The following is a 72,089-nucleotide window of genomic DNA, read 5'->3' on the forward strand; positions in this document are numbered from 1 at the left end:
CTGCTCCAATTTCCTCATCTTCACGAATTATTCCTTCAACTATTTCTCGTCCTCCCTCTATTTGTCTATTATTTCTCGTTTGTCGTTCTTCTTCTTCATCTGCTGAATTTGATCGCCAAGTATGTATGCTCACTCTATCATAATCCATAGTTCTATTTTGTACCGGTGTTTGTTGAACTGGTTGTTGAATTTGATTTTCTCCATCATTTCTTATTCTAGTAGATTCTCCTGTTTCACTTCTCTCCCTTCCAGCAAGTCTTTTACTTCTTCTTCTAGCGGTTGTCGGTTGTTCGGATATATTCCTCCTTCTTCAATACTAATGAATTGTAAGAGATTCCGTAAAATTCTTCACCAGTTATTCTAATTTCTCACAAATAAGAATATTAATCTTCAACCTTTTCTAGGGTGATCTTCAATCTTTTCCTTTCCCTGTTTCTAGCGCCATTATGTAGTTGCAGGAAATCCTACACTACACCCCTCATAAGATTTCATTAACATTCAACTCATTTTTAGATTAACAATCCTAATTTTATTGATGAATCTTTAAACAATCTTACAAGAAAAGATAAAGGAATCAAGAATGACCACTGCTCTAAATTTTCTCTCTCCTATTTACTTGCTTCTCGCTCAAAAAAGATCTCTCTCTTTTCTTTACAACTGAATGACTATTTATAGGGAAATACATAGTGGATGACAGCTAATCTGTCCTTTATTTTCAGATATGGTTTGCGACATTCTCGCAACCTTACAAATATAAATCTCGCACACTTTCTAATTTTCGCAAGATCGTCATACTTTTCTCATGATTTGGCTGATGTCGTTTATTATGTCGTTTCTGAAGTTGTTCTGCGACACTGTCGTGTTGTATGGGAATGGAAGAAGAATTAAGAATATTGAAGAAGGAAGATAGAAGAAAAATTACAATAGAGAAATTTACGGAGAAAATGATGAAGTTGCAGAGAAGATGAAAAAGAGAGTAAAAAAGAAGAAAAGGGAGAGTAAGAAGAGTATATATAGAGGAGATTTTCGAGAAGATAAACACAATTAATGTGAAAAGATGTGAGCGGTTAAAAAGAGGAGGTTTTCGAGAAGATAAACACAATTAATGCGAAAAGACGTGAGCGGTTGAAAAGCAGCGGTTACAGAAGACGTGTCAAGAAACAGATGGAAGAAAGGATACGTGTGATAACTGCAGAATATGAAGTGATGGATAGCTGCGGAATTTCTCACATCGTTCTCTACTTCGCAGAGAAGATATTAGAAGACGCAAGATGTAGGATCAGAATCTCGCAGCAATAATGCCTCAACGAAATCATTAAAAACACAACACGACAGTGTCGCAGAACAACTTCAGAAACGACATAATAAACGACATCAGCCAAATCATGAGAAAAGTATGACGATCTTGTGAAAATTAGGAAGTGTGCGAGATTTATATTTGTAAGGTTGCAAGAATGTCGCAAACCATATCCGAAAATAAAGGACAGATTAGCTGTCATCCACTATGTATTTCCCTATAAATAGTCATTCAGTTGTAAAGAAAAGAGAGAGATCTTTTTTGAGTGAGAAGCAAGTAAATAGGAAAGAGAAAATTTAGAGCAGTGATCATTCTTGATTCCTTTATCTTTTCTTCTAAGATTGTTTAAAGATTCATCAATTAAATTAGGATTGTTAATCTAAAAATGAGTTGAATGTTAATGAATTATGAGGGGTGTAGTGTAGGATTTCCTGTAACTACAAGATTTTTGAGCCGTTTGCAAAAATCTCCGAGAGATTCAAAATCTCTCTGCAAAAATCACAGAGAAATTTTTGAGTCATCCGCTAAAATCTCTGATAGATTCAAAATCTCCCTGCAAAAATCACAGAGAAATTTTTGAGCCGTCCGCAAAAATCTCTGAGAGATTCAAATCTCTCTGCAAAAATCACAGAGAGATTTTTGAGCCTTTTCACAAACTCTTGAAGAGATTCGAATCTCTCTTCAAAATCTCGGATAGATTCACATGATAGGCACACTCCTTATCTAGTGCTCTAGCCTATTTCTCAGCCACTCAAATACACTCACGGCTAGTAGTTTGAGCTTGAATCCAAAAACGTGGATAAGCTCTCTTAAGCACCGCATGCTCAACAAAGGGACCTACAAACAATAATATGGTTTTCACATGGCATGTGTGACCGGCCATGGAAAGAGGGAGATCAGCCTCAGCTCCTCTCACACTCTGCACACGATTCCTAAGGAATTATATTCCTTTTCACGTGACTCATCCTAGTCATTCTCACAAATCAGAGAATATCTCTCTATCTTGGCCAACTCGGCTAAAGAAAATATTTCTCCATCAACACATCATCACAAAGGATGACTCAGCTTTACACAAACGGGGGGATATCAATTAGGGTTTTGGTCTGGCAGTCTACGACACGTGTGAGAAATACCCGACTTATTTCTCACCGCAAAAGAGAATAAAGGTGGTGGAATAATGAGATAAACTCAACCTAGTTTATCCCTATTCCTGAAGAGATGGGAGAATTATTCCGCACGGCACGGAAAGCAATCCTTATCTTCACCGACTTGAGATTAGAGAATCCAGCTATAAATTGGTCATCTATTTTCCAAGCTACGATCATCTTTCTCATAACCTCTCAGAGTAATAACTTTTTCTCTGATCTCTCTCTTCATCTGCTTCCGTCCCTAAGACCAGCCCTAATCCTTCTTCCCTGAAGAAGCCTTTGAACGGCCATTGTGCGTGGTTTAGGTGAAGACTATTCGTGCTCAACCTCCCGTAACTCACTTTCAGAAACCCTAGAATCTCACTTCTAGCCTCTCTCATATTTTAGGTAACCACATTTTGGCGATCACGGTGGGACGGTTATTCACTCAGTTACAGATATCAATCACATTCACTATTAGGAAGGAAGCTGATTCCATCAGTCCTATAACAAAAACGTTCCACTGATTCAGTCTCAATAAATCCATCACATATTTAGCCGAGAGAGTTATCCCTATCAGTAGTTTTCTCTCTCAGACAAATTGTTTGACCTTAGTGAATAGGTTAGTGCGTCCCGAATCACATGGATCTCTTCCTGGATAACAAAACGCCCTAGTAACCTATTTTCATAAAAATCTACTGCTAATCCTTGAAAACGTCGGATACAGACCAAGGAGAACTCCCAGAGACTCAACAGAATCTTGCAAAATTTCAGATTGATATCCAGACTTATCTGAAAACGCCTTTAAAGTTACCAGTAGGGATAGATCCAACAAATCTAGATCGAGTACACATTTCCTAAAGAAGGAGTACTAAAACTGTTGAGAATAGAACTGACGGGATCTTGCCTGCAATCGACCTCACCGGAGAAGATAAAGCTCGTTACGAACGCGACAGAGCAAAGGAGCAATCATCCAGCCGACCTTATCACTCTCAAGGACCAGATGACACTCTAAACTTGGATATTCTGACGAATACTTACTCCAAAATTCGTTTAGGTCAAGGGACCTCAACCTGATCACAAGGTACTCGGGAAGTTTACTTCACTTTATTATTTTACATATAACCCTTTCATTATATATCCGATTGACCTAGTTTCTTTTCCTTCAGATTTTCCTTTTCATTGTCTACAGGATAAACCTAGCGAAAACGTGGAAAGGCCCCCAAAAATTCGTGACCTAGTCAAAAGCTTTGCAGAGCCACATAGGGTCATAAACCGCCAACAAAGATACGTCTTGTCGCCCTTCCTGCTTCAAAGAATCATGACAAGAACGCGACAAAATATGAAGCGAAACTAGGTCCCAAGACGAGGCTCAACCAATACTCAGCCTAATCCGAAGACGCAAAGCTGCTAGTCGTTATGCTACCTCAACACCCGTTCTGTCACAAAGAAGAGCAGTCATAGCAATTGTACGACCAAGTCCCGATGAGCCTCCATCTCGGTTACACCAAAAATTATCCAGTGTCATTTTCCGACGGGACCTCAATTCACCCAAAACGGAGAAGGAGAATATCTTCGCATCCGAAACTATCAAGGGAAAAGAAATCTTTTGTGATACTCGTATGGTCAACTATTTAGATAAAGAATCCACTACTCGACGTACAACCATAACTATATATTTTCACTGAAGTAAACGTGGGAAGAAACCGAGATCGTAGCGATCGTAGGTCCAGGCCACACGCTACTTATCCAGAGGAATGTGCGCAGTTTCGTCAGTCAAAGCCTCCTCTCTCAAAAATATATGCTCGTCAGGCTATCCCATGAATCAGAGTCAGACATGATGAGCTAATGACAAGATATGACGATCACTTACAACTTTCTCAAGTCGAAACATGATTCTACCACGTGAAGAAATGCCTAGAATATTTCCAGTGAATTATCCCATCAACGAAGTCACCACAAATCGATTGTTCAGCCACATCCATAGCTCTGCTAGTCCTAGAAGGCGTACACTGTTCTTAATTTTGGTTTACCATCTCCCTTCAGAAAGACATATCTCGATAGATGATTCAGATACATAAGTTCGCGTGAATCAAGACACCTAGTAGAGGCTGAACAACAACTTCATCTTGTCCAGGAAGACACTCTACATGACTCTCCACAGACGTATCCAACCCGCAGAGTATCGCTTTCTCGCCTTAAGACTCAATCTCTTATGCTACAAGGGTTTTACCTCATTTTTCCAAGCATCCCGAGTCGATGAGAATCCCTAGTCATATATCAAACTGGGGACTAATGAAGAACCGTACGTTATGCACCCACATGAAGAACATAAGGTATTCCATACATCTAGTTTTCATGTAACAGATTTAGAAACTATCAACGCAAGAGTCTCAAAAGATCGGGACACATCAAGACCATTCAACTCCTCAAACCCACATTACTACATGTTATTACTTGGGGACTATGAGATTAGAGTTGTACCTTCAAAATCGTGAAGGGGACTTATCTGTGACTCGAGAAATCTCGCATGTCTCTTCGGTCTTGTCGAAATTCTCCTTCATCAGCATCTTCTCTGTACTCAGCAATTGCAACTATGTTTCGGATCCTGACTGAAGATAAAATATTTTAGGGTTTTACACACGTGCAACATGATTATATCACGTAGAAGAAGCATTCAAATTATACCTCGATAATAAACGCATGCAGGAAACAAACTAGGGTTTGCAATCGGTTTGAAGATGAGTCTATAGTTTCGGCTCTACTCAGGCGCAACTCATACTTTAGTCACATAGCTCGACGAACTGAGACAAATGGGTAGAGAATTCGACAACGCGCCCTTGATAAAAAAATATCCGTCTATGTCTCTCACCACGTGTTTCGAAATATGGTCCAAGAGATATCATCAAAACACTTGAAGGAATTGTTGCTGAATATCTGGATTCCCGAGTTCAACTTCACATGTTCTTACTACTGACTAAAGAAGTTTGAAACCTATATTTGTCATTACTATATGAAATTTGAGTCTCTTTTGTTCAATAGTTAGGGTCAACCACCAAAATCGGACGTCGAACGAAGTTCCTACAACCTCCAGAGTGAAGATCGCGCAAGGAAGAACTTCCTAATACGAACTTTACTTAAGGTTTTTACCTACTCGCATACCCGACGGAGAAATCAGTTTTTTTCATCAAGTTCGAACTCATGAGGATCCACTTTATTTACCAGACGCATACGGGAAAGGTTTAGAGAGAGAAAATATCAACCCTAAAGAAAATCATCCGACATAGCTCCTTAGAGAAGATTTCTTGCTTCATGTTCAACTTTTTTACTTTGGATTATGCATCTCGGGCCGCCTGCTTAGCATGTTACAACTCTTCATACACCATACACATCTACAAATGAAGAAAATTTCTGAAAAGTGAGGACCTGAACTCAACTCACCTCTACGGACCTTGACAGAATCGAGACACTCTCGAAACCACCTTATATTGAAAACAGAGATTCTCACAGGTTGTCACCGAGTTCCCAGGTTTACAAGATCATCAGAAGCAAGACCGTTCAAAATTATCATGATATTAAATCCGTCGGCAAGTGTCTCATTTGAAGTCAAGACATGGATCCCGGGAAATCACCCTCATGCCAGTCAGTTGTCTCCACACTCCGAATCTCTTTCTGAAAGTCCTCTAAAATTGTCGAAGCTCGCCTCATATCCATACTACCAAGGGAGAACTCATTCTCACCATGAAGAGCATCTCTTGAAAAGCGAGGGCCAGAGTGCAACAAATTTTCAAATTCGGCTTGGATATTGTTGAGTCATTCTCGGAGCCATCTCACGTTAAAGCAAAGATTTTCACAAGTGGTCACGAGCTTTCCAAGATCCATGAAGTAACCAGAAGTAATGTTATTCAGAGTCAAGTCCCGTACGACATCGAGGGTCCCCAGCAAGTCGTTAACTATTTTAATCATAAGATGAACAACATAAGTTATTATCCCAATTGTAGCAATGTGGTTTCCAAATTGACCTGTACAGTTCAGCATATTTGGTAATAACACCGAATCCCCCTATGAGTATTTCATTTGAGCCCAGGATTGCACTAGGTCCAACAAAATCAATACCCGCAGTAGGATATTCAGCGATATTCGATGGATGTGCTTTATCTCTTCGGGTTTCTTCGATACGAGAATCACCAGAACCTGGGGACTGATGGATAGATGAAGCATTATCAAGAGAGGATATTTCTGTTGTATTTAAAGTAAGTACATCTTGAGTCATTCCCACGTCATGAGTCTACAAAAGAAGATGGAATCAAACAAGGTATATTGAGATATGGAAGTAAAAAGAAAATTTAGGTTCGACGACTAAATTTGCTTCATAGGTGGGATTAGAGTTCATGGAGACAAAGGCCACGTCTTATGCTAATATAAGGAATCTAGTAAATTCATAATACCCCAGGAGGCATACTCAAGGCGTCACAACATGCAAAGGATCAAGGAATATGGGAATCCTCTTACAATTAGGATTTTTGTACACTACCATGAGAAAGCGTGCTGACCGACGAACATTCGTAAGGAATTTTGGGGAACTGTCTTGATAAAATATGTTTATATATATCTGATACAACATATACGGAGGGCGCCTTAAATGGAAAAGCTATCTAGGAGATGTGACCCCAACATCGATGAAAGCGCAATCTGAAACGCTTCTGAAATTCTATACGGGATTCCTGATGACAAAAGTACGTGACTGGTTGACTGGCCTAAACAACTTGGAATTGGTTCATTCTTTTTGTGTAGAATAGATAATTATTTTATCTTTTCAAATTGGGGTTGGTAGCTCAAATCCGGCATGGTATGAAGATTTTACAGCCATTCTACACAAGTCTCTCAAAACTGAAGTTTTCTGACGAACACCCAAGTGAAGAGTCCTGATACAAACAGAACGAGTAGAAGAAGGGAAGAACGACCTCCATAACTAGGTCACTCCAAAAAGAGATTGAAAAGAGTTTTATTATCAAGCCTAGCTCAAAAGGGAAGCCATCAATAAAAATGAAAAGGAGTTGGAGCTAAAAGAGGAAATTAGAGGAATTTGAATCAAATAAGGAAACTGAGGGGGTTTCTTTCTTCTATTCCTCCAAATCGTGGAAAAGCCATTTTCATGCGTGAGGATGCTCTCCTAGGCCAAGGGGACGTGATCTATTCTTTCGGAATTATTTTCAGAGGGATTGAAAGACGAAGAGAATTCGGGTTTTGTCAAAAAGCCCTAATTTCAAGAATTTTGTGAAAAAGGGATTTATTCTAAAAGAGAGGAGACCAAGCCTCTCCCATTCTCTTAGAAGGTTCTCTAAGCCTCTCTCAATACCTTTTAGCTCATTACTCTTCAACAAAAACGAGCTCATAAGGGATTTTGACCAAAATACCCTTATATTGCATTTTTGAGTATTTTCAAAGAAGACAGTCTTATTACAGCTAGAGATCGACCAAGATCTTGTATACTCATTCTAAAGGCCTCATATACGTGAATATTGAGTTCTCTAAGTGTTCGAAGAAGAACGAGATTGAAACAGAACCCAGAAAAGCAGAATTACAAAGAAAATAAAGGAAATTTAGCTCAAAACAAGGAATTCAGGTTCATGATTTCCAAAACCAGGATCAGAGACGCGCCAATTCCTCTTTCAAGACGTGACTATGCTTAGGGAAGCTCCATATCTCTCTCATGCCAAAGAAAAATCAGGCTCATATTGTTTTTTGACGAAAATACCATGGGTTTCAAAGATAGGCATTTTCTCTCAGAAAAGCGGTGTCTGATTGGTACAAGGAATTCAACAAGTTATGAACATGCAAAGCGCTGACCCCATAAGTAATATGCACGCCTACCAAGCCTTTTCAAGCATCTCCAGAGTGTCTGAAGAAGTTATACACGAAGGAAAGAGAAATTAGGGTTTAGGTGAAGTACAAGCCTGAATTCAAAATTTGCCTGAGATAGGGATTCCGAAACTTCAAAAGGTAGGTGCATGAATTTTCTCATGGATCTTCACCAAAATCAAGACCATCCAAGAAACCGTTCAGAAAGTCTCTCTTCCCCACATACCCGCCTGTACATGTTCAGAAACTCAAGGATGCACAAAGAGAGAAAATTAAGGTTTTGGACGAGTAAACCCTAATTGACGAATTCTATTCTTCCAAGATGGAAATTTTGTCCCATCAAGGCTTCATTATTACTTCATTGACGTTCAACATAAAGTCTCAGGGAATTCCAAGGTCCAGAATCGATTTCAAGATCAAAGTCGCAACGATCGAAGGCTAAACATCAATTCGGGGATTCTGCACGTCTAAAAGGATGAATGAATTGTAATTGCGTACAAATGATTTGTTACCAGCTATATACTCATCATAGAACAATCAAGGTTCTACTCTGAGTAGGGGACTTAATGTAGATGGTGAAATTTGGATAAAGGGAAAAAACTTCATTTCAACCCTATAGACAGAATTCAACTCTCACGGGAGAGATTAAGCCCTTGCTCCTCAAGGAATCCTTAGCCACGATTTCTATTTTATGTCCCCGCGAGACACTGCTGGTCGTGATGCTGTGACTCTTAGCGCACATCCTCAACGAGATACTGCTGGTCACGTAGGTTCTGTAGAGCGTAAAACGTCCCCGCAAAATTATGAACCAGAACATCCACAATTCCAGCATGTTTTCGCGAGACGCAGCTGATTGTGATGCCATGATTCCTAGTATACGTCCTCAACGAGATGCTGCTGGTCATGTAGGTAGATGCGTAAATACGTCCCCGATGGACTTATGATACAAAACGGAGATTTTCATATCTCCCGTAAGCACGACTCACCCTATTTGAGACCAAAGATTGATTCCTAGTACATCATCGCGAGATACACTAGTCATGTCTGCTCTAGGCTCTGACTCGACTTACTGAGGTTTCCGGATAACTCCTAGGACATCCCCGCGAGATACGCTGGTTATTCTACCTCTGAGCCTTTTCGACAGACTTCTAGAACATCCACACTGGTCTTGTTGGCTCGTCATATAAACACACAGTTGATTCCTAGCACATCTCTGCAAGATACGCTGGTCAAATACAAGTGATCCAAAGTCTCTCGGAGACATTAAATCGGGCTCCTTTTCTCTCTCTCCCCAGGACGAGTCCCAGCTGACCGCAGAGAGGTACGGATCTGTTAAGAAAATCTTCGGAGAGATTTTTAAGTTGTCCGTAAAAATCTCAGAGAGATTCAAATCTCTCTGCAAAACTCACGGAGAGATTTTTGAGCTGTCCGCAAAAATCTCAGAGAGATTCAAATCTCTCTGCAAAACTCACAAAGGGATTTTTGAGCCGTCCGCAAAAATCTCTCTAAAAAAATTACAGAGAGATTTTCGAGCCGTCCGCAAAAATCTCTGAGAGATTCAAAATCTCTCTGCAAAAATCACAGAGAGATTTTGGAGTCGTCCGCAAAAATCTCTGAGAGATTCAAATCTCTCTGCAAAAATCACAGAGAGATTTTTGAGCCTTTTCACAAAATCTCGAAGAGATTCGAATCTATCTTCAAAATCTCGGATTGATTCACATGATAATAACACTCCTTACCTAGTGCTCAAGCTTATTTCTCAGCCTCTCAAATACACTCACGGCTAGTAGATTGAGCTTGAACCCAAAAATGTGGATAGGCTCTCTTGAGCACCGCATGCTCAACAAAGGGACCTACAAACAATAATATGGTTTTCACATGGCATGTGTGACCGGCCATGGAAAGAGGGAGATCAGCCTCATCTCCTCTCACACTTTTCACAAGATTCCTAAGGAATTCCATTCCTTTTCACGTGAATCATCCTAGTCATTCTCACAAATTATAGAATATCTCTCTATCTTGGCCAACTCGGCTAAAGAAAATATTTCTCTCTCAACACATCATCACAAAGGCTGACTCAGCCTTACACAAACGGGGGATATCAATTAGGGTTTTGGTCTGGCGGTCTACGGCACGTGTGAGAAATGCCCGGCTTATTTCTCAACGCAGAAGAGAATAAAGGCGGTGGAATAATGAGATAAACTCAACCTAGTTTATCCATATTCCCGAAGAGACGGGAGAATTGTTCTGCACGGCACGGAAAGCAATCCTTATCTTCACTGACTTGAGATTAGAGAATCCATATATAAATAGGTCATCTATTTTCCAAGCTACGATCATCTTTCTCATAACCTCTCAGATCAATAACTTGCTCTCTGATCTCTCTCTTCATCTTCTTCCCTCCCTAAGACCTTCCCTCCTTCTTCCCTGTGACTGAAGCAGCCTTTGAACGGCCACTGTGCGTGGTTTAGGCGAAGACTGTTCATGCTCAACCTCCCGTAACTCACCTTCAGAAACCCTAGAATCTCAATTCTAGCCTCTCTCAGATTTTAGGTAACTATAGTAGCGAATCGAAAAACTTCCCTCATAAAATTATGTCGCAAATACAACGAGTTTCTCGCAAGATACAGAGGGAATAGGTATCAAGCTCAGGACGCATATACTAAGTGGAGAAAAGATCCTTTTAGGCATTTCGAAGCTGCTTTGTTTATTGAATCTCGTTCCAAGAAATGATGTTAGTTGCAATTAGCTTGAGATCTTTCATTTTATGTGTAACGTTGTTTATGTGGTTAATGTTTTCAAGTTTATTTCTTTAAGATTAATATGAAGGCCAGTTTGGGTCAGTTTGCTTGCTTAAATCTTTGGTGGCTACTTCTTTTGGTGGTGCGTAAACCGGCATTGAATAATAACCAAAGACTATACCGGTAAAAATGCCGACACTGAAATGTGATCAACATACAATGTCGGTAACCTAGACTCAATTTAAACTGATCTTCAAAATGCCGGCATCGAACAATAAACAAGGACAATTCTTCTACAGATGCCGGCGTTGATGGTAATCAACATACAATGCTGGTATCCTGGACTCAATTTAAACTTATTTTCATAATGTCGTCATTGAATTGTATCATCTTTCCATGTCGTCATTCTGACGGTTACAAACTCAAGTTATGTGGCGGTTACAAACTCTGTAATTCTACTTATGTGACGGTTACAAACTTCTTTATCCCACTTATGTGACGGTTACAAATTCCTTAATACTATTTATGCATCTGTTACAAACTCCTTAATTCTATTTAAGTGACGGTTATAGAAAGGAAAGTATTCCATCTCTTTTGTTTTTTACTTCTCGGCTCTTCCAAAAGAACTTCCAAAACCAATAAACTCCCTTTTTGTTTCATCTTCTATACCAAAGACAATGGGTCGTCGCGAACCTCATGAAAAACCCAAACCCAATCCTGAAGAATCTGTTGATGATGGTGGTAAATCGAAATCAAAAGTGTAACAAGTGCACGAAGCAAGGATTAATCAAGCAGCTCTTGAACAAGATGAAGATGAGGAAATAACAAATTTGATGCAGTAAGTGATGTCTATGTTGAATTGAAGCTTTCTTAGGGTTTATACCATGCTAGAAAACAAAAATCAATAGTTCCACGTTTAATCTCACTACTACACTAAAAGTAAAATTTGAAATTGCAGTATAGTCAATTGAACCTTAAGTTACAGTTTTGGTTCGCCATAGAATTCAATTTGAATACCATGCCGGATTATATGTCTTGTATCCCCCTTTTATTGCATAGAAATACCGCTATAGAAATCGAATTGAATACGATGCCGTGACAAAATGCCAGCATAGGTTGTCTCTATTTTACTAGGCAGACACAAATGCCGTCAGTGTCGTTCTGCTTACCAATCATGCCGATTTTGGTTCCCTTCTTTTGTTAAGTCACTGGATAAAATTCCAAAAATACCGACATTATTTTTTACTTATTTAGTACGCCGGTACTATCGCTGGCAGTGATTTTATGTTAAACATCTATGCAGGTTTATTTATACAATTGACATATTAGGACGTAGGTCTAAAGCAGCACAAATGAAGAAAGGAAAGGTAAAAGTTGTTGAAGAAGGAAAAACTAAGTCTTCTCGGCCTCGACGTAGTCGTTCTGATCCGGATCGTGCTAAGGTCATCACTCTGGAGCGTACGGGGGACACGAGCAGCAGTGATGATGATGATGAGTGGCAAAAATTTCCTGAACCGGAACGTGCAGGGGCTCATCCTCACAAGGCTTAGAAAAATCTACAGCTGAAGTTGAAGCCTGTGAGAAAAAGGAAAAGGAACCCCACCCCACCTTCCTAAAAGATATGACATGATTCCAGACCGCGATGACGGCAAACAGTGGGGTGAAGCGAGAAACCCGCAACTCTTATTTGACTACAAGCACTCTTGGGATCGTTGGATCTATCAAACTTATGTAAGACGTTTGCATCTTGTTATTATATTATTTATCTGTGATCAAGTGGATATAATTTAGTTTGGTGTTTTTATAGGACCACAAGAATGCCTTCCTTGTTATCCGCCATCAATCAATGGATATATGGCCTTTGGAGCTTGATTGTGACGTTGTTCAAGCATTAGTCAGAGAATCTGGGTTGTATCCCGCTGTAGAAAATTATGTGGCCACTGATCAAGTCACAGCGAACTGCTTTTTGGAGAGGTTTTTTGGTCAAACTGATACCATGCATTTTCTTTTGGTGAGATGACCATTATCCCTGAAGATGTCTAAAGAATACTAGGTCTAGAGGTTCTTGGGAAAGCCGTTAAGGAAGGAGATCACTGTAAGGACCTAGAATGGGCCAAGATCTATAAGCTGACTAAAACGTTGTTTGGGTGGGACCAGGAAACGACTATGGAAAATATGTACAAGAAAAAGCGCTCCCGGACAAAGACTATCAAATTCGTCAATCTCGTTCGATTATTTGGGAATACGAAGGACAAGGAATTGAATCCCGAACAAATTCATAAAATTTCCGCTTCTTATCTGTTGTTTACCTCGGGCTCCGTAATATTCCCTGACGCTAATGGTAACAAGGTGCATATGAACAACCTACAATACTTGGATCCCTTGGATAAGGTTCATGAGTATTCATGGGGCACTGCTTTCTTGGCATATTTTTTGCCAGAAATGCGTAGAGATTCTAAGGCGAACGCCTGTCAATTTATTGGGAATTTCACTGTAATTCAGGTATAGTGAAGTAGTTATCTTGTGATTATTATTATTAGTTTTGTTAGTTTCCAATTATTTCTTTTCTTATACATTTCATTGGAACGATCTTTCATTGGTATAGGTGTGGGATTATGAACACTTCCCAACATTGTTCACGAACTATAAAGGATTGAAGTTAGTACGTGAATATCAACCGCAACAGCCTCTAGCTCAGAAATACTTTTTCAACAATACCCCGAAGGCCAATAACAAGAAAAGGTTATTCGCCATGAGATTGTCTTTGGACTCCGTGGTTGTCCAAGATGTTGTGTTTGACCCATATAGGAATGCCAGACGAGTTCACTTTGCAAGGCATGACAATGTTTCATTTTACAACGGACCGTTATTTCATCCAAAAGGATTTGTTATGCACAACCCTCGCCATTTAATGCGCCAACTTGGGTACAAGCATAAAAGTCTCACGGATATCAGAAATTCTCTTATGACTTTCCTCAATGCCAAGCAAATGAGAAGCATACTCTGGTAGTTTACGACCCAAATCCCATTTCTGCATATTGGAGGGAAAGGGAAGAAAGAAGACTTGTGTTGGATAGGGTTGGTTGGGAATTGTCAGAAAACGGTTATGAGACCGAACCAGACTTTCTCAGAGGTCATTTGAAGTACTCCCATCCTTATGTTGTACGCCCGACTACCATAGAAGTTCCTCCACAAGAAGAACCTCCCTCCACAACTCCGGCTGAACTTACTGTACCCGGACTACAAAAGATCCTTATGTTGTTGGTACGTACTTCTTGTTCACTTCCTATTCTTTTAATCTATATCTATGAATTTATATAAGTGTACATACTAAGTACATGTTTAAAAATATGACAACATCGTCAGCGGATAGGAAATTTGCCAAAGTTCTTTAAGAAAAAGGACAAGAAAGGAGATATACTGACCCCGGAAGAAATGGAGATGGTCGAGAAAAAGATAGACAAAATTGAAGATCCAGAGGCAAGAGACTTGTGGGGCGAAAGGAAGAATAGGGTACATAAGAAGCCAAGGACCGACTGATCGAAGATGTTTGTTACTATTTCTTCTATACTATTAGTTAGGTCTTGAAAAATCTTGTGTTGCTTTATGTTCGTTTGGTGTGTCTTGCTAAACTCTTTGCTTGTTTTGGTTTGTGTTTGATTTGTTTTCGGTTTGGAACATCTTAACTTTTGAACTACCTAGTGTTGTTATTTGATTTATTATGTTTTTAAACAATCTAGTGTTGTTATTTTATTTATTATGTTGATAAACCAGTGTCAAATTACCTCTTTGCCGGCATATATTTGGAATGACGGCACTCTGAATGGGCCAATATCACATAAATTTCAGAGTTTTTCTTAAGTACCGACATGGTCGAAAAGCGTAAAATCAATGCCGGCACCCTGAATTTTCAAAATGATTACAGAGTTTCGACATTGAAGTTTTTTTGGCTACCATGCCGGTAGTACGCATTTTCTAGGTGCAATGTAACGCCCCCTAAGCTAGCAGCTGACTAATCTAAGAGATTAACTATAAAATGAGGCACTAACGATCTAAAACATCTTAATTAAACAATAAGAAAGAAGTTCTAAACAAAGATTAACCAGAATCTAAACCCTCTCTAAAATAAATACAAGAACTCCTCTCAAGTGATACATATTTAGTAGTGAGTTGATTTACAAATAGAATATAAACACAAAATAAACATAGCGGAAGCTAACTAACTAACGAAACCAACTCCTCGAAGCCTTCATCACCACGTGCACATCTTGATCTGTCTCTGAAAACTGAAAGTGAGAATTGATTGAGCACATCATCCCGAAGGGTTCCCCAGCAGAAATAACAACTAACTTTCAAGTAATCACTAGAATGATTTGTAAACAATGCAGATTTTACTGAAAACCGATAAAACACGGAAAATGGATAAAGCATATTAAGATAATAGGTTGTACGGAAATATAAAGTTCTACCAACCAATCTTGCGGCACAGATTCACAAGAAAAATAATAGTTAAGCGACGCAGTCCTTCGGAGTAGTAAGGGGTGACTCTTGCGGATTCTTCAATGATCATTAAAGTTTCCTGAGGTTTGACGACCCCGTAGTCATATAATATTTGTACCTTACCAGTACCTCAATGTACGCGCACTCTACATAACAAGTACTCAAATAAACAAATGATGGCAACAATATATCTGCTTGAAAGTATAAATTATATGGAATGTCATCGCATTCCATAAAACAAGACCAACAACCACGTACAACATTCCCAACATTCTTTTCCTAAAATACTGGAACAAAATATAATAACTTTTGAAAGTAATTTAAAAGAAACAATAAACATCCACATATGAGACATGCGTTTCCCATACAGAAATAGGGAAAATAATATTCAGTGACACGAGTACACACCTAGATAGTTTATTAGTTGGCAGCAATTTTCACTCCTTTAGCGCATAAATATAGATATAACTTTTGGGCAACCACATCACACACCAATCAAAGGGAAACCTTCTCCCTTTCATGCTAACAATAAATAAAGATTTTAACCATTTTCCAGTCAATGGAAAGAATCGCTTTTTGAAAAATAAGTAATTACTCCCAAAACACAGATATTAGTTATTTCTAAAAAATCCGATCACATCCCATAAATGTAAAAGAAAACTAGTTTGTATTACACACATAATACATACATACACATATCATATACTAGCAAAGATATGCATGCCTTTCGCAATATAAATAGATTTATAAAACAATAATGAATACAAGAGAGTTCGTTATCAATTCCCACCTCTTTTAATGACACGTCTCGCCTACCTCGAGATGTTCAATCCATTGGATCATCCTTTGAGTCGATCGTTGTTAATAACGACTAACTTTTAATCACACAAGCACTCTAAATATTAGCCAAAAGGCTCATACAAGGCTCTAACACAATCTCATACAATTCTCTAGTTATAGGCTAAGTGAACTATCTAGTGGTTCTAAGCCCATTTATGGTTCTATAACTTTTCATAATTCTATCTTTACCATATCTAAGGTTTACTAATTCAATTAGATTGGTTCTGTAGTCTATTAGATAAATCTAAAGAATATATACAACTTTGTAGAAGGAATCAAAAGTCAACTCAAACCACAAGTGGTCTGATTCTTCCAAAAATAGGAAAACTAGATTAAAGCCCAAGTATACTAAACTCGTTCCACCACACAAGACTCGGTCCACTCAGGTCAACTAACGGTCTCCAATGGTCAATGGGGTCGTCTAACAGTCCACATCAAGTCAAAGTCCAGGGCCAAAGGTCAAGTCTCAAGTCAAGTCAATAATCAACAATTAAGGTCTGGTCACTGAGTCAACTCAGGGTTAGACTGATTCATCTCAGACAGATGATCTGAGTCAGATAAGTCAGCTAGACTGACTAGGATGACTAATATGCCAAATGCCTAAGCCAAACTTCTAATGCACAAACATGAAGTAACAACAACATAAAACACAAGCCAAAACTCAAATACAAACATAATCCAATTTACATTCAAACTCCAACAACTTGTGACAACTTCAATACTAAACCTTAACTATTTCATCTTCACCAACAAATTCAGTTCATTCCATAGAACTCAGGCCTCCTCCCTGTATCTTTACAACATCCCATACTATTTCCCAATAACATCAGTTCCACCTTACTTCTAATACAATTCTTCACTACCAGATTCATTACTTACAACTGCCACTCAAACCAACCCCAATTTCTGTACTTCCCCAAAATCACCATCACTACTTATAACCTAATACATTCATCTTGTAACAACAATAATAACAACTCTAAGTCTGTGACTCAAACAACATTCCATGTAATGTATAACTAGTTTATGACTCAATAACATGTCAACTTGTATCTCCATTATAAACCCATGCTTCACTATTTCAGCCTTAGCCTTCTCCACTTGCAAACTCCAAGTCTAAATTAATAACCCATGCATCATTAACTCAACTTCTTCCTGAGATTCTCACATCCACCACCAACACCCAATTCCACCAGTTCAGCTGAATCACAACCTAGTTCATTACATTCTCCACCTGCAGCTTCATTAAACTTCAGTTGCACCACCAAGCCACCAGAAACTCAACTCCACCAACTTTAGTTATGCCATAACACTACCAGAGTCTGAGTTTCAAAACTAAACTTCCCAAGTCAGCGAATCCCATAATTCAAATCCATTAATCAACATCTTCACCTGCCACTTGAACTTCATCAGCAACAGCTCTCCATAATTCAATCTCATATCCACCTAGATCATTCATCTAAACTACAACTCTATAACCACTACCACCAACAGCAACCCCAAAACATTCTCAGTTTACATCAAGACCATTTCAAATTATCAATTGAACAAAATTCGTACTTCAATCAATTAAACCCATCTCCAATCTTTTCTTAACCATCACCTAATTCGAATCTCAAATCAACACAGGAAACCCTACTTTTGAATTCATCTAAAGAAACCTAAATTAAATCTAGTACATCTAATTAAACCACAATCAAAAGCAAACCCATCACAAATAACTTCAAACCAAACTCAATTTCATAAAGAAATCAAACAACACATGAACCCTAAATTTAAACACTGATTTACCTTCTTCTTTCGATTCCACAATAGAACAACTTTATCACATCAACTCAACATCAACCCTATTGATCTTCTTCTATCTTCAACTCAATAACATCACCAACAGCTCTTTACAGAACCATCAAAACCATAAACCCTAACTTCGATCAACAGCAGCAACCTTATTCTCATCTACCCGTGTTCAAACAACCACAACACCATCACCTTCGTTTCCAATCAATCAAGCTAACAAGCTTTCTACGAACTGCTGACAAGATTTAACTCAATCTTTTGAATTGATATCGACAGAGAGAATGAAAGAAGAAGAACAGAAAAAGAAAAGAAAGAAAAAAAGAAAGAGAAAAGAAAAGAGAAAATGATTTCTCATCGACACGTTTAGGTGATGATAAGTCCAAAGGAAAATATTAAGGCACCCATTGAATTGATAAGGGCGGCCATATGGTTTAGATGCAATATTTGCCCTTCATACAAATCCAGTGATATCTTCTTCATCCGGTGTCTGTATGACACGTTCGAGTAGTCTATTCCGCATAACTTTTCTAGATCTATCTAATGACACTAGTTTCGTACCTAAATTATTGTTAGATTAATTTCTATTAAATAACGTTCGTGTTAATTTAAAACGAGCTTTTGTTATGTGCTGACGACGCTTCAAGGGGGAACCAGGGGTTGCGAGAGCTGGAGTAGTAGCAAGAAACGCAAGATGTGAAGTAGTTGGCGCTATGTGCATTGGCCTTGGTGTAGCTTCAAACTATCTGGCGGAACTGTATGGAATTCTTGTGGGTCTTGAATGGGCGGTGCAATGGGGGTATAGGCAGATTGTGATTCGCTCTGATTCTTCTAGTGTTATTAGAGATTTGGAGGAGGATTCGGTCCCTTGGTTTTCTCTTCAAAGATGGACAGATGTGAAGAGTTTGTAGGATTCTATTAGATTTGTGCACACTTTTCGTGAAGCAAATTTTGCAGCGGATAGCATGGAGAAGCGTGGATGTTTTTTAGACAATGGAGTGGGGATGCATTATGTTGGCCGCCCTATTTTCTTGAATTTGATTGAATCTCCAAATGTAATTTATTATCGTTTTAAATAGTTTTGTGAGTTTTTGGGGTTGTTGTGACCTCTTTTCTCACAAGCTATCTTGTATATATATTTTTTGATCAATACAATTTTTTGACTTATCAAAATTTTATTTTTTTTAATCGAGTCATTATCGACTAAATCATCTCTTGATCATTGTTAGGCCGGTAAAATTTGACGAGCTTGAGGGTCTTTATATTCTCTCCACCTTATAACATTTTCGTCCTCGAAAATTGAACCGTCCTTCAGGTCTTCGAAAACTCCCCACCTTATGGAGAAATACTATGTCTCACCTATATGCAAGTACTGCTCATACTTACAAACGCGTGAAAAAAACAACTTATTTTAAATGAGTTCAAAGCAAAAATAAATGAAACACAAACCTATATAGTTTTCTACAACTAAAGTATATAATTTGTAGCTTTAAGTTCAATAGACTAATTTTCTATTTCATAATAAGATTGTCTTTAAGCTCTCTAAGCTGAATTAAATTCTAACAGATGACTAGGTCTAAAGTTTTCACACTAATTTTCTACTTCAATAGATTAATGGTTCTAATTACGAGAAAGGTACTTTATCAATTTATAAATAAAACTTGGGATCTATCAGTTTACTAATAGAAGTAAGTCCTCCCTTTATGAATGAAAATCCATGCATGCAGTTGCCCTGTCTAGGATAGCTAGGCCCGACAATGCTTTCCTACGAACAAAGATAACACAGACATTCCAGAATTACAAACCTCACTATTCTCCAGTGCTAGATTATCCAGTTGTTAAATAACTGAGACTAACTAATCTCTGATTCTCTATTGAAATATCTAAATTATGAAGTAACTGGTTTCAACCTACAACTTTTACTTAATACATTAAAAATAACATACACACACAAAACAGAAAACAACCAATCAACATGTTATACAATTAGTCAAATCAATTCAATTCATAAATATTTTAGTTCTTGGAAGTTTTTAGTGATTAAGATTTATCTCACAAACCCAACCCAGTTCTAAACTAATCTAATAATCTATCTGACACTGGCTATTATCTATTATTTTCCATGTAAGATCTAATGGTGAGCTCTGATACCAACTTTGTATCGCCCCCTAAGCTAGCAGCTGACTAATCTAAGAGATTAACTATAAAATGAATCACTAACGATCTAAAACATCTTAATTAAACAATAAGAAAGAAGTTCTAAACAAAGATTAACCAGAATCTAAACCCTCTCTGAAATAAATACAAAAACTCCTCTCAAGTGATACATATTTAGTAGTGAGTTGGTTTACAAATATAATATAAACACAAAATAAACATAGCGGAAGCTAACCAACTAACGAAAACAACTCCTCGAAGCCTTCATCGCCACGTGCACATCTTGATCTATCTCTGAAAACTGAAAGTGGGAATTGAGTGAGCACATCATCCCGAAGGGTTCCTAGCAGAAATAACAACTAACTTTCAAGTAATCACTAGAATGATTTGTAAACAATGCAGGTTTTACTGAAAACCGATAAAACACGGAAAACAGATAAAGCATATTAAGATAATAGGTTGTACAGAAATATAAAGTTCTACCAACCAATCTTGCGGCACAGATTCACAACATAAATAATAGTTAAGCAACGCAGTCCTTCGGAATAGTTGATAAGTGCATAATTCATATGATTTTAGTGTCCATTCCATATTTGTTTTAGCTATTATTCTTGCATATTTTCGTATTATTACTTTGGTTTTCTCTTATTTGTCTCTATTAGGTGAATAATCCAAAAAGGATCTATAAAGTGCTGAAAATAGTTATGAAGAGAAGTATTCCAAGAATCCAAGTGCCCAAGTCCAAGAGAAGTGGAAGAAGTGCGACGAAAAGGAGCAAAACGCTCAAAATCAAGAGACGGGCCAAATACTGATCTTAACTCATCCAAATTAAGTATTTCTCATCATCATCTTTAAGAGAATTTAAATATAAAAAGAATGCAAAAAGAATGAGGTCATTCCGAGTTCGGATGAAGAACTTGTGGCCAAAACAGTTTTTATCAAATATCGGAGACAGTGAAGTCCGCGAACTGGGTTCGCATACCGGGTTCGCAGACTTAATTCCGAAAATTTCTGCTGGAATTTAAAATTTGCGGACTGGGTTCGGAAACTTACGTATTAAAACGTATATTCACTTTGAGAAGCCTAAGGGCACGTTTGGGGTCGTTAGGTCATATTTTTGGGTCGGGTTCCTAAACCCAACTAAATACTTGATGGTCAAGCAATGTAAATCTATAAAAAAGGTATTAGGTCATGTAGAATGATATCATTGAATCTCATATCACAAGTTCTACATCAAAAACCTGGGGTTTACCCCTTTAGGGGCCCCTTTAGGGGGAACCACCATTATTCATCTTCTTTGTAATATGAGTAACTAAATACAATTATTGGTTATGGGATAAAGTTGATTTCATCAAGCATGTTATTTGATTCAATGTATTAGTTTTGTCTCAATTCTATCGTTTATGATTCATGGTTTTTATTATTATATGATTTGAATGCTAGTTTGGTTGAGTCCGGAATCAATTTGGTTTTTTTTCATCTCTAAAGCTATATTAGGGTTTTCAATACGTAAAAGTTGTTAATCTCTGATTTTTAGTAGCATCTTGCGGTTAGTTCTTGTAGTGATGCATCTTATTAATCGCATATGAATCATAACCTTTGTTAAAACGAATTAGTGCTTTTACACGTTTGTTTGCATTGATTAGTCTTATTTCATAGAACTTATTGCTCTTAGGGAGTTAAACTTAATTGTGTTTTTACACTTTAGGTTGCTTTCTAGGTAGATTTCACAATAGCATCTTTTAATGTTGTTTGTGATAAAATCAGGGAATAAACGGGATACTCTTGCGATCAAGATATCCTAGGCTTTTGATAATTGCGAGACTAAAATACCAATTCTAGTCATTGATGAAAATACATGTTTGTGAATGATACTATCTCGTGACCAATATCTTCTCCTTATTGATTATTACAATTATTTTATTTGCTTCGTTCTATTTTATTACTTAGATAAAATTCAAAATCCCCCCTGGTTACTAAGAAACTAAAATTGTTTAACAACACTTGCCTCTCTGTGGATACGAACTATTTCTTACCTTATACTTAATCCATATGATTTGTGAGTGAGAAAGTGAAATTATTTTTGACGCATACGATAGCGATCAAATTTTGGCCCCGGCAGCGGGTTGTTATTTGTTTTTGGTTTCTTATTTTTGTTTTAGTTTTTCTTATTTCTGGTTTTTGACATAGTTTTGAGACCTCTTGTTTCTGGTACCAATTTCTATGGAGAGAGCACATTGGAACAATGGATACGGTTTTCAACAACCTCAACAGTATGAAAATTACCCACCATCTATGGGATACAATCAAAACCAATTTACTGGCTATGATGCATATCCTAGAAAACCTTATGGTCATTTTCATACATACCAACAATAACCTTGTAGTGGGTATGTAAGTCAAGCACCAATGTGGGATAATTCTACTTCTAATTGGCTTCATTCGAGTTGTATGCAGATTTTGAATGGATTACAAGACATGCAACAAAGACTAGACCAACTTGACCGTAATAGAGAGAACGTTGCACAAACCAATTTCTGCAACACTTTTTCTTACTCGACTTTAGATCGTAGTTATGATCATTCACCCATTCAAAGGGAAGAGTCATGGGAAAGAGAACCTATTGTAGCCAATGGTGGTAAGCGTGTGAACGTCAATGTAGTTGCAGGAAATCCTACACTACACCCCTCATATGATTTCATTGTTGATCAACTCATTTTTAGGTTTATATTCTTAATTTTATTGATTAATTTTTGAATGTTCTTACAAGAAAGATAAAGAAGTCAAGAATGATCTCTGCTCTGAACTTTCTCTCTCCTATTTACTTGTTTCTTCCTCAAAAAAGATCTCTCCTTCCTTTACAACTCGAATGACTATTTATAAGGAAATACATAGTGGATGACAGCTAATCTGTCCTTTATTTTCGGATATGACAGCTAATCTGTCCTTTATTTTCGGATATGGTTTGCGACATTCTCGCAACCTTACAAATGTTAATTTCACAAGCTTTCTAATTTTCGCAGGACTACCACATCTTTCTCATGATCCTAGCTGACGTCGTTTTTGAGATTGTTCTGCGACGCTATTGTGTTGTACCATTGATAATTTCGCTGAGACATAATTGTTGCGAGATTCTGATGCTACATGTTGCCTCTTCTCATATCTTCTCTACAAAGTAGAGAATGATGTGAGAAATGCCGCAGTTGTTCTCTTCTTTATATTCTGCATTTATCACACGTATTCTTTCTTCCGTTTATTTCTCGACACGTCTTTTGTAACCGTTGCCTTTTAACCGCTTATATCTTTCCGTATTAATCGTGTTGATTTTCTCGAGGAGAAATTCCCTCTATATATATTCCTTCTCACTCTCTTTTTTCTTCTTTTTATTTTCTCTGCAACTTCATCGTTCTCCTGCAAACTTCATTATTGCAACTTTTCTTCTTTCTTCTTCAACCTTCTTAAGTTCTTCTTCATCTTCATACTAGATCTTCATAGTTCGTAATTTTCTTCGAGACAATCTCCCTGCTATTATTTTTCATGGATTCATCAAGGTTAGTCTTCTCTTTTCTTCTTTATGAGTTTTGCTGAATTGATATATTTGAAATTGATCTTGTTTATTGCCTTATTTGATGTTGTCTATGTGATTCCCATACTCTTGTTATTTCAGCAAAAGCGGCTCCAACACTAAATTTACAGTTCAGAACCCTAACATTCCCAAATCACAGCATAAGGTTGTCGCACATAAAAGAAAGTCTGCGAATGAGAAGGTAGTAAGAAACACTATCTTTTTCTAATAACAATATTGTTTCCTCTGTTTCTTATCTGGATTGTAATTCGCAGGGTGATAAAGATCTTCATAAACCTCTCAAGAAATCTCGCCACCTTAAAACTGTTCCAACTTCTGTTCCCTTCCACCTACTCATTTCTTCCAAATCTCCTGCGACATCTTCGCAAGATAAACCTTTATCTCCAATTCGCGAAAATGCTGCCTCTGATTTCATTTCTTCAGCTGACCTTTCTATGATTGAAATCCCCCTTGTGGATCCTTCTGCAAATGAAACCTCTTCTCTTCCCATTGAGAGTGTTTCTCAACCTTCTATCTCTACTAGTTCTCTACCCAAGTCTCTTCCTCTGTCAAAAGAAACCGTGGAAGAGATAGATGTTGCTTTCAAAGTTTTATCTAAAATTCTGGATGATGGCAAGAAGTCTTCTACTGATCCCATCAAGTCTAATGTTTGCGAAATTCTGAGCAAGCATTTGGGTTCTGACAGAGCTGCTTCGCAGACATCTTTAGAAAAAGAATGTAATGCTCTTCGTCTTGAAAATCAGAAGCTTCAGAATGTTTTGCTGGATTGTGACAATCTTCGCAAGAAGAATGATGAATTAAGAGGTATGATTTTCTTATCTATGTCTTTAATTTTCTTTTTTCGATGGTTTTATCCCTCCCATGTTTAATTATCCTTTAAATCCCTCTTTCGCATGTTAAGCATTAAATCAGAAACGAATAATGGAGAGATATCAATTTGAATCTGCTGTTGAAGAAGCCCGTGTTGATAAAGAAATATTGATGGATCAATATAACCAATTATATAACCTCTATTCATATTCTCTTGATCAGATAAATAATCTTACCAATGAAAATACCCAATTAGTTTAAAGACAAGATCTATTAAGTAATGAAGTATCTCGTCTTTCTTATTCTTTAACTAAAGCTAATTTAGGGATGAAAACTTTATCAGATGAGAATAAAACCTTATCTCAAGATAAGCGAACTTATTTAAACAAGATGGCGATATCTTCGCAACAACTTAGTATTCTCCAAAAAGTATGTGCTGACCAAGATCAATCTCTTCGCTCTTTGAGAAATGAACTTAAAGAAGTAACAAAATCATCTATCGCCGAAAGAGATACACTCATACAAGGTAGAATAGCTTTAAGTGTGAAGGCAAATCAGCTTAAAGAACAATATTCCAAATTAGAAGAATCTTATTCTTCTCTTGCGAAGAAAAATGCCTTTCTTATTTCTAAAGAGAAAAATCTTCAGTCTCGACTTAAAGGTTTAGTTGGAGATAAATTTGATGACCCAATGGACCATTGGGAGAATAGTTGTCTATCCTTGATTCAACACCTTATTTCGCAAAAGGAAGGTAGTCATAATAGTTTGACTGCCTTAATTATCTTTTCTTTGTCATATCTCTCTGAATTCCTTATCTTAATAAAATTTTGTATTCTATTTTTCGCAGAGTCTGAGAAGAATCTTCATTCTTCTATTTCTGATTTGGAGGCTAAATATGCTAAAATTCGCAAAGAAACTGCATTGCTCGTCTCTACCCTTACTGGTTCTCGCGACCGAGCAGAAATAAGACTTGATTATCTTGCTTATTTTAAGGATATTCAAGATAAGAATCATCAAAGAGCACTTCTTCGCCAAGTTCATTTCCGGGCTGAAGTCCTTGTAAATGACATTTTATTGTCCAACTCTCTTCCTCCTACATCAATTGATCCTTTAGAAGTAGATGATGATGAAGTTCCTCGTCCTGCTGATAGTGATTAAGATTACGAAAGCGGTGCAGAGGATAATTTCTTGGAAGATGAAGAAGAGGTTCCTTCTAAAGAAGTATCTGCTGGTGTTAATCATAATGAGAAAGAAATTTCTCCTGAAGAAGTAATTGCTGGCGATAATCAAGATGCTAGTCATGGCGAAGATCAAAACCGAAATGAAGGAGAAGCTTGCGAGAATATTGGCGAAGAATTTTTGTCATCTCCTGCTACTGACATTAATATTGAAGCTTGAGCTTCTTATCTAGCTTTGTTTTCTTGAACTGTCTTATTTTTATCACTTTTGAGAGTTACATTTTTCAACCGACTTTGGAGTCAACTTTTCCTTTTAATATTTTGTTGATAAGAAAGATAATGCTTCTTGTGTATCGATTCCCATACTTGCCTCTCATTATCTTTCTTGCAAAAAAATAATCTGTTACGAATGCTTATAATTAATTTGTTTTATCATATGGTCTTATTTTGCCTTCCTAATTAAAGGTCTTATTATTCCATCTCTTGTCATTGCGACAAAATCGCAGGACGTCCTTGCACTTTCATACAAAAACCCATTGATCTTGTCTTAACTTTTTTTTTTTGTATTATGGCCTCTTCAGGAATGTTGCGACAATATGACAGGCCTAAATATTTTTGCGAAATAAATCCCCATGACATTTTCGTCTTGCGACGAAATCGCATGACGTCTTCGCACTTTCATGCGAAAACCCATTGATCTCGTCTTATCCTTTTCTTTTGTATTATTGCCTCTTCAGGATTGTTGCACAAATATGACAATCCTTAATATCCTTGAGAATAAAAAGCCTCATGACATTTGCGTCTTAAGACACTTATCAGCTCCCTAATGGAGGGTGCCGCCCTTATCTCCCCCCTGGTTGCCCCTTCAAGGAGGAGTACTTATACCATACAAGGTTAGCTCCTCCCATCCAGTCTTAAAACAACCAGTTATTTTCGCAGCCTCTTATCCCTTTTACCTATAGGGCTTATGGTTACGAGACTGCACCCTAAGTGGGGTTTTCTTCAGGACGAGTGCAGTATGAGCCAAGACTTGTCAAGAATAGCAAGGACGCTTCAAACGCCCCCGGCACTCTTGACTCAACCGTGTACCTCGACGCCTTGATCAGATTCTGCACTCCTTGGGAGAGTCCTTATTACCTTAGTCGCCCAACCTAAGTCATATGCTTAAGTTGAGAATCCAAGGTGCCTCTCCCGGATGGGCTTCATTGAACCCAAATCTCCATGACTCAGGTTCCGGTGGCGGTGTAGCCTTTCCCTGAGCCATGTAACAGGTACCCCCTAATATGACGTACTTTAGGTCTTACATTTGCCTCTTGCGAAATTTTATTCGCGAACTAGGGTGTACGCCATAAAGGTTCGCCCCTTTCTTTTATGTCATTGTTCTGTGATTATCTCTGCGAAAATTTCGCATATCATGATCTTCTTTTGATATGAGTAATTCTGAAATTATTCTTTCAGAATTCATAGCTTCTCAAAGCTTCTTACTGATAATATCTTTTTAAATACAACCTGTTCCATGGTCTGTCTAATCTATGACCAACATCTCTTCCTTCTGGATCCATTAATCTATAAGCTCCTGTTCCAACTATCTTCTTAATGATGTAAGGTCCATCCCATTTTTTCGCTAATTTTCCACCATTTTCTCGCTGATATATTGGTGTTTCTCGCAGAACTAAATCTCTTGGTTGAAATTCGCGTATTCTGACACGTTTATTATATTCTCGAGCTAATCTTCGCTGATAATTCTCCATATGTTGTAAAGATTTTTCTCTTCTTTCTTCTAATTCATCAAGTTTGTTTAAAATTAAGCCCGCACTAAGATTTTTCTCCCAAGCTTCTCTTTTTGTTGTCGGAATAATAACTTCTGTTGGTAACACCGCTTCAACTCCGTATGTTAAACAAAAAGGTGACATTCCAGTAGCTTCTCTTCTAGTTGTATTATAAGCCCATACTGCATTATGTACTTGTTCGCACCATGATCTGTGATGTCCTTCCAATTTCTTCTTTAATATATCAGCAATTGTTTTATTTGTTGCTTCTACTTGCCCATTAGCTTGTGGATATAAAGGAGTGGACTTTACACATTTTATCTTGAATGTATTAAGTAACATTTCTATATTCTGTCCCTCAAACTGTTTCCCATTATCAGATACCAACTGTGCAGGAATTCCAAATCTACAAATGATATTTTCGAATATGAATGTAAAGATATACTTGTCGCGAATATGTTGTACTGACTTCAATTATGTCCATTTTGTGAAATAATCTGTTACGACTATTAAGTATCTTCTTTGTCCAGTTCCTGGTAAAAATGGCCCCACAATGTCTAAGCCCCATTTTCCAAAGGGCCACACACTGGTTGAAGATGACAATGGTGCTCCTGGTGCATGTATTTTCTTTCCATGCCGCTGACAATCTTCGCAACGTCTTGATATTTGTTTTGCATCTTCATGCATGTATGGCCAGTAATAACCCTGCATTTTTGCTCTATGTGCCAAAGATCTTCCTCCACTATGATTGCCAGCATCTCCACTATGTAACATTTTCAGCACCTTTTCTCCTTCCTCTCGTGTCAAACATCTGAGTGATGGTCCACGAAAGGATTTTCGGTATAACAACCCATCTCATATGATTTCATAGGATTATGTAGTTGCAGGAAATCCTATACTACACCCCTCATATGATTTCATTGTTGATCAACTCATTTTTAGGTTTATATTCTTAATTTTATTGATTAATTTTTGAATGTTCTTACAAGAAAGATAAAGAAGTCAAGAATGATCTCTGCTCTGAACTTTCTCTCTCCTATTTACTTGTTTCTTCCTCAAAAAAGATCTCTCCCTCCTTTACAACTCGAATGACTATTTATAAGGAAATACATAGTGGATGACAGCTAATCTGTCCTTTATTTTCGGATATGGTTTGCGACATTCTCGCAACCTTACAAATGTTAATTTCGCAAGCTTTCTAATTTTCGCAGGACTACCACATTTTTCTCATGATCCTAGCTGACGTCGTTTCTGAAATTGTTCTGCGACGCTATTGTGCTGTACCATTGATAATTTTGCTGAGACATAATTGTTGCAAGATTCTGATCCTACAGTCAAGAAACTTGCACAGAAATTATACAAGTTGGAAGATGATAGAGCCTTGGAAGAGCTTATCAATGAAATTAGTAGGACCATTCACATGGAGCTTAAACGGCGTCGTGATAAAGGTTGGGAAATTGACGACGATTCTTATTTTGTTGACTCAACTCTTGATCTTTATAATGATCAAACACCTATTCAAAAGGTACATGAGTATGATGAAACTAGTGTTTTACAGAACTTCCTTGCCACAAGGTTTGAGCCTAATGATGACGAGTGTATTGAGAATGTGACCGATTTGACCAATATTGTGGAGGACCCAATTGAGATTGCAAAGAATTGTAATGATGATGTTTATGTCCAGACTTTGGTTAAGGCAGAAACGGACGAAGAATGGTTGCAAGTTTTGATAGAGAACCATGATATAAAAGAGGTGAGTAATTCATTTGAGTTTTTCAAGGATGAAGAGGATTATGTGATACAAGAGATTGTGCAAGGTTTGTCTAACCCTTTGCATATTATTTCTTCTCCTTTACCTCTTATTGGTTTGAACGTATGTGCTTCGAAAATATTGTTGAATGACTTTCTTTCTCGATATCCGTCATTAGAAACATTTGATTCTCATACTATGCAAGTTTGCAAAGAAGAAACCATTGAAGTTCCCGAATTCTATGTTCTCTATCCACTTCTGAGTGTAGAAAAGACTAAGTGTGGGGGAAACTTCAATAAAGTGATAGCTTCTATATTTATATTTTATGCTAATGATTTTTGTGAAGATGTTATTTGAATTGCAGATTGTTATTTGGAAGGATTACCAAATTTTCAGATTGTTGGTGTACGGACGATAACAATAACGTCGGGCTTTGACGACGTTAAACCAAGCGCTTCATGGGAGGCAACCCATCGGTTTTGTATCTATATCCCTTTTGTTTTTATTTTATTAGTTTTTCATATCTTGCATTCTCATCTTAGATTTTACAAAGTTCTATATCTATAATGCAAGTTTTGACGAAACTATTTTCGTCAGAAATATTCTGACTGCATACTTGTTACGAAAATAGCTCTCGAGATTTCACACAAAGTCCGATTTAAGTGGTTGACCCCAACTTTTAAAGAGGACGGACTCACATTTCGTTTACAAAAAGAAAATATGAATTCGGAGTCTGTTAAGTTGGAGAGATAGGCCGGGACATTTGAGTTTCGGTATTTTTCCAAAACTTTTTCAGATTGCATGTCAGTCAGTCCAGAGGCCATAAAAGTCAGACCATTTATCGAAACACTGTGCCCTTTTGACACGTTATAGAAAAGACGTAGGTTAACAACTTTAGTTTAGGATGTTTTTCCTAGTCCCCTACCTATTTGTACAGTTTTCGAGGGGCTGTTATGTCAGAAATCAGAATTTTCGGTTTTGAACATTGAGGACAATGTTGAGTTAAGTGTGGGGGAGTAGTTAAGCATGATTGGCTTGAATAAAAATAAAAATAAATAAATCATACTCTTTGATTTCTTGCATTCTTGAGACTTCATCTTTTGGAGTTAATTATGAGTTATTTAGGATGACACTCTACACCTTTTTAAGGTGGAAACAGTTCTTATGGCTATAGATTAAGTTCCATTTATTTCAATCCTTAAATATATATGTTCACAATTGATTGTGAAACTAAGCTATGTTAGTCGTTTGAAAGATTCATCCTCGCAATTAATCATTACTGAATCATTTTCTTTTTATTTTTGCAGTTATATGTTTCTCTAAAGTGATTTGGTGGGATCCTGATACTACTGTGGATGTTGTAGCAAGGTAATCATTGGTTGAGTTATTTAGAAGCCTCATAAGACAATTGTCTTACACTCTTAAAAAGTAAAGAGTGAGCCGAAAAAATAGAAAAAAAAAGAAAAGAAAATTATATATAAATAAGGATCCTCTTCATTTATCGACACTAATAAATGATAGGTCCGGAATCGCGGATAATCATGTAGTCGATGAAACAAAAACCATATCATCGTTATATAGCAAGTCAAAAAAATACTATTGATGAGGTTCTTGACACTTGGATAGCAGTATGTGTGAAACTTTTTCCCTGTCTCCGTCGCCTAAGCAAGCGTGGAGTGCAGGATCCAAGGCAACTATCACATACTTGCTGAAAAGGAACATGCGCTTAGAGTATCTAATCATGTGGTCGAGTTAAATGGGTCCTTCTCTCAACTAGTGCGCTATAAATATATATCCTTTGACGACATTCATACAAGTATTGTGGGTAACATCTTTCACTTAAGTCAACATTTGCACATTTCACTTTTCCATTTCCATTTTCTTATCTATCCATGTGATTTCAGTATGCGAGTGTTGTGATAAACATTGCAACAAGTACGATGACTATCTTAGTAGAGTTTTGCAATCAGGTTGAATGTCACATGTAAGTAATTGCTCATGTGTGATGATTGGAATGTATATGAGATGTTTGTAGCTAAAGAACATATGCAAGCTAATTATTTGTCTTTTTGCTTTGTGTCTATCCTTAGTGGTTCTTCCAAGGCGAGAAATTGGAGTAGGTTTTGTAGGTATACCTCTTGTAATCCCTCACGAGACTATAACTCGTCCACTAGGGACACCTAGGGGTTTAAAGGCCTGTTATTCTTGCTAAGAGTAACCGTATTCTCGACGAGATGGAGTTGTTGTATTTATGAATAGTTTATTTTATTTTTCTCGAGGACTAGCAAAAGCTAAGTGTGGGGGAATTTTATAAGTGCATAATTCATATGATTTTAGTGTCCATTCCATACTTGCTTTAGCTATTATTCTTGCATATTTTCGTATTATTACTTTGGTTTTCTCTTATTTGTCTCTATTAGGTGAATCATACAAAAAGGAGCTATAAAGTGTTTAAAAGAGCTATGAAGAGAAGTATTCCAAGAATCCAAGTGCCCAAGTCCAAGAGAAGTGGAAGAAGTGTGACGAAAAGGAGCAAAACGCTCAAAATCAAGAGACGGGCCAAAGACTGATCTTAACTCATTCAAATTAAGGATTTCTCATCATCATCTTGAATATAATTGAAATATAAAAATAATGCAAAAAGAATGAGGTCATTCCGAGTTCGGATGAAGAAGTTGTGGCCAAAACAATTCTTATCAAATACCGAAGACAGTGAAGTCCGCGAACTGGGTTCGCATACCAGGTTCATAGACTTAATTCCGAAAATTTCTGCTGGAATTTGAAGTTTGCGGACTGGGTTCGCAAACTTAGGTATTAAGAAACGTGTATTTACACTTTGGGAAGCCTAAGGGCACGTTTGGGGTCATTAGGTCATATTTTTGGGTCGGGTTCCTAAACCCAACTAAATACTTGATGGCCAAGCAATGTAAACCTATAAAAAAAGGTATTAGGTCATGTAGAATTATATCATCGAATATCATATCACAAGTTCTACATCAAAAACCTAGGGTTTACCCCTTTAGGGGGAAACCACCATTATTCATCTTCTTTATAATATGAGTAACTAAATACAATTATTGGTTATGGGATAAAGTTGATTTCATCAAACATGTTATTTGACTCAATGAATTAGTTTTGTCTCAATTCTATCGTTTAGGATTCATTGTTTTTATTATTATATGATTTGAATGCTAGTTTGGTTGAGTCCGAAATCAATTGGATTTGTTTTCATCTCTACAACTATATTAGGGTTTTCAATACGAAAAGTTGTTAATCTCTGATTTTTAGTAGCATCTTGCGGTTAGTTGTTGTAGTGATACATCTTATTAATCGCATATGAATCATAACCTTTGTTAAAACGAATTAGTGCTTTTACACGTTTGTTTGCATTGAATAGTCTTATTTCATAGAACTTATTGCTCTTAGGGAGTTAAACTTAATTGTGCTTTTACAGTTTAGGTTGCTTTCTAGGTAGATTTCACAATAGCATCTTTTAATGTTGTTTGTGATAAAATCAGGTAATAAACGGGATACTCTTGCGATCAAGATATCCTAGGACTTTTGATAATTGCGAGATTAAAATACCAATTCTAGTCATTGATGAAAATACATGTTTGTGAATGATACTATCTCGTGACCAATATCTTCTCCTTATTGATTATTACAATTATTTTATTTGCTTCGTTCTATTTTATTACTTAGATAAAATTCAAAATCCCCCTGGTTACTAAGAAACTAAAATTGTTTAACAACACTTTCCTCTCTGTGGATATGAACTCTTTCTTACCTTATACTTAATCCATATTATTTGTGAGTGAGAAAGTGAAATTATTTTTGACGCATACGACATCGATCAGTAGTAAGGCGTGACTCTTGCGGATTCTTCAATGATCATTAAAGTGCCCTGAGGTTTGACGACCCCGTAGTCATATAATATTTGTACCTTACCAGTACCTCAATGTACGGGCACTCTACATAGCGAGTACTCAAAGAAACAAATGATGGCAATAGTATATCTGCCTGAAAGTATAAATTCTATGGAATGCAACAACCACCTACAACATTCCCAACATTCTTTTTCTAAAATAATGGAACAAAATATAATAGATTTTGAAAGTAATTTAAAAGAAACAGTAAACATCCACGTATGAGACCTGCGTTGCCCGTACATAAATAGGGAAAATAATATTCAGTGACACGAATACAGACCTAGATAGTTTATTAGTTGGCAACAATTTTCACTCCTTTAGCGCATAAATATAGATATAACTTTTGGGCAACCACATCACACACCAATCAAAAGGAAACATTCTCCCTTTCATGCTAACAATAAGTAAAGATTGTAACCACTTTCCAGCCAATGGAAAGAATCACTTTTTGAAAAATAAGTAATTACTCCCAAAACACAGATATTAGTTATTTCTAAAAAATCCAATCCCATCCCATAAATGTAAAAGAAAACTAGTTTGTATTACACACATAATACATACGTACACATATCATATACTAGCAAAGATATGCATGCCTTTCGCAATATAAATAGATTTATAAAACAATAATGAATACAAGAGAGTTCATTATCAATTCCCACCTCTTTTAATGACACGCCTCTCCTACCTCGAGATGTTCAATCCACTGGATCATCCTTTGAATCGATCGTTGTTAATAACGACTAACTGTTAATCACACAAGCACTCTAAAGATTATCCAAAAGGCTCATACAAGGATCATAACACAATCTCATACAATTCTCTAGTTATAGGCTAAGTGAACTATCTAATGGTTCTAAGCCCATTTATGGTTCTATACCTTTTCATAATTCTATCTTTACCATATCTAAAGTTTACTAATTCAATTAGATTGGTTCTAAACAACTAATATGACTCAATAACATGTCAACTTACCCTTAAATTTTACGAAAACATCTTCGTTGACTCATGATCCATGAGTTTGCAAGTGGATAAGGCTAAGGCTGAAACATAAATCCAGATGTCAATCAGCTTCCAAATCCAGTTGGAGGGTTGGATACTCGTATTTGGATGTCGGAATACAAAGGAGATTTCACTGTTAGTTCATCCAAAGAATTGATTCGGTATAGATATAGCATGCTGGAGGGTGCGTCACTTATCTGGAGAAAAGAAATTCATCCCACTTTAGTTGCTCAAAATTGGAAGTTCTTGTCATCAGAGATAGATTCAAGATACAACTTGCAAACAAATGCTCTCTTTGTGGAGTGACGGAGGACCATGTTCTCTTTCAGTGCAGCTTTGCTGCTCGTGCTTGGAATTGGATATCTTCTGTTTTTGGTATTCCTGCTAACGTTAATCTTCTGGTTTCTTACAAGGCTGCTCGGAGTAGGAGTCGAATGATTCGTGACCTGTGGATGCTGGCAAATATGGTGATCAGATCGGAACTCTGGGAAGTCAGAAACAAAGTTGTTTTCGAGCAGAAGCAAGAGAACTGGAGCGTCTTCTTCAAGCGTGTTTTGAATCTTATTCAAGACTATTCGATTCGTCTCAAAGGACACATGCACAACTGTCCTGATGATGTTATTCTGCTGGATTATTTTCGTGTAAAACATAGGAGTGTGAAGTTTGTTCAGCCGGTGGAATATTATTGGCAACCGCCTGACTGTAATGAATTGCAACTGTGTTGCGATGGAGCAGCAAGAGGCAGTCCAGGCGTAGCAGGTGCTGAGTTGTTGCTAGGGATGCAAGATGTAATATCATTGGTGCTATGTCCATTGGGTTGGGTATCACGACCAGTTACTTAGCTGAACTTTATGGTATTCTTGTGGGTCTGGAATGGGCTATTAGATGGGGATTTCGACGCATTTGCATCAGATCGGATTCGGCTAATGTAGTGGCAGCATTTACAAGTAACAGCTTACCCTGGTTCGCGAGACCAAGATGGTTAGTAATAAATCAATTCTATGAGGCCATCAGATTTATTCACACTTTTCGGGAAGCTAATTTTTCAGGGATACCATGGCAAAAAGAGGATGTTTCCTTGACAATGAAGTTGGTGTTCATTTTGATGGAAGACCTCAGTTTTTAATTTCAGTCGAAAAACCTCATGTTGCTTATTATAGATTCAAAAAGTTTATAAGTTTTTGGGGCTTTTGCCTCTTTTCTTATAAACGTCTCTTGTATATTTTGTTATCTATTAATACAATTTTTGACTTATAAAAAAAAAGGCTGAAACAGTGAAGCATGGGTTTATAATGGAGATACAAGTTGACATGTTATTGAGTCATAAACTAGTTATACATAGATGTTTTCGTAACTCCTGGATCATGAGTCAACGAAGTAGTAACATCTTCAACTTTTGAGTATTCATACTTCTTGCATAACGTTAACTGAATCAGACACTAGATTCAATTCTTATAGGTTGGATCACACCAAACACAGATTATTAGATCTTTTCGTGTTTGCCTGCTCTGATACCAATTGAAAAGGCGAGGGTACCCAAATATACCTCAAGCTAAAACTTTTCCTACCTATAAGTCATTTCTTCGAAAGTGATTGTCTATAGACTGAGTCGAGACAATATAACTAATCGGTTCACACTTCGTGTGATCGTCTATGGATACGAGATCGAGACAATGCAACAACGAAGTATGTTACTTGATAAAAAGGTTCCGACTTAACCAAACACAATAGGATTCACTTATCAAGTAAATAGGAATTAACATTTGTGTAATTTACTTTAAATATAATAAAACAATTATAATGCGGAAATATAAAGTAACTAGCACAGCAAAATTTTGTTAACGAGGAAACCGGAAATGCAGAAAAACCCCGGGACCTTTTCCAGAATTGAATACTCTCAGGATTAAGCCGCTAAAAAAAATTACACCTAACTTCATATAGTTGAGACCAAACAACTAAACATGTAGTTCACCTAGTTCCGTATGTATTCCCACGCCTCCAACTTATAAATAAGTCACGTACTTGGAACAATTTCTTTGGTTCGTATTCCAAATAGTAAAGGAACAACAAATCTGTTTGGTATCAACTCTCTTCAACCAGGTGATATGAGTCGGACAGAGGCTCTTCCGTTTATCTTAACATAAAATCCTTCGTCAGGTCCTTAGATCTATCTTATGTTCAATTACTGAAGTAATCGTTTAAGATTAACCAATCAACACTCTTAATCCAAAGAGTTGTATTGATGCCGATCTACTCAATTAATCAATCTAATCTACCACAAGGATAAACCGATTATTAATTGGATCCTCTTTTACCAAAACAAGTATTGTGCACGCCAAAGATTGTAAACCCAAGTCAGATCTTCAACATCTTCTTTGTCTTCAAATCTTCTTAAATCTTCAATAAAAACCTGCACACAATCACTTGAATCTCTTGTGATCAATCACGCACGAAACAAAGTCTGTTAACAATGGATTATCACAAGATCGCGTTTAGAACTAACAACAGTCTAAATATCCCTGTCGAAACTCTGAACTAGTTTGAGTGAATCTTATATCAGAAGAGAAGATTCTCAAGAATAAACAAACTAGATGCAATCAGATTTCAACCACCGTTAGTCAATCAAATCAATCGAAAACAAAAGATAAACCGCAATTATCTAGTTTCCCACCAACGGTACACGCTAGAGCTTCTAAATCCCAAAGAAGACTTTAAACTGAGCGGCCGTACGAGAATTCGCCTAATTAGGTTACTCTCCTCTCCGAATAGGCGGCTACACCAGTAACAACAACAAAAGAGTAAATATGTTGTTACGAAGGATTAGTTTGCTAGAAAGGCAAACTTCAAGTATTCATAGACAAGGAAGTTTGGACACCAAGGAATTTCCAAAACCGAAAATATTCTCAAGATATTCATTAAAGCACAAATTCGGTTTTCATAATTCCTGGAAATGCTTTGTCCAAAAATAACGATCGAAATCTCTCAGAAAATCTAATTAGTAAATGCACATTAGTAATTCTGGAATTTCCCTATAAAATGAAATTAATAACCTTAATTAAAAGATTCGTAACTTACTTATGTTTCGATCCCGGGATTCTCTTCCCTTAGCCGTTAAGGAATATCTTTGAACAAATAAAGAAGTAAACATTCATAGCACGTGTTCAAAGTTTGTCGACATCTTAACTTTGTAAGTTCTCTTTCACACTTACAACCTTGAAACCGATTTTCCACACTTCCAAACAAGTTTAGAATTGGTTCATCTGACATTCAAGAACTATGTGATTGATCAAACCAACATTCAATCACAATCATGGGTTTAACGGTTCTACCAAAACAAATTTCGGTTCTACCTCCATGTGAGTACTGTGCATAGTCACACTAGCTTTCCAAAATTCGGTTGACTAGGTACTAGGATCGGTTCCCCACATATATATGGTATCTAACTTATATGTGTTGCACATGTCCATAGGATCGGTTCCCCTTTGCTTAAAAACGTGTTGCACATGTCCATAGGATCGGTTCCCCTTTCTGCTATAAACCTTGCTGCACCCCATACAAGGATCGGTCCCCCTTTGTGATGTACTGCACCTCTTACTAGGATCGGTTCCCCTTTCCCATATTTGGTCAGACATAAAATCACAAACCCGATCATACCATCTCAAGTGATTACTTAAGATCGGTTTCACTAATAAAAGTCATACCAATACATAAGTCAGGCCTTTGTGAATAGTTCTACCAAGAACACAAACAAGTTGTGAGCGGTTATACTCAATCACACATATTGGTTGTTCATAAGATATGCAATGAATAACAAAACCAATAACACATGGCAATTTCCTTTTCGGTTCACAAATAAGTTTATGAACTTACTTCCTTAGAACACATGTAAACATTGTTTCCTAGGATGAAATCCTCACCTCATACCCACACATAATCACAATAGCATTCAAATGATTATGGCGATGTCTTATCTACAAAGTTTAATGGTTAAGCAATAAACCTCGTATTGTATTCCTTAATACCATGTCTATCTAGAGTTCAAATAGCTTTGAAGTTTTGTTTTCAATATGCACGACTTGAAAGATACGTTAGGGAATGAAACAATTCAAGTCAAATATCACTAACCTCAAGTGGAAGGATGATTGTTGTCGTTGTAGCTCCTTGCTTCTTCACATCTTCAATACTTCGCAATACTTGTAATGTCTCATATCCTAACACTTTCAAGCTAACCTATACAAAGTTGACTCTAGTACATAATAAATCAACTTTTAACATGAGTTTTGATTCACTAAAATATGACAACCAAACTTGACATACCAACGCTTGGTGGGTTCAACCGAGCAATGCTCTAACAGAAACAATCTAAGTGGAGGCATCATGCTTTTTGTTTGCTAGAAATCAGTAGGTTTGTTGTGGTGGAGTCATCCTGTGTGTTTGTTTAGAACTTCCCTTCCTTTTAGGATTTTTCTTTTTAATTTTGTTTTCCTAGTGTATGCCCAAGGTTATTAGAGAGCGGTCTTGGAAAAGAGACAATCTAGGTCGATTGATTAGTGAAAAACCTAGTAGTTCTTCTTGTGGAAGCGGGGAGCTCGAAGACTCTTCTTTTGAGAGCCCTGTTTTCGGAAACTTCAGTTTTGAGAATCTGTCCCTTCGTGAAGAAAGTAGCCCTAGTACTTCGGTTGTGCCAGTAATGGATACTTTGAAAGATTACATGTGTCCAACTAGGACCAGCCGAGCATCGTGCATTAAATTGCCAGCCTCTACGGATAATTATGAGTTGAAACCTGGTATCCTTCAGATGGTCCCTATATTCTTAGGAAACGACGATGAAAAACCCTTACTTTCATGTTAGGGGCTTTGAAGAAGTTTGTGGAACAATTAAGATTAAAGACCTTAGTGATGAAGTCTTGAAACTTAGGATGTTCCCATTTTCTTTGAGAGATAAAACCAAGTCCTGGCTGCATAACCTACCATCTGAGTCTATAAAAACATGGGACGAACTTACTGCTGCATTCTATTTAAAGTTTTACCCTAAGCGTAGAACCGCTTTTGTCAAGCAGAAAATTAGTTCCAGTGTGCAACAAGAAGGAGAATCTCTTTATAGGTTTTTAGAGAGATTTAATGATCTCTTGTCGCAATTTCCTCACCATGGGTTCGAGAAAATAAAACTAGTTGAAATTCTTTATGACGGTTTAGACTATTCGACCAAATCCATGGTCGAGTCTATGTGCGCTGGTAGGTTCACAAGTAAAAACCATGATGAAGCATTCTCCTTCTTAGAAGATGTATCTGAAAATCCCAACAGTGGGAATCTTGTGTTGAACCCCCTAAAAGACTCTTGGTTAATAGAAGTAGCACCAATGTGGTAGATACGAGTTTTGCGTCAGATGTTAAGTTTGCTACTTTGTCTATAAGGTTAGAAGCTTTGGAAATGTATCAGTCTAAAAATAGGTCCCTCGTTGAACCTAATGATAGAATTAGAGCTTATCAAGTCTCTAGTTGTGGAATAGAACCCGATAACTCGTTTTGGGAAGGTCAGGTTAGTGAAGAGCAATCCCATGATATCTATAACAACTCTAGTATGAAAACCGTCAAAAGTTTGACCCATACTCAGAGACCTACAACCCTGGTTGGAGAAACCATCCTAATTTCTCTTGGTCTAAAGGCCAGAATCAAGGTCAATCTAGTAATTCTAAGCCTCCCCCAGGTTTTGGTTATAATAAGAATTCTTCTGGTCAAGCCCAGTTCCAGAACCCTTCTGATAATAAAATGACTAGCTTAGAGGAATCTCTTAGTATATTAAGAAAAAGCCAGGATATGTTAACACAGAGCCATGAAATGTTAGTAAAGAGCCAGGTTAGTTTTCAACAGGAAACCAAGCAGAATTTTCAAACTAAGGCCCAGACTCTTGCTAAGTTAGAACTTCAAGTAGGTCAAATAACTACTCTAAGTGAGAGAGATAACAGAATGTTCCCTAGTCACACTGATCCTAATCCCAAAGGAGAGAAATCGAACAATCATGTGAATTATATTACAACCCTTAGGAGTGAAAAGAAAGTTGACAATAAGGTCGCCATGCCTGAAAGTGAACATGTTGTAGTTCACCCTTCTGAGCCAGAAAATGAGGAGACTGATAGAGTCTCTAAAAAGACCAATGAGGGTCCTAATGAGTCCGGCTTTGTTCCCAGAGCCCCGTTCCCACAACTGCCAGTTCCAACTAAGAGGGAGTCCAACTTTAATGATATATTGGAGGTTTTTAAGCAGGTAACTATCAACCTTCCATTGTTAGATGCAATTAAGAAGATTCCCGCTTATGCCAAGTTCCTTAAGGATATGTGAACATGAAAGCGAAAGCTTAGTGTCTAGAAGAAAGCCTTTCTAGCTAGCCACGTGAGTTCTATTATTCAGAATACCAATACTTCTAAGTATAAAGACCCAGGGTCCCCTACCATTTCTTGCACAATATGTAATTTCCGTGTTGAGAAAGCGTTGCTTGACTTAGGAGCCAGTGTAAACTTACTACCATATCATGTATACCTTAAGCTAGGACTTGGTGAGATGAAACCTACCCAGATGATACTTCATCTAGCTGATAGGTTCGTTAAAATTCCTCGTGGTGTGATCGAGGATGTTCTTATAGAGGTAGGCAAGTTTATTTATCCAGTGGATTTTGTTATCCTAGATACCCAACCTGTCCCTGACCCAGAGAACCAAATACCGGTGATTTTAGGTCACCCGTTTTTAGCTACATCTAATACGATCATTAACTGTATAAACGGTATTATGAATTTATCTTTTGGTAATATGACTATTGAGCTGAATAATTTTAATATTAGTAAGCTACCCTCTGAACTAGATGACTCGAGCATAGAAGAGGTAAACATGATAGGAACATTAGTCGAGGAGTCATTACCAAACACTTTGTTAGAAGATTCATTAGAGAAATGCCTAGCTCACTTTGGGATTGATTTTGATGATGATAATGTGATTAATGAGGTGAATGATTTGTTAGATTCAACACCTTTGTTGGACACTAGTAATGGGTGGAAACCTAAGTTCGGACCACTACCAGTTTCTAAGTCTACCCAAGTTCTAGAAGAGCCTCCTAAGTTGGACCTTAAACAATTACCTGATACCATGAAGTATGTGTTTTTAGGTACATCTGAAACTTTACCTATGATTGTAGCATCTGACTTGGATAGTGATCAGGAAATTAGGCTAGTAACCGTCCTTCAAAACAACAAGGAAGCTTTAGGGTAAACCATAGCAGACATTAAAGGTATAAGTCCTACTGCTTGTATGCATTAGATTTATTTAGAGGAAGACACCAAACCTTCTAGGGAGATGCAACGTCGACTTAACCCTAATATGAAAGAAGTAGTTCGAACCGAGGTTCTTAAGTTGTTAGATGCAGGCATTAATCTACCCCATTTCAGACAGTAAGTGGGGCAGCCCCGTTCAGGTTGTTCCAAAGAAATCCGGTATTACTGTAGTCCAGAATGATAATAATGAATTAATCCCAACCCTAGTGACCACGGGTTGGCGTGTTTGTATTGACTATAGGAAATTGAACAAGGTCACTAGGAAGGATCACTTTCCCCTTCCCTTCATCGATCAAATGCTAGAGCGATTATCAGGTCATAGTCACTATTACTTTTTAGATGGTTATTCTGGTTATAATCAGATTCTTGTTGCCCCAGAAGACCAGGAGAAAACCACTTTTACATGTCCCTTTGGTACCTTTGCATATAAACGCATGCCTTTCGGGCTATGTAATGCCCCTGCGACTTTTCAGCGTTGTATGATGAGCATAATTTCTGACATGGTAGAACGGTTCTTAGAGATCTTTATGGATGATTTTTCAGTGTTTGGTTCGTCTTTCGATGAGTGCTTGCATCATTTGTCATTATGTTGACTAGGTGTAAGGAAAAGAATCTAGTGCTTAACTGGGAGAAATGTCATTTCATGGTTCGTTCAAATTTTTTTTTAGGGCATATCCTATTTTCTAAGGGTATAGAGGTAGATCAAGCCAAAGTTGACCTTATTAAGACTTTACAAGTCCCAAAAACCATAAGAGATATTAGGTCATTCTTAGGGCATGCAGGTTTTTATCGTCGATTCATTAAGATATTTAGCTTGATTTCTAGACCTCTTTGCAATTTGCTTGCAAAAGATGTTAAGTTTGTCTTTGATGATGCTTGTTTAGAGGCTTTTGAGAAGCTTAAGACTCTACTCACTAACGCCCCTATAGTCTAGGCACCCATTTGAAACCTTCCCTTTGAGATCTTGTGTGATGCTTCAGATTATGCTATTGGTGTTGTGCTAGGTCAGGGAGAGAACAAATTACTTCATGTGATTTACTATGCTAGCAAAACTCTGAATGATGCCCAGTTTAACTATACCACTACGGAGAAGGAACTGTTAGCCATTGTGTTTTCCTTAGACAAGTTTAGACCCTATCTCTTAGGTTCTAAGGTCATAATCTTCACCGATCATGCTGATTTGAAGTATCTTCTTTCCAAGAAGGACACTAAACCTATATTGATTAGATGGATTCTCTTGTTACAGGAATTTTCCTTAGGAAATAGAGACAAAAAAGGTGCAGAAAATGTAGTAGCAGACCACTTGTCTAGGTTGGTTGTCGATACCCCTGATGATTCTCCTCCTGTTAGGGATAATTTTCTTGATGAACAACTGTTCTTTGTTACCCAATTACTTTGGTATGCGAATATAGTGAACTATCTTGTTACTGGTCGAATGCCCCAACATTGGGGTAAACAAGATCGTTCTAGGTTTTTAGCCGAGGTTAAGCACTTATTTTGGGATGATCCTTATTTGTTTAAGTATTGTCCAGACCAGATTATTAGGAGATGTATACCTGAGAGTGACCAGTCCAGTATTATTTCCTTCTGTCATGATCATGCTTGTGGGGGTCACTTTAGTGCTAAGAAGACTGCTGCTAAGATATTGCAGTGTGGATTCTATTGGCCTTCGTTGTTCAAAGACTCTCACAATTATTGTGTTACTTGTGAACGTTGCCAGAAATTAGGAACCATTTCCCGTAGGAATATGATTCCCTTGAACCTTATTTTAGTTGTTGAAGTCTTTGATGTGTGGGGTATTGACTTTATGGGTCTGTTTCCTAATTATTTTAGTAACCTATACATCCGTGTCACTATAGACTATGTCTCTAAGTGGATTGAGGCGGTTGCGTGTAAAACCAATGATCATAGGGTTGTGATTGAGTTCTTGAAAGATAATATACTTACACGTTTTGGTACATCGCGTGCTATAATTAGTGATGGAGGGTTGCACTTTTGTAATGGACCTTTTAGGCTTTTGATGAAGAAATATGGTATTACACATAAGGTAGCTACCCCGTATTATCCGCAGGCTATTGGTCAGGTAGAGGTTTTCAATAGGGAGATAAAGCATATATTTGAGAAAACAGTTAATCCTAATCGGAAAGACTGGTCATCTAGGCTTACTGATCATGGTTTTTAAAAGGGTACGCTTCACGCTTCGCTTACTGAGCATGGTTTTTAAAAGCGTACCCTTCACGCTTCGAAGTGTACGCTTCGCTCCAAAATTCGGGATTCCGCTCCGGAGCGCTCTGGTGAAGTGAATTTGTTAGGAAGCGCAAAGATTCCTTTAATTATGCGCTTCACATTTCCCGCCTAAACTTTCCGCCAGATTTTAAAGGGAAAAAAGAAGGTTTTCAGTGGGATTCGAACCTTGTCCGTCTCATTCAGCTGGAACACAGTAAACCACTGCACTACAACTTCGTTTTTGACAATATTCGGACATACATTAAATATATAAAAATATTATCTTCCTAAATTTTATAGTTCCCACTAAAAATTAATGTTATTTATAAGTAAGCATCCGCTTCAAAGTGTTAGAGCATAGCTCGGTCGACCTCACATGCGTTGCTATCTCAAGCATGTTTGTCAATGTTAGTAATCAAAACTATAAGTCTTGATTTCTAGACTACATAGCTAAGTCTCGGACTAGGATAAAAAAGTGTAGTTGAGCTCAAGGACTTCATGGCGATTCATCATACGACGACGAAGATCTACTCAAGGAACCGTGGAACTTCATCAACAAAAAGGTATGTGGAGACTTGTGATCGTTGTCGTAGGCGTCAAAAATAATTACACTTTCTTACTACTCAAAATATATTATGAAGCAAGGTCAAGAAAGGATCGTTCCCACAGAGAGGTCTTAGGTTGCCAATATGTTTCGGTTTCTTATGTAAAGCCAGGGGGGATTTTCTGATTTTCATATACTAAAATAAAATAATAGCAAAATAAATAAATAAAGCAAAATCAATAAGATTATAATATTGGTCAAGGATTGGTTTTCATTCACAAACATGTATTTGAAACAATAACTAGAATTGATATTTAATCTCAATTTATTAAAAGTCTTAGGATACCTTGATCGCAAGAATATCCCGATAATTTCCTCTTGTCATCAACAAACACATTAAAAGATGTGAATGTGAATTCTACCTAGAAAGCAACCTAAAGTGTAAAACAACAATTAAGTTTAACTCCCTAAGAGCACTAAGTTCTATGAAATAAGACTAATCAATGCAAACGAACGTGTAAAAGCACTAATCCGTTTTAACAAAGGTTATGATCCACTTGTGACTACTAGGATGTATCACTACAAGCAATACTCACAATTATGCTACTTGCAATCAGGAATTATCACTTTTGCGTATAATAACCCTAATCTAGCAATAGAGATGAAAACTAATTCAATCGATTCGCGACTCGACTAAATATGCATTCAAATCATATAACAATATTAAAAGTGAATCATAAGCAGCAAAATATGGAGACAAACTAATTCATTGCATAAATATCATGGTTGGAACTCCAACTTATTCCTTAACCAAAAGAGAATTATCTAAACATGTGAGTGGAGTTCATAACAAGAAGGAAAAAAAAACTATCATGTTTCTAAACCCTAAAACACAAAAGTAGAAGTGAAGATAATAATATCCCCCAAAAGGAGAGCTCCCCTTTTGTGTAGAGAAGGGTTTTCTTTTATGCCCCCCCAAACTAATTTTTCAGAATCTCGGCCATCATATCATATCCCCATACGCAGAATTACTACTCAGGCCTTACAAAGCCCATAAGCCCAATCAGTTGTTAAGCTTGTCAGTCTTGAGGAACTGACAAGCAACTCCAGCCATTTACTAGGCCAATCAGGGGTAGCTAAGCTGACGCAAGTCTTGGAAAGGATGCCACAGACCAACACCACAGTTCTATCTCCCTGTTGCTTTTTCTTTTCACGGCCGTTCTTCATGTTTAGCAGCTACAAATCCTACCGAAAACTCACCGATTCACCATTGCCTCGAGCCATGACTAGCTGAGCAGCAGCACCAACGCCTGCTTCACTGCATCAACATCTCAGTAGCTTTACCAGGTGCAATTCCAGTTTTCCATTCCATGTAATTCCAGCTGCAAACCAACACATTGCATCACCAGACCCAACACCAGCAACTGCTGTAGTTTCTCGCAAGTACAAAAATCACCAACCTGACTCTTGTAACTGCATATAAACTGCAACAAACAGACCATCTTCTTTTGTAGCTCTTTCTTGTCTCAATCTTCTCAGCTCACAACAATCTTCAGTCCCTGCATATCAACAATATCAATAATATCCACTTCTTTGACCAACACCATTTACTGCAGCTCACTTACAACTCCATTTAGCTTCAGTATCACCCATGTCTTCTGTAGCTTCAATCCCACAACTGCTCAACCATCACCTGCAGTTCCAGTTTGCTCATTGCAGCAGCACAATTCATTCAAACACAACCTGAAATAACATTCCACCAAACCCACTGCACAACAATCATTCCCATTTGCAGTCTCACATACACAACCAACATCAACAGTGAGCCATTTTAACTGCACCATCTCAGTTCTCAGCTTTAACAACCCATCCAGCTTATTAACCAAAACCACCAGAAACTGCAGCTGAAGCTCGGGCCTGGCTGTTGTGCCACCAGCTCTTGTCAACTCCTTGCTTGGATCAATTCCTTCCTTTCTCCATTTTCTGCAATGCCAACTCCCATTGGTGACAGCAACACAAATCTGCAGCTGCACCAGTCCATAATTCAATCACCACCAGCTCCAGATGCACTTAAATTCCTTGTAATCATTCGTGGCAAGACACACAGAGAACTCAACCCTTGAATCTCTTCACCTGAGTCATGCTCCATCTTGCATTCTTACTAATCTTCAATCGGCGACAACAATATCAGAACCCATTGCTTCTGTATTCTTAACTTTGTACAGCAGCAGCAACTTCTCCTCTTTCGATTCACAACACGAATCACTCAATGGAGCAACATCAACCTCAATTCCGGTTTGAATTTAACCCTAGTCTTCAATTATCGAAACCATCACTACCAAATGCAAATCCAAACACAAACTCATTGTTTACAGACCTTTGAATCCACATAAACTCGCAACTGCTTGATGATTTTACTCCCTTCATCTCCATTTTCTCCGACACCAGCTTATTGTTCTTGATAGAGTTTTCGTCTGAGAATTGAAACACAAACTAAACTCTTACAAATTCGACTTGTCTTACCCTTTTACAACTCTCTGGTCCGACGACGTACTCCACCAGACTAGACCTGAGCTTTCCGGCGTGAACCATTCTTGGCAAGGAACTGAGAGCGGCGACGAGATTTGGCTGAGAGAAGAACTGGTCATGTAATGACCAACTCGACCTAGTTTCTAGGTTATAAGGAAAACGGATCTACGATACCCACTCATTAGGATAAGGTTCACCCAAATGGAGGTGTGACAATTCAGTTCCCAGCATAGTTCTTCTTGTTGTTTCTAGTTCATTCGTTATCGCCTGTGAATTTACCTTTTTGCCTTTTACGCTCCAAACATACGATTTCTCCTTCTTTTGCTCCAAATGACTCCAAAGTACCTATTAAACTCAAAAGCAAACATAAGATACATAATTTACAAGAAAAACCGCGAAGAAAGCATAAACAATAGATAAATATCAAGGCGTTTACAACACCTATCAAATTCCCCCACACTTAGACTTTGCTAGTCCTCGAGCAAATCAAACAAAATAATTCTAAAACATACGTACAACTCCGTCTCGTCGAGGCTACGGTTACTCTTAGCATAAATAACAAGCCTTTAAACCCCTAGGTGTCCCTAATGGACGAGTTATAGTCTCGTGAGGGTTTACTAGAGATATACCCACAAAACCTACTTTTGCAACTTACTAGTTCTCCGTAAAGATAACATCCAACGCGCTAAGAAGACATAGAGATTCTGCACACTAGTCATAAGAAGTTAGACACATAAATGAACACAATCTCATCCTTAAAAGTTGAGAGAGAAATAACCATCCCTTCTCGAAAGAAATTCGGGTTCGGAGTGATCAAAAGTCTCGACTCTGCCTCACAAGAAAGGGTTTTATGAAGTTGCTCTCAATAATAAACAACTTTTTATGGGTCACACATGTGTCCAGGTAGGAATGAAGAGATAATCCTGCAACGCGTTGAATGGTAGGAAGGTAAAACCCTCCGAATTGTTTTTAAAACCCACATCTTTTATTCATTTTGAAAACCCTTTTTTTTTCTGACGATATCTAAGAAAGAAAATCAACCACTTAACGAAGGTGGGAATATGCTTACTTACCTCGTTATCCGTTCGGCGTGCAGTTAGCACCACTCTCACAACATCCATAGAAACGTCTTCGGTCTTCAATCGGTATCTTCATCTTCGTCTTCGGTCTTCAACTCTTGATAATAAATCTTGAACTTCGTAGAATCTTGACAATGTTATTCTTTCCTCTAATTCCTTGTTGCTTGAAACTTCATTATGGATATTTCTTCTTCCATTGGCTTAATTGAAATAACAAAACTAAAAACGAACTAAAACAAAACAAATATAATACAATGAACTCTTTTTTTTTCTTTAACTTTTTTTTTAAATACAAAATAAATAAAGTAAATACAAAATGAAAACAAACAAAATATTAAAAATAATGACGAACCTAATGAACTTTTTTTTTAGAGACAAGAGAATATAAAATACAAATTAACAAATACGATAAAATAAAAATGCAAGTACAAAGGCCATGGTGCAAGTACTTTACCGCTCAATTCTTCACAACTTGTATGTCTCGATATCATAAACTTCACGAACTCATCTTGATAATCTTCACTCTTGTACAATAGTCTTCAACTTGTAAAAATTCTGCTTCTTGTCTTGTTGCTTTACTTGAATCTGAAATCTGCTCATTTATGTACCGTTGCTTGTAAACCTTAACGTCTTCAACTTTCCTTCGAATTTGTGATGCTCCTCTTGTTGATGATGATGGTGTTTCTATGGACCTGTTGGTGTAGAGAGAGATAAAGTGGATGGTGCTAACTGCGAACATGAATACAAGTGATATGTAGTTAGCAATTCGATGTCACCATCATGATTGATAAAATAGCACTCAAGAGATCAAAATAGTGCTTCTATTGGTGGGAGGTTGGGTAGCTCACCATTCTACCCGGAGTTTACGTATGGTGACACACACTCTAAAAGCACATATTTAGACAGGTACAAAGAAGTGAAGGTCGGTGCCTCTCATGATGTAACATGGGTAGTCTCCACCATAGGGGATCACAAATCTAATACCGAATTCAGTCTGCACCTCATTTGCCACTGGCATGGTTAAATCCAACTTTAACTCTCATACAAGTAAGAAACCTGATCACGTTCTCTGTCATCTCTAAGTTCAGTCACTCTTATGAGAATCTCGATGTAATCTTAGCGACATGTATACTATGTGACTCTAAACTAACCACAAGTTGGAGTTTGTTTATTCACTATTTTACACAAAAGTTGAAAAAAATGTAAAATTTACAATGCAAATGCTTAACCACTACCCCACACTTAAACTTTACATTGTCCTCAATGTAAATTGAATCGTCCAAAGAAAGTCAAGGTGGGAAATCTTATAATGATATGCGACAAGAAATCAAAAAAACTAAATATGAGACAAGAAAAAGCTAAAAACAAGACAAGAAATAAATACAAGACAAGAAATACTCATCCTATGGGTTGCCTCCCATTTAGCGCTTGGTTTAAAGTCGTCAGCCCGACTTGCAAGATGAATTCCCCATACACCAATAATCTGAAAAGTCGGGGATCCTTACATGTGACCTGTTTTTCAAATAGTAACTTCACACAAACATTAGTATAATAAAGCAAAAGTGAAGCTATAGCCAAATAGAAGTTTCCCCCACACTTATTCTTGTCCACACTTGGAAGTGTATAAAGAACATAAAATTCAGGAACTTCTATGGTTTCTTCTATGCAAACATTCGTAATATGAGAATCAAATGTTTCTAATGGTGGAAATCGAGAAACAAAGTCATTCAACAATAGTCTCGAAGCACATACATTCAAACCAACAAGAGGTAAAGGAGAAGAAACAATATGCAAAGGGTTAGAAAAACCTTGCACAATCTCTTGTATCACATAATCCTCTTCATCCTTGAAAAACTCAAGTGAATTACTCATCTCTTTTATATCATGGTCCTCTATCAAACCTTGCAACCATTCTTCATCCGTTTCTACCTTAACTAAAGTCTCGGCATTAACATCATCATTATAATCCTTTGCAAGATCAATTGGGTCTTCCACAATATTGGTCATAACGGTCACATTCTCAACATACTCATCATCATTAGGCTCAAACTCTTTTGCGGCTGCAAATTTCGCTATAAGGAACTTTTTTAGAAGACTCAAAAATGCATCATCCTCAAGCTCCACCCTTTGACTCTTGATCATTATTAAGATCAATGCTTGAGTAATCTACACAAGTGTCAACATATTCCTCTTCTTCTTCATTTTGATCCCAAAAAGATTCTGCTGTACACCTTTGGGAAATGTCGCCATGAGTTGGTTCAAGCGATGTATCTTCATAATCATCATCACTTTCATAGTTAACATAAGATTGGTTCTCGCTGAATTTAGTATTGCTAATCTCAATCTCATCCTTTTGAATAGGTGAATGATCATTATTAAGATCAAGAGTTGAGGTAGTTACACAATTATCAACGAAAGACCCCAAAGGTTGGCCCTTTTCAATATTAGCATCAATCAAATATTCATCACAAACCATAGGCACATTAGAATAGTTATTGTTTTAAAAGCAAAGTTCTTCCTCATACCTTTCTTCTTTGATTTGATCAATACCTCTTTTTAAGTTAGCAATACCTTCACGAAGTTCTTGGAGTTGCTCCTCTGTAGCCTCTTTATCTTTTTGGAACTCTTGTTGTAAAAAGTTGGAAACTTTGTCTAGAAAGTCAGAGACTTTTTGTTCACGAGCATAAGAATCCTCCCATCCTTGTGGTTGTTCACACACATACCCGCCATAAGGTTGTTGAGGAAAACCATAAGGATCCATGGAATATTGGTCATATCCAATGAATTGGTTTTGATTATACCCGTGGAATTGTTGGAAGTTTTCATGTTGTTGAGATTGTTGAAAACCGTATCCATTGTTCCAATATTCTCCATCCATGAGAAATAAGTACCTGAAACACGATTCTCAAAACAAGGTTAAAAACCAGAAAATAAAACAAAATTAAAACAAGAAAATAAGAAACCAAAAAAAAGTGACAACCGCTGCCTCCCCGGCAGCGGCGCCAAAATTTGATCGCTGTCGTAGGCGTCAAAAATAATTACACTTTCTTACTACTCAAAATATATTATGAAGCAATGGCAAGAAAGGATCGTTCCCACAGAGAGGTCTTAGGTTGCCAATATGTTTCGGTTTCTTATGTAAAGCCGGGGGGATTTTTTGATTTTTATATAGTAAAATAAAATAATAGCAAAACAAATAAATAAAGAAAAATCAATAAGATTATAATATTGGTCAAGGATTGGTTTTCATTCACAAACATGTATTTGAAACAATAACTAGAATTGATATTTAATCTCAATTTATTAAAAGTCCTAGGATACCTTGATCGCAAGAATATCCCGCTAATTTCCTCTTGTCATCAACAAACACATTAAAAGATGCGAATGTGAATTCTACCTAGAAAGCAACCTAAAATGTAAAAGCACAATTAAGTTTAACTCCCTAAGAGCACTAAGTTCTATAAAATAAGACTAATCAATGCAAACGAACGTGTAAAAGCACTAATCCGTTTTAACAAAGGTAATGATCCACTTGTGACTACTAGGATGTATCACTACAAACAATATTCACAATTATGCTACTTGCAATCAGGAATTATCACTTTTGCATATAATAACCCTAATCTAGCAATAGAGATGAAAATTAATTCAATCGATTCGCGACTCGACTAAATATGCATTCAAATCATATAACAATATTAAAAGTGAATCATAAGCAACAAAATATGGAGACAAAACTAATTCATTGCATAAATATCATGGTTGGAACTCCAACTTATTCGTTAACCAAAAGAGAATTATCTAAACATGTGAGTGGAGTTCATAACAAGAAGGAAAAAAAAACCTATCATGTTTCTAAACCCTAAAACACAAAAGTAGAAGTGAAGATAATAATATCCCCCAAAAGGAGAGCTCCCCTTTTGTGTAGAGAAGAGTTTTCTTTTATGCCCCCTCAAACTAAGTTTTCAGAATCCCGACCATCATATCACATCCCCATACGCACAACTACTACTCAGGCCTTACAAAGTCCATAAGCCTAATCAGTTGTTAAGCTTGTCAGTTTTGAGGAACTGACAAGTAACTCCAGCCATTTACCACGCCAATCACGGCTAGCTAAGCTGACGCAAGTCTTGGCAAGGATGCCACAGACCAATAACACAGTTATATCTCCCTGTTGTTTTTTATTTTCACGGCTGTTCTTCATGTTTAGCAGCTACAAATCCTACCGAAAACTCACCGATTCACCATTTCCTCGAGCCATGACTAGTTGAGCAGCAACATCAACGCCTACTTCACTGCATCAACATGTCAGTAGCTTTACCAGGTGCAATTCCATTTTTCTATTCCTTCTAATTCCAGCTGAAACCAACACATTGCATCACCAGACCCAACACTAGAACCTGATGTAGTTTCTCGCAAGCACAACAATCACCAACCTGACTCTTGTAACTGCATCTAAGATGCAACAAACACACCATCTTCTTTTGTAGCTCATGTCTCAATCTTCTCAGCTCACAGCCATCTTCAGTCCCTGCATATCAACAGTATCAATATCATCCACTTCTTTGACCAACACCATCTACTGCAGCTCACTTACAACTCCATTTAGCTTCAGTGTCACTCATGTCTTCTGTAGCTTCAGTCCCACAACTGCTCAACCATCACCTGCAGTTCCAGTTTGCTCATTGCAGCAGCAAAATTCATTCAAACACAACCTGCAATACCAGTCCACCAAACCCACTGCACAACAATCATTCCCATTTGCAGTCTCACATACACAACCAACATCAACAGTGAGCCATTTTAACTGCACCATCTCAGTTCTCAGCTTTAACAACCCATCCAGCTTATTAACCAAAACCACCAAAAACTGCAGCTGAAGCTCGGGCCTGGCTGTTGTGCCACTAGCTCGTGTCAACTCCTTGCTTGGCTCATTCCTTCCTTTCTCCATTTTCTGCAATGCCAACTCCCATTGGTGACAGCAACACAAATCTGCAGCTGCACCAGTCCATAATTCAATCACCACCAGCTCCATATGCACTCAAATTCCTTGTAATCATTCATGGCAATACACACAGAGAACTCAACCCTTGAATCTCTTCACCTGAGTCATGTTCCATCTTGCATTTTTACTAATCTTCAATCGGCAACAGCAATATCTGAACTCATTGCTTCTGTATTCTTAACTTTGTACAACAGCAGCAACTTCTCCTCTTTCGATTCACAACACAGATCACTCAATGGAGAAACATCAACCCCAATTCCAGTTTGAATTCAACCCTAGTCTTCAATTATCGAAGCCATCACTACCAAATGCAAATCCAACACAAACCCATTGTTTACTGACCTTTGAATCCACAGAAACTCGCAACTGCTTGATGATTTTACTCCCTTCATCTACATTTTCTCCGACACCAGCTTATTGTTCTTGATAGAGTTTTCGTCTGAGAATTCAAAAACAAACTAACCTCTTACAAATTCGACTTGTCTTACCCTTTTACAACTCTCTGGTCCGACGACGTACTCCACCAGACCAGACCTGAGCTTTCCGGCGTGAACCATTCTTGGCAAGGAACTGAGAGCGCGACGAGTTTGGCTGAGAGAAGAACTGGTCGTGTAATGACCGACTCGACCTAGTTTCTAGGTTATAAGGAAAACGTATCTACGATACCTACTCATTAGGATAAGGGTCACCCAAATGGAGGTGTGACAATTCAGTTCCCAGCATAGTTCTTCTTGTTGTTTCTAGTTCATTCGTTATCTCCTTCTTGTGAAACCTAGCCTGCTCCAAATAAAAATATCGCTTGTGAATTGACCTTTTTTCTTTTTACGCTCCAAACATACGATTTCTCCTTCTTTTGCTCCAAATGACTCCAAAGTACCTATTAAACTCAAAAGCAAACATAAGATACATAATTTACAAGAAAACTCGCGAAGAAAGCATAAACAATAGATAAATATCAAGGCGTTTACAAAGTTCGTATGCTATATAGACTGGATCATACACATTTGATATTTCGAGCCGAGTATATCTCGCCTATCTATATCTCGAAATCATGTGTTGGTAAAGTGTTTCGCTTTGATCAAGTTTATCTTCACCTAGTGACGAAAGTCATGAAAAGTTTCAATTACTTTGAGAATTGCTCTGACGCGAAACGGTCTGTGAATAACGACTATATAACTTCCTCTGAGAATGTCTCAATGATTGGAATGAGAGTTTAGATTACATAACCATGTATTCATTAATCCGAAGTTTTCGAACTTTGTTGATTGAGAGAAACCGGAGGAATTGGCTTTGCCAAGTCCTCGAACCCAGTCTGCGAACTGAAGGAAGTTCTTGTACCGAGACTTTCTGTTGGGATTTTCCAAAAACTGGCTTGCGTGTAAGTCCGCGAACTGGTGAAAGTTTCTTTACCGAGATTTTCTGCCGAGTTTGGAAAACTCCACCGGTTGTCTTAAGTCCGCGAACTTGTTTGTGAGCTTAAGAGGTTATGATCTAAAGATGTGCTTTGAACATCAAACTTAAATTACTAAGGAATGCTTTATGAAAACCGTGGCTATAAAGTTCATGAGACGATTCAATCGAATCGAATCGAATCATCTTTGTTTCAATTGTGCCTTGTGTAGTTACATAAGATCTCATAGCAATTGAACAACTCTTTAACTAGTTCATTTGAGTCAATTGAACTAGTTATGGTGAAGAAGAACAAGGTTAATATGAAATGCTCATATGGTTAACCTTTTGGGTTACTATGTTGAACCAACATACACGTACACATTTGGGCATGGTTTTCACAAACCCAGTAAACGTCTACCCAAGTGTGTGTGACAAGCTAAGTTTTCGATCTAACAGTTGAGAAATATTAGCTTGAATCTAAATCAGGTTTTCATCTAACGGTGAATATGGATTGCTTTGTAACTAAGGCAAAACCCTGATTTGAAGACTATATAAAGGAGACATCTAGCATGGTGCAAAACTAATCCCCACACGTCTGTGTGACACTAGTGCGCTCGCTAGAGTCGATTCTCCTTTAAACTTTGGTTTTCTTCTCTAAAACCAGGTTAACGACTTAAAGACTTCATTGGGATTGTGAAGCCAGACCGATACTACTTTTATCGTAGTTGTGTGATCTGATCTTGCATCTTCTATCGTACGAGTACAATCTTTGATTGGCTTGAGATCGTGAGAGTTCTCCGATAGGCGAGATAAAGAAGTCACAAACATCTTCATCTCACTGTTTGTGGTTCCTCGAAAAACCGCCTGTGTAGTCAGGAAGGATTGTAGAGAGGTGATTGATTAATCTAGGTTGTTCTTCGGGAATATAAGACCGAATTATCAATTGGTTCATGTTCACCTTGATTTTATATCTTAATACGAAACAAAACCTAGGGTTTATCTGTGGGATACAGATTTGTTTATTATCAAGTCTGCGATTTTGGGTTGCAACAACTCTTGGTTGTGGGTGAGATCAGCTAAGGGAATCAAGTGCGCAGTATCCTGCTGGGATCAGAGGCGTAGGAGTACAACTGTACCTTGGATCGGTGTGAGACTGATTGGGGTTCAACTATAATCCATTCCGAAGTTATCTTGGAGTAGGCTAGTGTCTGTAGCGGCTTAATACAATGTGTATTCAATCTAGACTAGGTCCCGGGGTTTTTCTATATTTACGGTTTCCTCGTTAACAAAACTTCTGGTGTCTGTGTTATTTCTTTTCTGCATTATATTTTATATAATTGAAATAATACAGGTTGCGCGTTCGTGATCATCAATTGGAAATCCAACCTTTGGTTGTTGATTGATATTGATTGATCCTTGGACATTGGTCTTTGGTACCGTCCAAGTTATTCCTTGTATTTGATAAAGACTCGTTATTGATTTTAGCTTGAGTAAAAATCAAATCAAGGAGAGATATTAACTCCTTGAGATACTTTTATCTAGATTGAGTCTGACTGTCTAGTTGATTCTCTAGCAATGTATTTCGGAGTTAGTCCATACAGATTGCTAAGTGAAATATTGGGTGGTGTTGTTAGACCCCCGCTTTTTCAATTGGTATCAGAGCAGGCAAACACGGTAAACCTAATAAGTTTGTGTTTGTTTGTTCCATATAAATTTCCCTATGGGAAATTTCCTTGGAAAACTTGCTCCTGGCATCTGTAACCCACGCCAGAATTCCTTAAAGATTGTTCAGAGATTGTTATTGTAGGATCAGAATCTCGCAGCAATAATGCCTCGGCAAAATTATTAACAACACAACACGACAGTATCGCAGAACAATTTCAGAAACGACATCAACCAAATCATGAGAAAAGTGTGACGATCCTGCGAAAATAAGGAAGTTTGCGAGATTGATATTTATAAGGTTGCGAGAATGTCGCAAGTCATATCCGAAAATAAAGGACAGATTAACTGTCATCCACTATGTAATTCCCTATAAATAGTCGTTCAGTTGTAAAGGAAAGAGGGGGATCTTTTCTGAGTGAGAAGCAAGTAAATAGGAGAGAGAAAATCTAGAGCAGTGGTTATTCTTGATTCCTTTATCTTTTATTGTAAGATTGTTCAAATATTCATCAATAAAATTAAGATTGTTAATCCAAAAATGAGTTGAATGTTAATGAAATCTTGTGAGGGGTGTAATGTAGGATTTTCTGCAACTATATAATGGCGCTAGAAACAGGGACGAAGATTGAAGATCACCCTAGAAAAGGTTGAAGATTAATATTCTGATTTGTGGGAAATTAAAATAACTGGTGAAGAATTTTACGGAATCTCTTACAATTCATTAGTATTGAAGAAATGGCTAGAAGGAGGAATATATCCGAACAACCAACAACCGCTAGAAGAAGAAGTAAAAGACTTGCTGGAAGGGAGAGAAGTGAAACATGAGAATCTACTAGAATAAGAAATGATGGAGAAAATCAAATTCAACAACCAGTTCAACAAGCACCGGTACAAAATAGAACTATGGATTATGATAGAGTGAGCATACATACTTGGCGATCAAATTCAGCAGATGAAGAAGAAGAACGACAAACGAGAAATAATAGACAAATAGAGGGAGGACAAGAAATAGTTGAAGGAATAATTCGTGAACATGAGGAAATTGGAGCAGTAGAGATGTTGAGACGAAGAATGCATGAAGAAAGAAGAGCTGAGACAGAAGAGCGTGCAAATCTAACAAGGCAAAATCACGAATTGAGGATGGAAAATATGAGACTACATAGTAGAAGATCAAGAAGTACTACCAGATCGTATTCAAGATCGACTAGGGGAGAGATGAGGCGAAACTCATCCACAGTTAATGTTGGAAATAATATTCGAGAAGAAATACGAAATCCGAATGAAGAACATCGCGAAGGTAGAGAAAGGACTGATGATCGTTACGTTCCACAAAATGAGACTTTTGATGATAGGAAAAATGATAGAAATCAGGAGAATGGACAACGTCAGGGACGAAATAATCAAGATGGCGAAGGGAATCGAGAGGAAGGAAGGAGAATTTTACATGAGAGAGAAACTCAAAGAAATCAACAAACGATTGAAGAAGAAATTGAAAGACACTATGCTGAAAAAGCACGTTTAACTTGCGAACGTGAAAAATTGAGAGCGGAAATGGAAGAACAAGAGCTTCAGGAGGAAATTCGCCAGAACAATCATGAAAATCGAGAAAGAAGGCGTACACAAAACCGGAATAACGATAATCTCAATGAAGAGTATGATAGAGTACAGAGGAGGGCTGAAAGACAGCGAATGGAATTGATAAGAAATAAACAAAATCATGGAGGGGAAAATGAGAAACATCATCATATACGAATTCAAGATAGAGATGAGGAAGAGAACCGTAGGAGAAGACGAGATAAGGATGATGAAGAAGAAATGCAAAATTTCGCAAGAGAAGAAAGACATGAACGCATAAGAAGGGAGGCGAAATTAAAAAGACCAATGGATCAAAATTCAGGCGCAAATGAATAAATCTTAAAAGAATTGGAAGAAATTAGAGGAATGTTAAGTAATAGAGGAGAAGTAGGCAGAAGACAATTAAATGAAGCTATAGAAGAAGCTGCGAAAACTCCATTTACAAGAGAAGTACAACTAGGAGGAATACCTCCGAAATGCAATTTGCCCGCATTAACCAACATTTTTGATGGAACAACTTGTGCATATCAACACATTAAAGCCTACGTGAGGTGCATGTTGCAGTGGGAAAATCATGATGCCGTATTGTGCAAGTATTTTGCATCCAGTCTAACAGGAGAGGCGTTAAAATGGTTCGAGGGTCTACCAAAAAATACAATAACATCTTTCAATCACTTGAAGACCACATTCTTGGGGGCATATATAAGTAACAAATCTTCGCGACCTGGTATTGAAGATGTGTTTGGATTAAAACAAAGGATTGGCGAAAGTTTGAAGCACCTAACTAAAAGGTGGAGAACTATGTGTAGTGAAATGTCTGGCCGTGTGGATGAGAGATATCTTATCTTATCATTTATCAATGCTATGTTCGCAACCAATCTATTGTATATCCAAATTTTCAGAGTCAAGAATACAATCACAATGACTGAACTGCGAGAAAATGAAATGGAATCATACCCAGTTGCGAACACCAATTCACAAGCAGCGAATGCAAGCTTATTACCTAAACTAATAAACACAGTGGCGAGCACTTCGCAAGTACAACAAGAAAAGGTTACAGGAAACAACAATCAACAGAAACTGGTGGCTATGGGAAGCCGAGATCAAGAGGAGTATGAAAGACAAAGAAATTTCTACAATCGTGGTGGAAATAATAAGATTCAAAGACTTGATCAGCCGCAAGAAACTTATGGAGGTCAAAGACAAAATTATAATAGAGGACAAGGAGGTCACAAGGTAGTATGGGAAGAAATCAAGATGCCACCTCTGAATGCAAGTGTTGAGAAAATATGGGAAGCTATAATTTTGATGGAGAATATACCAACACCATGGAACATGGGAACGGAACTACCTCAAAGCCGCAGAAGTCATGAGTTCTGTTCTTATCATCATTTTCATGGAAATACTACAAATGATTGCAGAAATATAAAGAGAATTATTCTGAGAATGATAGATCAAGGAAAACTAAACCACTTTCTGGTAGGACACCCACAATCTCAACCATTACTACCACCACCACCAGAGCATCACAGAGTAAACACGGTGAAAGAGAAGGAAACGTTCTTCGTAGAAGTTGGTGGAAAATAAAAGAATCTATTCGGTCACTCTATCTTACATTCATACAAGACAATTGAAGATTTTCATGACAATGTTTTGAGTAGAGTGTTCGCAAGAGACAGTGATGGAAGAGAAATTATGAACATTGCGAAAATCTCGCCACTAGAGGAATGGAAGAAGCATACTATTTCTTTTACCGTAGAAGAAGTCCCCGAAGGTGGAGAGGTACATGACAATCCATTGGTGGTAAAATTATAAATTAATCCAAAACCGAAAGAAGATGAAGATGATGAAGCTGAAGACTTATGGGAAATTAATAGGATTCTAATAGATACCGGAAGCTCTGTTAACATCTTATTCTATCATACTTATAAAACCATGGGAGGGAGAGATGATGATCTTATACCATCAACATATAAGATATATGGTTTTAATTGTACTGCCAACAAGCCTAAAGGGGAGGTTACTATGCGAATTCCATTGAAGGGAATATCTTCTGAAATCCTGTTCTGTGTTGTTGACGTAGAGTCACCCAACAATGCATTAATTGGTCGACCTTGGCTACATGGGATTCTAGGTGTAGCTTCAACTTTCCACCAATGCATCAAATTCCCTCACCCAGCGGTGTAGGAATCATAAAAGGAGATTGGGTTGAAGGAAAGAAATGTTACGAAACTGAGGTAGAATCCTGCAAAGGAAGAGCAAACAAGAAGGAAAGTTGGCGACGCAAAATCAAAGAGACACAAAGAAGTGAGAGATTGATGGTGGATGCAATCGAACGAAAAGAAGAAGAAATGTTGCGAAACTAATGCTAGCTCAGAATAAGAAATGGTGAACATACCAGTACCAAGGAAGCAGTAGCAGAAAATAACAAAGAAGCAGAGAATGGCAAAGGTAATAAAAATAAGAAGTGTATGAATAATTGATTTGTTGCGACACTCTCGCAACAAATAAAATTCTCAAAAGTACATTTTACTGAATGATAAAAAAGAGATTGAGAAGTGCAAATACGATGTGATGATGTGCGAGAATCTCACAGAGATAATGAATTCTACAAAAGACAATCAAAGAACAATGACAAAAGAGAAAGGGGCGAACCTTTATGGCGTACACCCTAGTTCGCGAATACAATTTCGCAAGAGGCAAATGTAAGACTTAAAGTATATCATATAAGGGGGTACCTGTTGCATGGCTCAGGGAAAGGCTACACCGCCACCGGAACCTGAGTCATGGAGATTTAGGGTCAATAAATCCCATCCGGGAGAGGCACCTTGGATTCTCAACTTAAGCATATGACTTAGGTTGGGCGACTAAGGTAATAAGGACTTTCCCAAGGAGTGCAGAATCTGATCAAGGCGCCGAGGTACACGGTTGAGTCAAGAGTGCCAGGGGCATCTGGAGCGTATCTTGCCATTCTTGACAAGTCTTGGATTATACTGCACTCGGCCCGAAGAAAACCCCACTTAGGGTGCAGTCTCGTAACCATAAGCCCTATAGGTAAAAGGGATAAGAGGCTGCGAAAACAACTGGTTGTTGTTAAGACTGGATGGGAGGAGCCAACCTTGTATGGTAGAGGTACGCCTCCTTGAAGAGGAAACTAGGGGGAGATAAGGGCGGCACCCTCCATTAGGGAGCTGATAAGTGTCTTAAGACGCAAATGTCATGAGGCTTTTTACTCACATGGGTATTAAGGCTTGTCATATTTATGCGACAATCCTAAAGAGGCAATAATACAAAAGAAAAAGATAAGACGAGATCAATGGGTTTTCCCATGAAAGTGCGAAGACGTCCTGCGATTTCGTCGCAAGACGATAATATCATGGGACTTTATTTTCGCAAGAATATTTAGGCCTGTCATATTGTCTCAATAATCCTGAAAAGGCAATAATACAAAAGAAAAAGTTAAGACAAGATCAATGGGTTCTTGCATGAAAATGCAAGGACATCCTGCGATTTTGTCGCAATGACAAGAGATGGCATAATAAGACCTTTAACTAGGAAGGCAAAATAAGACCATACAGGAATGAGATTTTGAAAAGAATCAAAATTCACTTCGCATATGATTGCGAAATTATACATAAACAACTGCGAAGTTGAGGCACAAAATAAGAAAAATCTGCAAAATCTCTCATTTGGATACAAATAACAGAGGCAAGTATGGGAATGAATGAAATTAGAAAATGTTATTTGTCTCCACATGATAGATTTACGCAAAAATTCAAAAATTAATGATTATGTTGATTAACCGTATTGCAAGGAAGAATTGTTTTAATGAATGCAGGTCGAAATGAAAGAAACTCATATATTAAGGAATATGGGGAACCAAAAGAATTCGCAAATACACAAAAAGAAGGAATAAATGTACAAGTATTACAAAATATCAAAGAAAGAAACAAATACTACTTCTTAGTTGATCCTTCATCATCTTCATCAGACTTGTTCTCTTCTTCTTCTGCATCAGAACCTTTATCTCCATCAGAACCTTCATCACCATCAGATTCTTCATCATCAGCTTCGCTATCAGAGATGATCAGACTAGGAATGTTCTTTGGGATCTCCTCCAAGAGACAAGGATAATCAGAGTGAGGAATATTATGGTCATCACAAACCATTTGAATAGTTTAATTGCGAAAATGCAGATCGTCGTTCTTAAAGTTCGCAACAATGATCTTGGTTTGATTCTTTAATCTAGAATATTTGTCGTTGCGAGAAGAAAGATTCTTTGCGAGTTCCTCTTTTTCAGCTTCAAGTTCCTCAACTCTTTGGCGATATCTACTTTCAGATCATGCGAAGCATATATCAATTAATCAGTAACTTGATAAAAACTCGTGAAAAACCAAAGATTAATAAAGGAAAACAGTTAATGACCTTCTCTCTCAGAAATCATATCTCTAATCAAGGCTGTATGCTCAACTTGGAGACTAACATTTACACCTAAATCTTTTCTGGCATTATCCAAGATTGTCGCGGCCCAAGTGAACTCATCGTCACTATTTATGAGAATACAAGAACGAACTTGGTTTTCTCTCTCGCTAAGCACAGAATTTTGACGATTGGCTTCATCTCGTTCAAGTTGAACCTCAAGAAGAGTCTCTTGGAATTTCGCCAAAGCCTTAATACCTTGATCAGCGATACGATCTTTCATCTATAAGTTTGCTAATCTTGGTTCTTAATTCCTTGATCTTCTCTTTAGAATTAAGATAAAAACGTTTAAATTGGTTGGCTAAACCTAAACTAGATCTATGATCAATCTCTAAGAGGCGAAATTTGGATTTAAGTTCATTCAAAGGCAGAGATGAAATTTTATCATTAGAGAAACTATTCAAAGATTTATTGAGATGTTCAAGAAGAGTGTCATTATCTAGGGCATCGGGAAATGAACGAAGAAGAATGGCTTCATCAGAAAGACCATAAATGTCTGCAAAAAGGATTAATCAAATAAGATAATACAATAGGATGAATGAATGAAAGCAAAGGAGAAAAATTGCATACCATAGAGCTGATCATTAGCTTTTTGAAGATTAGAAATTTTGTTCCTTTGCGAAGAAGTGTTGGTTTCCAGTTGTTTGTTCTTCTCGCGAAGACATTTAATTTCAGCTTCTAATTGTTCGTTCTTCTCACGAAGACCTTTAGCTTCAGTTTCCATTTCTTCATTCTTCGTACGAAAATGAAGATTCTTCTTTTCAAGAATTTCGCGTCTCCTCTCCAAATCTGAGGCAACAGCGAAAGAAGCTTTTCCAGCCTGCGAAGAAAATACAAAAAATAATTAAAATAAAAAGAAATTTTGAATCACAATAATGAAGAAGTAAAAAGACGAAAGCATACCAAACTATTGAGGGAATTTAGGAAGCTAGGAGTCACTGATCTGGAGACTCCACGAAGAGAACTATCACCATCCAACAAAGGAGTATCGCAAATAGTTGCGAGAGCTTTGCATATACTGGCGAGGAAATTATCTCCCATCCCTTGCCAAAAATCAGAGAAGATACCAGATAACTGTGCCATAAAGGATTCAGGTGGAGAATCTTTATTCGCAGCAGAGTCGTCATCATCATCTTTATTGTCTTCATCATCTTCAGAACCATCAGGGAAATGAACATCTGAAGGAGGAGGATAATTATCTCTCTTTATTTTCTTTGAAGAGGATGCAGATGATTTTCCTTTGCGAAGAATATCTTTACCCTTATCACCAGCCGTCGCAGCCTTGGTGGATTCTTCTACTTCAGCGATAACCTTCGCACACAAATGAAGACAAGAAACAGAGGCAACAATATATTGTTTAAAATCATAAAATAATATTTCTTACCTCTTCTGTGTATGAGCGAAGAGCTAACAATGTATTGGCTTTACCAGTCCTGCGGTAGCTATCTTTCAGTTTCTGGATCTGTAGAATGTCGCAAGAATCAGCGAACAAAGAGTAAAGATAAATAAAGAAACATAAAGTGGGTGAAATTATAAGAAATATACCTCTTTCACTTTATCAGGCCAAGAGAATACCCAGGGTCGATAAGCGGTGAGATTCGCAGGAATGTCATTAGAACCAGCAATATAGGGTCCTTTCAACATCAAGGGGAAAACGCACCATTTATCATCTTTGGATTGGCGAGGGGTTTTATTTATTCCAGAGTGCCAATCAATGTCATGCATGAGCATTTTATCTTCAGCAATAACATCCTTCCTTTTCAAGCGAACACCCCAGCGAGTATTCTCCTTCTTCATAGATATTAGTTCATAATTTTCGAAGAAATTCACCACTGTGTACTTCTCAGCGACTATCTCCAAGTCTGCGAATTTAGGATCCCTAAGCTCTTTAGGATAAAAAGATCCTTTACTAGCACCGCGAATAGAAAACTCCAATATTAGACGGATGCAATCCCCACTCAATTGGAAGATAGCTCGCGAAAATCCCGAGTGAGCAAGAATTTCATAGAACAGAGGAATATCTGGGTCATAAAGAGGAATGGGGAGACCTGCGATAATTTCACCCAGCGAAACTATGATTGATTGATCATCACAATGTTGATCAGAGAAAAGTTTGATAGAAAGAATTGACTTGGCATTTTCACCAGGAATGGTAGAAAGTGTGAAACCTTTCTCGGCAAGATCTTTTTGAACATCCTTTAAGGTTTTCTCATGTTTTTGACCACTTGGAGGCATATCTAAATATAGAATATGGGAATGGACGAAGAATTAAGAAGATTGAAGAAGGAAGATAGAAGAAAAATTACAACAGAGGAATTTACGGAGAAAATGATGAAGTTGCAGAAAAGATGAAAAAGAGAGTAAAAAAGAAGAAAAGGGAGAGTAAGAAGAGTATATATAGAGGAGATTTTCGAGAAGATAAACACAATTAATGCGAAAAGACGTGAACGGTTGAAAAGCAGCGGTTACAGAAGACGTGACAAGAAATAAATGGGAGAAAAGATACGTGTGATAAATGCAGAATATGAAGTGATGGATAGTTGCGGCATTTCTCACATCGTTCTCTACTTCGCAGAGAAGATATGAGAAGAGGCAAGATGTAGGATCAGAATCTCGCAGCAATAATGCCTCAGCGAAATTATTAACAACACAACACGACAGTCTCGCAGAACAATTTCAGAAACGACATAATAAACGACATCAGCCAAATCATGAGAAAAGTGTGACGATCCTGCGAAAATAAAGAAGTTTGCGAGATTGATATTTATAAGGTTGCGAGAATGTCGCAAGTCATATCCGAAAATAAAGGACAGATTGGCTATCATCCACTATGTAATTCCCTATAAATAGTCGTTCAGTTGTAAAGGAAAGAGGGAGATCTTTTCTGAGTGAGAAGCAAGTAAATAGGAGAGAGAAAATCTAGAGCAGTGGTTATTCTTGATTCCTTTATCTTTTCTTGTAAGATTTTTCAAAAATTCATCAATAAAATTAAGATTGTTAATCCAAAAATGAGTTGAATGTTAATGAAATCTTGTAAGGGGTGTAGTGTAGGATTTCCTGCAACTACAGTTATGGTTAAAACCTTTGGGTTCTCATGATAATCTTACTTCATCTAAAAGGGGAGATTTAGATGATAAGAAGCAATCTGAAGGGAATAATAAAAAGAAGGAAAAATTGGGAAAACGTTTAATACGCTCAAGGATATGGAACCTCACTAGATTAACTCTTGATCTCTATGAGGAATACTATCATGATGGATCAATTGTTAAAGATCTGTTTAAAGCGTTCGAACGCGTTTTTAAATTCTTAGAAAAACTTAATTTTATTAAGTCTAAGAATCTTTCCGGAAAGGATGTTGGTCGTGTTAAAACTGTTAATACTGAACAACCCAGAAATCGGAAATATCCTTCTTCTAGCCCGAACCAACGAAGGATAGAAAGCTCCAGCTGCCCTGACTATCATCATTTTTTTGAATATACTATAGGGATTGTACACACTTATCAACCAGACGTGTCGCATGAGAACTCCTCTGCGCATTATGCCTCTTGGTAACAAGACTGGCTTTTCCCATTTGTACATATCTTGAAGTGGGACAAGAAATGGCTTGAGTTGTATACAGTTATGTTGTTGATTGATTAACTTTCTGTTGCTTCTGTTATCTTCCACACTTATGTTGGTTGTTTACCTTTATTATGGAAAGGGCTAAGATTTTTCCTTAAGTCTTGTGAGTTACGGTTCGTGTACAGCCCAAGCCCATGAATGAGGAATTTATACATGTTGGTGGTCCGCGTACCTCCTCCTTTCTCATCTTCCGTCCGCGTACGTGAACTAGGGTTTGTGCTTCTCCACCATTAAAGCTTTTTTGAAGAAATCAAAAGGAATGGTGTTTGAGGTTCTCTTCAAGTAAGTAATTTTCTCTTGTATATCTTCTTATGATGATTTATATAATCATTAAAAGGAGTTTTAAAAGCTCAAAATCCTCTAGCTTGAATCCTCCTTGTGATCAAAATTCTCTTAGAATTAGGTTTGTGAATGATTCTTGTACTAGAACTTTTGATAGGATTCCTTCCAAATGTTTTATTCTAGAAAAGAAACTGGAAACCTTTAGTGGACATGAAGAGGATTTAGCTTGCTTCAAAAAGTTCAATCTTGGGAACATCTTTAATGGCCTTGGTGAAGGTTTTGATTCTCTAACAAGGATTTTCTATGCCAACATTCATGATGTTGATTTTACGAAGATGGAAGTCAAATCCATGATAAGGAGAGAAAGGTTTCTTGTTAATAGAGAGCTTATTTCAAGGGTCACCGAAATACCGTTGGGCAACGTACGGTTACCTAGACCAAGTGATGAACGCCCATCATATGATGATATCTCTATTGGACTTTGTGGAAAGAAGGTTGTTTGGAGTCAAGGAAAGTTTCCTACTAATGATTTTAGTATTGCTTTAATGGCGTTTGAAAAACTCGGTATCTCTAACCTTTGTCCCTCCACAATTGAGAATTCTTGGTGGAGTTATGAGTTTGCAGAATTGGTCTTCTTCCTTGCATACGGTAATACAAATCTTGATATTTGTGGTTTTATCATCTCTCAAATGATGACGATGACTTCTCATATCAAGATGTTAGGCTATCCTTGTTTGATTAGCCAAATCTGTCGTGATCGTGGACTTGACTTTATTGGAAATTCTCTCGGGGTTCCCAAACTTGTTCGTCCATGTACCTTTCGGCGTATAAGGGAAAATGTTCGCAAGCGACAAAGAGGTACTCTTCTTGATGTTGAATACCCTACCATCTTGAGGCTTATTCAAAAAGTTTACAATGGTGTATTCTAGGTGAATGCAAGAGTAAAGTGCTTAAAAGATCAAGTGTCGTTAATTGGAACCAAGTGTCCCGAGCTCAAGGAAGAATAGGATTCAATTCAAGCTACTTGGAAATTGTCCGATGATGAAGGTGATGAGTAATGCATCTTCTTATATGCCTAGTATGTCTTATTTTTGGATTAGTTGGAAGAATAACTAGTGCTTTGAATAGCAATGATTGTGACTACACATCGCTATTTTTTTTTCATCTTCTTATATTATTTTTTAGGTTTATTGGTTTTTAAATTCTAAAAATATTTGGAGGATGATATTATTGCAGTATTGATCGTTATGATTTTGTGATATTGCAATTTGATTATGGGATATGTATTGTTAGCGTCCGTGAACTTGAAGGTTCCATATTGTGTCAAAAGTAAAGTCGTTCATAAATTGATGGAAAATAGGACGAATGGAATTTTTGAAATTAAAAAAGTTATGCCTATGCAGTCATGTATTTGATGGAAAATAGGATAAAATATTTTGTTTGACAAGGATAAAGTCTATTATGTCGTTATGATGGAAAATAGAATAGATCCTTGTATGTTATCCACGGTATTGATCTTCATTGATCCATTTTTCTATGTTTTACCATGAAGGCTCCATTGTGTGTCTTATGTTGAGCACGGTACAACTAAGTCGATTATTCTTATTGGCTTTGTTGGTTGTTCCATAAGATGCTATATGTTGAGCATTATGAACTAAATTAATCATCTTGGTTGGTTATTTAGTTATTTGCTCCGAAAGTGTTCTTTTGTCGAGCAAATCCTTTGACAATTAAATTGATTACTTTTGTGATTAGTTTGGTTGTTTGTATTCCAATTAGATTAATTATAAGTTCTCTTGTAATTAGTCTAGTTGAGTTTTCATATATTCCACAAGTTATTGTGTTGAGTATATGAACGGTTATACAAATCATGTTCTATTGGTTAATATAGTCGATATTCCTAAGGTTTTTCCTTATGTTGAGTATGTGAACGATTAAGTTAGTCGTCTCCGTATGATTATCTTAGTCGTAGCTCCGTAAGTTTACTTAGGTTGAGCACCTTCAATTAAATTGATCACTTTTATGGTTTGATTTAGTTGCGTTTTCCAATTAAATTAATCATGGGTTTTCTTGTGATTAATTTGGTTGAGTTTTGGATTTAGAAAATCATTTTTATGGTTTTTGGTGTCCAATTTAAAAATCCTTCTTTTCTTTCGAAATTAAGGTCGCTCTTGTTGTTCTTTCGGGAATGACATCAAATGGGGGAGAGTTCTTTTGAACTTGTGCTTAATGGTAATATCTTGCGGGGTGTGCGACTGTGGAATTTTATAGGGGTTATCTTTGTAGATGGTGGATTTTCGACAATGGCTAAAATCGTAAACTTATAATTATACGAAGCTCTGATCCAGCAATCAGACGTGAGTATCGAGACACGGGTCTCTCATCGAATTCTCAACGGAGAGTACTTTCTCTCAGAGTACATGTAGATATGTAGTCTCACGACTGGACAACGGCATATCTCATGAATACTGAACACTTTCAGTGATTATTTCTATATAGTATCACGAGATGGACGGCTCCTAGACAGCTTGCTCTGCTAGTATAGAGCGATAACGTCTTCAGGAACAAACAACGAGTTTACCGTGACTATATAAAGGATATGACTTACCGACAAGCTCATATCGGGATAATTAATGCTCCTAGACAGCTTGCTCTGCTACTATAGAGCCACAAAGTTAACTATTCCTAATTACAATTGCTCCTATTCCATGGTCGAATCCACGACTGGTCCCATGGAAAGGAAATAAACAATTGTTCTGATTTTATGATCGAATCCACAGCTTGATCTCATAGAATAGCAATAACTATATTATCTCATTACTCCGATTTCATGATCGAATCAACAACTGGTCTCATAAATGGTAATAGATAAATCTTAATTACTCCGATTCTATGGCCGAATCTACAATCCCATGGAATGGTAATGCTCACTTTATTATTCTGAATTCGTAGTCGAATCCTCAGCTGATCTTATGAATTAATAATAAACATCTTATTACTCAGTTTTGTGAATTATTCTCCACCGAATTCCACAATTAGTAATAAATAATCAACAACCATCTGAGCTACCTCTAAGTAAGCCCCGATTCGAATGGTGAAGGTGTATTCAACGATGATACACTAACAGTCACCGCACGAACGAGTATTTCGAAAATACAACAAAACGATGAACCTATGCAAAATAGAGAAGAAAATAATAAATAATTAAAATATTGACCAGGGTGCTGGGAGCACGGACACACGACCGACCGACCGTGTCGTGGTCAATCCCACGCCGGTTTTATATTTTTAATGCATTTTTATTATTTTCCATGATTTGATGAAAATCCTCTCATTTTATCAAATCTCCTTCATCTCGAGGAAACTCCTCGGTTTCATGGTACTTCCATAAATCCATAAAAAATAATATAAAATTAAGGAAAGGAGTGTGGGGCGTGACCATTGGCCAACCGGCCATGCCTTGGTCCCAACCGGCCCCACACCCACGGTTCCTTATTATTTTATTATTATTATTATTATTATTATTATTTCTCTAATTTCATGAATAAACTCCTTGATTTCATGGTATTTTTGCAAAAATCATCAAATAATAATAAAATAATATAAATTATGAAAAATTGTGGGACCGGGCCTTGGCCGGCCGGCCATGCCCTAGCCGGTCCCACACGCCCCTTAGTTTTATTATTTTATTATTAGTTTCCCTTGAATTCGTCAAATTCCTTGATTTCATGGTATTTCTCTCAAATTAGGAAAAATTCCCTCAAATCATCAAAAATACCTAAAAAATATTAAAAAATTATGAAAACTCGTGGGACCGGGCCCAAGCCGGCGCCATGCCTCCACGGTCCCAGACGCCCTTGTTTTTATTATTTTAATATTTTTTGCTTCCCTAAACTCATGAAAACTCCTTCAGTTCATGGAAACTCCCTAAATTCATCAAATTTCTCAAAATTCATGAATTTTTCATAAAATCATTATAAAATTAGGAAAACTCGTGGGACCGGGCCCTAGCCGGTTGGCCATGCCTTCCACGGTCCCACACGCCCTTGTTTTATTATTTTAATATTTTTTGCTTCCTTGAACTCATGAAAACTCCTTCAATTCATGGAAACTCCTAAAATTCATCAAATTCCTCAAAATTCATGAATTTTTCATAAAATCATCAAAATATTATAAAATTAAGGAAAAGGCACCACGGGACCGTGGTCACGACCGACCGACCATGCCTTGACCACGGCGGTCCCACGCCTCCTCATTCCTTATTTTAAATTATTTTTCATCATCTCATGGTGTTTTCCTCAGTTTCGTAGAAACCCTAATTTTGGCATATTTTCTCGAATGGATGCTCAATTGCACGCCAGAAAATATCAAAATTCTCAGGACTGAGACGCGGACGCCTTGGGGACATGAGCACGCTATCTTGACCGACCAAGATTGACTCTTTGGCTCACGGAAGCCAGTCCCATCAATTTTCATAGTTTTGACCTAATTTGCACAATTGCTCGTATTAGGTCCAAAACTCTCCCAAACACTTTGGATTTTCATGAAGTGATCGTCAGGCGGTCACGGGTCAACCTAGGGACGATTTCATGACTCCATGGTCGGTCCCTCGCCTCGTCATAATTAGTTAGGTTTTCTCACCTAAGGCTCAGACGAGTATTTTCGAATAAATGATTAAGCCAGCATTTAATCATTCTTTCACCAACAAATCGTCAACTCTTCAGGAGTTCTTCGTATTTGCTCACGTGATGGTTGATCCACGGTCCCATGTAGTCGCTCCCTCCTTCGTCCCATGGTTTAAATTCTGACGAACCATGAATTGATCATCAATTGATCGAATTAGAGTTTCTGAATCCCAGGATCATCATTCCATATTCTAACCTTAATAATTTTATGACGACTTCATGGTCATTAATTTTATTAATTATGCTCGGTTCAACGACCAGTATTCTAATTAATATTTTTGGTACGCTGCCAATAATCCATCAGACGAGCAACACATGCTCAGACGACCAAATATTCAACAATTCATCACATGAGCAACACTTGCTCAGATGATAAATATTTGTTCAAACCAAGGAATATTGGTTCAACAATCAATATTCAACGATCCATCAAATGAGCAATACTTGCTCACTTCATCGTAAGAACTATATCTCTGTCTCATGACATGTTCAATTCACGAGTTTCAGAACATCATGTTCAACTCAATGACTACATGGACTCATCATCCCATCAAACCACGAAGTCATCAATTGACTAACAAACCACGAGACGTCAATCGTGTCACTTGGGGGGATATCACTTAGGGTTTTGGTCTGGCGGTCTACGACACGTGTGTTCAAACACACGATGGAATCTGAGCAAGTCGTGCAATCAGTTGAAGGAATTCACGAGGTAGTGGGTGGAAAGTCGACCAAGTCTCCACACGTTGAGAAACTGGTTTCAAACACGATCTCAACTTCCCCACTCCTTGATTCCATCAACTGTCACACTTCATGGAATCATGGTGTCTACAATTCCAGCAATATAAATAAGTCTCTGAATCATGATTGAATCATCATCAGTATCATCAATCTCACGTCAAACTGACAACACGAGATCATCAACTCATCGATTGAGCAACTATTCTCAATTGAGCAATTTCAATCACTCAGAGCTTATCGTATTCAGAATTCACACACCCACAATCTTTGATTACCACTGATTCCACACATTTCTCAGCTTTCCTCCTACAGATCAACCCATCCTCTCTTGTGACCGAATTTACTCTGGAACGGTCATTGTCTAGATTTAGGCCGGAGTACTACATATTGATCTCTCGAATCTAAAGCACCCCCTTTGCAGCGGTGCATCTATGTGAGGTTTAACATTTCGCTCGGTTTGAGGAGTCTCCTCCGTACGGTCGTCTCCTCAATTCTTTAAAAACCAGCAAATCGTTTTTCCCCATCTACAGATTGGCGACCACAGTGGGAGATCATTCTCTCGGTTGCAATCTCAATTCTCACAAGGATGGACGGTCTTAGGTCTA

Source organism: Papaver somniferum, unplaced genomic scaffold (assembly GCF_003573695.1).
Source record: "Papaver somniferum cultivar HN1 unplaced genomic scaffold, ASM357369v1 unplaced-scaffold_70, whole genome shotgun sequence".
NCBI lineage: Eukaryota > Viridiplantae > Streptophyta > Magnoliopsida > Ranunculales > Papaveraceae > Papaver > Papaver somniferum.